Source organism: Ostrea edulis, chromosome 7 (genome assembly GCF_947568905.1).
Source record: "Ostrea edulis chromosome 7, xbOstEdul1.1, whole genome shotgun sequence".
NCBI lineage: Eukaryota > Metazoa > Mollusca > Bivalvia > Ostreida > Ostreidae > Ostrea > Ostrea edulis.
Genome location: NC_079170.1, coordinates 182370 through 254458, shown reverse-complemented (window position 1 = coordinate 254458; position 72089 = coordinate 182370). Strand labels below are relative to the sequence as shown.

Sequence of the window (72089 nt, the reverse complement as noted above, 5' to 3'; positions counted from 1 at the left end):
TTGTGAAATATTTTTCCACACAAAGAGCCCCCCCCCCCTCCCCCACCCGTTAAAGCAAAACAGAAATTTTTAAGATATATTCTTTTTAATTTAAATAATGACAATGTCCATAAGTAGAAAAAAGCCTTTAACTTGAAGGAAAATTGTCCAATGAATATAAAAATACCAGATGCACAATTACATACGGTGAGTAATGAGTGTACAAAATTTCAGAAAAATCCATTCACTAGTATCTTAGAACATGCATAGACATAATCATGTCTACAGAGAGACGGACAGACAGGCTGATTGCCGGGTATAATTATAGATTATCATAACTTTTGTTACATGTATGGGGTTTTCTAATAACTGTAGTAATAATATATATAATTTCAAGATTCTCTGATGAATCAATTGAACAAAGTGAATTTGCAACGAATTAAACAGATATTATTCCAACTTCACTATTTTCAAGCGGAAGATGAATATTTCCCGGAGACCCAGATACTCGAGAATAAAGGAATTAATACAAGATGTACGCATAAAAGGTGAAGAAAACGAACAGTGATCAATCTCATAACTCCTATAACAAATACAAAATAGAGAGTTGGGCAAACACGGACCCCTGGATATACCAGAGGTGGGATCAGACAAACACGGACCCCTGGATATACATATTTACTAGAGGTGGGATCAGACAAACACGGACCCCTGGATATACCAGAGGTGGGATCAGACAAACACGGACCCCTGGATATACATATTTACTAGAGGTGGGATCAGACAAACACGGACCCCTGGATATACCAGAGGTAAGATCAGACAAACACGGACCCCTGGATATACCAGAGGTGGGATCAGACAAACACGAACCCCTGGATATACCAGGGGTGGGATCAGACAAACACGAACCCCTGGATATACCAGGGGTGGGATCAGACAAACACAGAACCCTGGATATACCAGAGGTGGGATCAGACAAACACGGATCCCTGGATATACCAGAGGTGGGATCAGGTGCATCAAATGTCATGTGATCCATTGACTACAGTTTATAAAGTGTTATATACACTTCCTGTTTAGACACACTTTCTTTTGTGAAGCATGCACTTCCTTTTGTGAATTAATCATAAATAAATGAAACAAATGTTTTATAATTCCTGTTCTATGATCATTTGTAGAGAAGATTTATTTTTTATTCATTTTATCACGTTAGTGAATGTTGAACTTCAAATCCCAATATTGGGGCGAAATGCAATAGACTACAAGTGAGACATGTGCCACAAAATATACGTTTTAGTAGTAATAAAACCCGAGCAAACAATTACTTGTTACTTTTGAATTCGTACAAAGGACAAGTTTGGGTCTATAAGAGTAAAGACAATTTGGGTCTATAAGAGTAAAGACAATTTGGGTCTATAAGAGTACAGACAGTTTGGGTCTATAAGAGTACAGACAATTTGGGTCTATAAGAGTACAGACAATTTGGGTCTATAAGAGTACAGACAATTTGGGTATATAAGAGTACAGACGTTGTACAGACGTTGATATTCAAAGTTAATAATCTGATTAAAAATCACAAGCAGGAATCAATTCTTTCTGTGTTTGAAAGTATTAATTCAGCAGCAAACATTTTCATTTAGCAGTGCATGTCATTATAACTGTTTTCTCTCGTATCTCTCTTTTAACACAACTATGTATGGGCGAATTTAAAAACGGGGGCGAAACTCTGTTAGTGTAGAAAGGCGAAAAATAACACGGGGCGAAAATAACCCTGTACACAGTAGATAACAACAACGTATACCTAGCATTCGCGGATTTAGAGTTTGAGAAACTTTTTTTTTTTTTTTAACTTCCGTTTCGTCTATCAATGACGAAGGTCATCCACCTTATTTTCCATCCGTAGGTTGTAAATGTAGAGAAAATCTTGCTGAGGTAGTCATTAAATGAATCCATTGACAATCTGTCGGTACTATCAGTTAATAAAGCAATAAGTCACAAAATACTGAAAGCATGCATAGAAACCATCTCTTATCTATGTTGTTTAACGAATCTGCACGTTTAAAGGTGGACCTAAATGAACGGAAACAGCACGTGTAATTCCTTTGTTCAAGGAGGATGACCCTTCAGATTATAGACCAGTGTCTCTTTTGAGCCGTGTTTGTAAGATATTTGAAAGAATTATGCTTAAACATGTTTATAATCATCTTCATGCAAATGACTTATTTTTCAGCATCAGACAGGTTTCTCCCAAGACAATCTATTGTGTATCAACATACATGCAACACTGTATAGTAAAAAGTTAGTTTTGGAACGAAGTCTGTTACTTTTGCTTTCCTTTAAGCTTGACTACTATTTTAATTCGGTATGTTTTGAAAATCAGTTGTTCGCTTTGTATTAACGTCTTTATCTATTATTGGGTTAGGGTTAGGGTTTTCTGCCGCCTACAGTTACTTCTACATGTACATGGTTCATAAAAAATCATATTAAGATACGATAGTAATTAGATTCTAAAAAAAATAAATAAATAAAAATACTATTAAAAGCCGACTGTGCTTACAAACAAATGATTTTACATTGTTACGCGCTACAATTTTCTTTTTGCTATATGGGATGAATAAAATTAGTGTTTCAATATACATGTAATTTTAAACGTAAAACTATAAATATACAATAAAACTTTCGGCCTGTAGGTATGCCATATCAAGCTGCGTAACGTTGCTTCCTGAATTTCGGCAAACATTTCTTAATAATTGATATCTAACATATCATTTAACAGGATGTTTAGAAAATTTCGGGTTCAAATGCATGTTATACATGTATATAATGATTTCAAAGTATAAATGTTGTCATTGAGTAGTATAACGCGTCCCGATAGGGAGGTCAACTGAGTGCACTTTTTATGCAAATGAGGTCAAGTAAGGGCGTTTTTGATTGGTCAAGCGGTGTCGGGGTCAACGGAGTGCACTAGGACGGGGTCAACCCCAGCAGGGGTTGTAGAGCGGGTGAATAGACTGGGCTATGGCCGCTGGTCTATGATGCGGTACTTTCGCTTTGAGTTCCTGGAATGAGTTCCTGCTATTTTTCTGAAAATCCAGTGAAATCCTGTGTATTAAATCTAAAAGAATAACAGTGTATTAAATCTAAAAGAATAACACAAGGTTTTAAGTTGACATGTTTATTAAAGAACAATGGTACAAGCATAGAACAATGCAAAACAATTCAATAAACATAAAAACAGTTCAATAAGCATAAAAACAGTTCAATAAGCATAACAGTTCAAGCACAGTCCATTACTTTCTGCTGAGTTTCTTCTTCTTTTTTGGCCGTTCTTCAGTAGGTGGGGGCGGATTCCACATCTCTAACGGTGTGTATTCTCTCTTCACAGGGGGTTTTGAGCCAGGTACGGGTCCAATCATCGCATCTATCTCCGCTTGTTCTTCTGGACACTCACTAATCCAGTGTCCTATTTTTCCGCATTTGAAGCAAGGATCCTTTTGTTTGGTTTTCTTGCTGGTCTGTTGAGAATCTGCTGACCTCGATTTCTTACTGGTCTGCGGATAATCTGTTTTCTGTGGGCAATCCGGCGACCAATGTCCTGTTTCTCCACACGTGTAGCACGGGTTAGCAGTGTAATCTGGAGTGTATTCCTTCCTAGGTTTTTTAGAAGTCAGCTCTTCCAGCTTCTTCAGTAGGATTGTGGTATGATTTCCAATCTCATTACTCAGCACATTAATGCGGTTAACGATCCCGTCTAGTGTCGTGGTAATGATGGCGAAATCGGTCCTGCTCATGGGGGAATCTTCTCCACCGAAGGGCGGTTTATCGTATAAGCCCATCTCCAGTCCCGTAGCATCTTGGGAATCGGGAAAATAGAAGCCTAATCCGGGGTCTGTCGGATTCTGGCTAGGGAGGTAATCCGAGGTCTGGGCCATCTTCTCTTGTCGAGCAACGTGGTCTGAAGGCGTGAGATTGAAGCTCGTGGTCTGGTTCGAGGTCTGGGCCATCTTCTTCTCTTCTCTTCTTCTTTGAGCAACGTAGTCTGGAGACGTGAGATAGAAGTTCGAGGTCTTCCCCAGTTCAGTCTTCTGATCGTCACTCTTAGCTTTCTTCAGTTCAATGTAGTCTTTCTGTGGCCCCATCTCCTTCTGTACCAGCTGATCTATTTTCTTCTGAGCTTTGTCCACAAATTCTAGTTGTTTCTGAGCCATGTCTTCTGGAAGGTGATTGAAGATCGAATGAGGACTGACACTGGGGCTCCGCTTTTATAGCCAGCAAAATGTCTAGACTATTCTGTCTCGTGAGGGGCACGTGGGGAGCACGTGGTTGCATCATCTTTTTCTGGAAAAACCGGTTTCAGCTAGAACATCGCGCGACCAGCGCGTGCTAGTGCCCTAATTGAACTTGAAAAGTCGGTTTCTCGCGACCAGCGCGTGCTAGTGCCCATTGGTACACATTGACTTTAGTGGAATGGAACTTATATTGGTGTTTAAAGTAGCCCTAAAAAGGGCTGTGCATGAAGTTTTTATTTTTAAAAATGGCCGGCTTCATACGCAGGTTCTTCTATATACACGTGTAAGTCATGATCTTCGGATATAATGTGTTGTACTAATTGTCGAGCTCTTCTCCCGGGGAAACGTATCTCTTCGACGGTTTCCCACATCCAGTGTGCATCCCAAAACAATACCCATACACTTCTCCGGTAACGTGGTTTCTCCAGTCGAATAAATCCCGATACTTTTTGAGTGCCGTTCAATAACGTGTAAAACTGGTAAATCATGTACTGTATGAGGGGGGAATTTTTCAGGTACATGTCACTTAAACGCAGGTAAATATCCTCCACTGTTTCATGTGACTGCAATACATAGTCAAAACACCAATTTTTAGATCGGCCCCAGCGTATTCGATGGCGACATCTCTGTACTAAATTGTCCCAGATCTCCATCTCGTCTACATAATCTTCTACTATGGTTAAATTCTCCACTGGTTGTATTCCCTGGCCGCGGCGTCTCGCTCTTAAAATTCTCCGTGTATCCATGACTGAAGGTCAGACAAGAATGACTGTAGAAAAACCACCTGACGTACAGGTGTTTGATCACGTGGTGCAGGTGTTTGATCACGTGATGCATAACCTTTACCTATAAATACAGGTGTTTTCTGAACGTTCGTTATTTACTATGGGCGGCAGTGCTACTACGAGAATAAATGGATATAGCTATGTACTACAATGTATGAACGTGGCCTTACATAATCCTCACATTCAAAATGCTCGTCAATTTGTACAACAGATGTCACCGGAGGTCAGAAATGTACATAGTTTTCAACGGATTGCTGATTCATTAGCGGAGAATACCAATACGGGACGTTTACTCATGATTTATTTGTATGCTGAGGAATTGAAACAGAATCTTCCAGACCAGATGAGTGACATTGATCGGATCTTACGCGATTGTCTACAAAAAGGATTCGTGGAACTGATTCGTATGAAAGGAATGGCTGCCCTGTTATAAAACAAGAACGTTTTAGAATTTTTTCATTTTGATCATCATGGCTGAATTGACCAACAACGTTCTTACCGCTGTATTACAGTATTTCGAGGACTACAAAGAATCGGTGAACAACGCTCGTAGCGCTGCATTACAGTGTATCAAGGACTGGAAAGAAAAACACCCGTTGAGATATAAATTCGCCATGAAGTTGTTGATCTTTTGGGAATTTCCTATGACCTTATATGAATATTCCAGCGTTTGCAAGCATATAGCCGACAACCTGAACAGAGAGTCTGGATTGATCATGATTTATACCATGGACCAAGAATTTAGACGACGGGAACCTGAGAAGACTGGGGCGATTGTAGCGATTACCGATCACTGGTTGGAAAAGGTGTATAAAAAAACCTAACCGTTTTCTTTTCCTTTATTCCTGGAGGATGGCCAGCAGTGACAACATCGCAGAAAAAGCGCATAACCATGCATTAGAATGGGTGGAGAAAATGCAAGACGATACGGTGTTTCAAGCGGTTAAAAATTATCTGATAGCGGGGTTGTTTCCAATGACTCTGGACGAATATACAGATCTACGGAACCATGTGTACATCAATCTCTATAACGATGCGGGATTGATGTTAATTTATGTCGCGGGGGAGGAATTCAAGAAACGCATGCCTGAAAAAACCGCCGAGATTGAAAGTATCACCAAGGACTGGCTTCGAGAAGTATACATAAAGTGTGAAGAACTTAATTCATTTCATTGATGAAATCATGAGTGCTAGGGATAACATCGAAAAAACATTTGTCCTACAGTGTATTGAGGAAATAGAAAACTTGTCAGATTTTCAAAAATTGAAATCCTGTCTTCGTGCGGTATTATTTCCAATCACTTTAGACGAATATTGGTGGATATGCAGACATTTGATCGAGAACCGTATCAACACCGAGGCATTAGTGTTGATTCATTTAGTAGCCGAGGAATTAAAGAGAACAAAGCCGCACATCAGTGGGGTGATCGAGACCCTTCGAGGACGGTATCTTCATCACATGTACAACAAAATACAAGAAAACGTGTGACTTTTAATCTGGATCATAATGAAGTGTATCTGTTACCCGAAGAAGACCGGACAAGTATCTGGATGACTGTAGCTGCTGATCGCTATCGATTTCAACGCAGGATTCGAGAAATGGAAAAAATGTTGGACCCTATTTTAAAAAGACATGTGCATTGGTGTTGTGTGTGGGAGTTATGTATTTGAAATATGTGACATGAATAAAATTGTTTACACGAAAGCTGTGTTTGGTTGAGTCTCTCAGAGAAGGGTTTATTTGTTGAGGAATCCAGAAAATCCTAAAGGTAGAGTGAAAATCGAATCAAATAAGGTGTTTTCTATCGAATAGACCTTATGAGATGTTGTTAGGGATGTACATGGTCGAGAAATAAATTTTTAAAGAGGGGGTGAAGAAACATTGAACCTCGACTCGACCTCTTTAACCGCTGTTTCTTTGAAAACTATGCGACGTAGCAAAATAAAAATAAGTTTAACGCATTCGCCGTCTCAGAATCTATCAGATTAAATCTACCTTGCACAGATATCGAATGTCTAGAAAAAGACAATGAGAAAAAACTCTCTACTCGAAAGCACAAATCCGCCATTTTGACGGCCACCATCTTGGCTTCGTCTCCGAAGCGAGGGATGTTTTCGAGGAGGTCCGCGCTTTCCTGATATATACCGGCGCACTCGCCAGTTCGCTTCACTGGTGATCCAGCACAGTTGTAGAAGATTTTTGAAGGATTTTAAAGAAGAAAGAAGAATGGATGCAAGAAGAGACCCGCTCTACAATTTCCAGACCTTGCCTGGCTTTCGGTACCGGCTGGTAGTGGTGGCTGAGGAACGGGTAGGGGAGAATTGGGTCGTGCGTTCTGAGAACGACCTGAGCACCTTCTCCCCTTTCGACCAGAGTGGGGTCCGTGAGATCATCTGCCGGGTGCGGGCCGAGTATGAAGGGAGGGCACCCCGCCGCCGCACCGCTCGAATCTCCACGGCCACGAGACCGCGCCGACGGGCCCCACAGCCACCCTCACCACCACCACCTTACTCCCCGGCGACGCCTACAACACCACCACCAGCGATCCCATCGGCACCAGTGGAATACAGCCCGGTGCCGATGAGCGACTCACCAGCGTCACCGGTGGAGTATTCACCGCGGTCACCGTCCCCCGCACCACCTCCCAGTCCAGCCCAGAGTCCGTCGCTGTTGGCCGCAGACACAGCATCACCACCGAGACCAGCAGCCCATGCAAGACCCCCACCACCTACCATCCGGTTTGCAGGGAGGACTCCGCCACCGAGACCAACCCACGCACCGGTGGCAACTCATCCCCCGAGGAACCACCCTATGACTGTCCCTGGCTGGGCAGATAGGGCGGTTCCCATCTGGTTTAAGTGTCCTGTCTGCTGGCAAGACAGGGTACACTCTGGAATTACGTGTAGGGGATGTGGACAGCGCCCAGCTTGCTGCTCGTGCGTGGAAGAGTTACAGGAGCGGCGACACACCCGGGGACGGTGCCCGTTATGCCGGTTTACCGGAAGCAGGGAATGAAAGTCGGTCCTTAGGACCAAACGGCCCTTTTCAGGGCCACCAACTTTTTTGAAAAGACACTTTTTATGGCAAAAATCAAGAAACACACAAGTTTGTTTTAAAAAAGTTTTTATTAACACAAGTAATAGCTAGAATAAAGCTATAATAAAGTTACATTTTCTTGACAATGTAAACATGTTTATGATACTGATAAGCAAAGTCACAAATCCATTGGCTATAATGAGCCCAATTGCCTCCGGCTAATCCATGAGGTTTCACCGTTAAACAGTTACATTGTTGTACAATAGCATCCACCCAAGGTAGAGATAATACATCTCCTCGTAGATCCGTCACCGACATGCTGGTTGACAGGTCTCACAGGTACACGTTGACCAGGGTTCTTGACTGTAAGGACAATGTTGAAACAGCCGGGGATCAAACTTTCTCTGAGTCCAGCGCTCTCTAAACTCCTGACAGATCTCACAGGTACAGTCCTTATGCACTATTTCTTCTTCAGGGGTGATGGTACAATGCTGCGGACACTTACACTCTAGCCAGGGTTCTCTAGTGTGACCACAACATTTATAGACAAAGGGATAATACGTCAGCTCTGCCAATCTCTCTATCCACTTCTGTTTGGCCAGGATGTTTTCTTTTTTATAATGAAAACAGCCACAAGTTGACCAAGGTCCTCGGCAATACCCACACACTAGTACATCTTTCTCATCATCCGCGTACCGTTCAAACGACATGATTGAGAAAAATGGTAACAAGTGACCTATTTATATAGTGTTTTTTGAGGAGTCATCAACATGACGTCAGCCATCTGAGGTAGGGGATGTTTTCGAGGACGTCCGCGCTCTCGCCTTTTTAAACCGAGCGCAACGTCAAAATCGGGCATTCCGATTTTTTTAAGGAACCAGAACCATGAGCCGCAGAGTAGGACCAGACCCTACAGTGAATGATTATTGTATCAAATGGGAGGAGGATTGGGAGCAAGAGATTACCCCGCCGGCCTCACGGGAGGCTCTTCCCCCACCGCCCATGAGCCAGGATCTGCCCCCGCCTGAGGAAAACTGGGACGCAGAGTTGGAAGTGGTGCAACGGCCTCCGGGGAGATTGTTTTTTAAACACGGCTGGTTGCCCGTTTTTGTGTTTGACCACGAGCAACCCCCGGAGGAGCAGAAAAAGAAGAGAAGAAAGAAGAAGAAGAACAGACAGTGAGGGGGACCGAGAAGAAAAGAAGAAGAAGAGAAGGAGAAGAAGGAGAAGAGAGAAGAAGAAGAGAAAAGACCAAGAACAGAGAGAGAAAGAAAACAGCCCTTTTCAGGGCTACCCATTCTTTTTGAAAAGACATGGTTGATTACAATGACAAGAAATTTTTTTTTTTTTCCAACGTTTTATTAAACTCCAACTATGAACAATAACAATAACATAGTTTACAATACATTCAGTCTTTGACATTGACAAGTTTGTCCTTGATGGGTTCTCGGTTTACGGAAGGTCTCTTTAAACCAATCCGCCACAAAACGATCGCGTTGTAAGGCCGTGCCTTTCCAGGGAAGTAACCATTCTCGTACGGTGCTTCTATGGCGATGGCGTTGATGTAAAAAATACACACAGTATTGTCCACAGACATCCGTATTCAAATCTTGATAACAATGGGTGTTATGAATCCAAGTCTCTCCGTGGCGTTGAATAAAGTCTTGGATGTCTTTATGGCTGGGGGGTAATCCGTAAGAATCAAAATATTCGACGGTAGGGCTACTCAAATACAAACAGACCCAATGCGCTCCAGGGCGATCGTGAGGGTCTGTATTCACCACGATGGCTTTGTGATGAGGTAACAGCTCAGGTATGACATCTCGAGGATACACACCGGCAAACGCCGGTCCTAAATCTCGTTGTAAAACATCTCTCAATTGCTGAGTATCCATCTCTCTCTCTCTTAGTAATCGATGCTGACTTCTCGTTGTTTGTTGATTTCTAGCAGATTGTCGAACACGGCATACACCACACAGTTTAAGGTCCTGGCTACGTTGGCGGCAAATTGCACTTCCACTCTCAAGTTCCCCGTCTGTATGAGATGAAATTTATCCGTCTGGGCTTCTTGATCTTTCGTGAAATCCACACACCAGAGGGTGTAACCGTTTTTATACTCTTCCAGGGTAATGTCCGGAGCCCAGTCCTGACCTAATTTTCCCAAGCCTTTGTACAGACTCAAATACGATCTCAGGTACTGATCGTCGGTGAAATTAGGTTCCAAAGGTCGGGTTTCCATCATTTCTCCATTGATACTGATTTCTAATTTCTTGACTCTCTCATTTTGGAAATGAAAGGGGTTTCTGGTATTATCCCCATTAAAAGCCGCATTGTCCACAAAGCCCAACACGATCAGTTTAGGCATCTGTCCTTGAAACAGATGATCGGTGATTTTAGATTGGGTGCCACTAGGAATGGTGAAGGTTTTCACTTCCACTCGTCTCAATGGATATTTCGCCGTTTGAGTACTCAGTTGCTGATTGATGAGATTAATGATACTCGGCACAGGTTTGACTTTCCTCACCCACAAGATCATACTTTGAATGGCCACTTTCCCACTACTCCCGGCAGCGGTCATCATGTAGAACTGGGGTCGAGCGCGATTGAATCGGAGACGGACATCCAAGCCATTAGGGAGACATTTCTCTTGCTCAAACAAATCCAGATGTAATCGATCCATCAACACGATCTCCTTACTGTCTGTAATCTTCTCGTGACGTTTTCTCAACCCTACATTCTTGGAATCATCCGGATACTCGGGAGTCGGAATGACGGCCGCGATGTTGACTTTGTTAGACACTACTGCAAATTCGATAGGAGTTTGAGCCAGAGCTTCTAATTTGACCTCATCCATATGTCCTGCCGTATCTTTTTCCCACAAGCTACAGGCTCTCATCTGGGTTTCCAGAGTCTTGGGTGCATAAGACAACAATTTCTCCAGATACGCTTTGTAGGGATAAGTATCCGTCCCCGGGGTAATGACTTTTCCATTGAGACTGACATCGATTTCACTGAACAAGGAATGAAGAATGTTATTCACGGGGGTGGAGGTCGAATGGCCTCCTGCGAGATTCGTTCCATTGGCTTTCGTGAATTTACATACCATCTGGAGATAAGTTTGGGATAAATCCAGATATTCATCTCCTTGTCCTTTGATTTCAAATTCAATCGGAGCCGTATCCGAGTTGAGGGTACTGGAAATGGGGTAATATTCCATCCATTTCGAATCTTCTAAAGTGACGTTGGTCGGGGGCACTTTAAACAGTTCTAAACTGCTGGTGCCACAAGCGCAAGATTCTCGGTGCATCATATTGGAACGATGTGTTACTCAGCGTGAACTGGCATCAAATGTGTTCTGGTCTCCTTCTCACTCCCTTTTTATAGGGTTCTCAGTCGAAAATATCCAGAGAGCGTTTTGGCTTACCCCTTTTCACTAGCTTCCTACCTCCCTTCCTAGATCGCTTCCTAGGTTGCTTCCTAGGTCTCTTATGAGGCCCTCCCCGAGCTAAGATACGTTGTTTTCTTTTAACAGATCCTTTTCCTTCCTGTATTCCCACCTGTTTTCCCACCTGTTTTCTTTTGAGGGTCGTGGTTCCAGGCTTCCTGAGTATTCCTGTGCGTGCTTTTCTTCCTCGTTTGGATGGGGCTTTTCGAGATCTTCGCCTACGAGCATACCCTGCTGTCTCTTTCAGGGCTTGGGCACCGTGTGTCTTGAGAGCGTCTTTGAGTGATCGTTTATTATCTAACACATCCATCCCTGTTTTAGCAGCAGCCTTTAAGGCACTTTTAGCCCCCGATTTGAGTAAATCGGTGAAAAATCCTTTTCCCTTCTGCTTTTCAGATTCTGGATCATATTCTTCTGTTGGATGGCTTCTACGTCGTCTCCTCTGATAAGAGCGATAAGGGCGGTCGTAATCATAATATCTCTCTTGATAGACAGGACGTTGTTGTTGTTGTTGCTGTTGTGCGGGGGCTCCACCTAATAATCCGCTGATCAGGGGACCCGCCACTTTGCTGGCTATTCCCAACAGGGCTCCAAGCCCGTGACCCTGCTGCCGTATTAAACCTTTATGGTAGTGCATCTTGATGTAAATGAACTTCGTTAGGGGTTACACCCGCTTTTTATACTTTTTACGCCGTCTCTTTCTCTTCTTTCCTTGCCCCGCTTGACCCACAATGGCATTGGCAATCCACGGAATGAGAAACCAGATTCCGTGTCCTTTCTGGCGTCTGACTCCTCGATGGTACTTCATCTTTCAATACACTTTGCGGAAATGAAGTTTGACTAAGGAGCGCCCATTTAAAAACCCCATAGGACGCCCTAAAGAATTCATGATGTGTACCTCAATGGTATCGAAATATTTCTTACTCAGTTTCAAATATTCGGCTCGAATCGGTTCCCAACGGGCTTGTTGTCGATCGTCGTATTGACCCGTACAGGGGACGACTCTCAATAATTTCAATTTGTTGGTGCCCACCACTTGAGGATCCACAATGTCACAATACACATACATGGCTTTCAGATTGTCGTAGACATCCATGGTCGTGTTCCCCAAGTAATTCACGTTGATCCATTTCGTCATGGTTTCATCGCCCAGGATCATTTTGTCACTATCCAGACCTAGCTTGTACGCTAAGGGCGTAGGGAAACGAATGCACATGGGGGTGGTTCTCAGTGCTTTCCCATTAAACTGATACTCGACACGATCGTACTCGGGGTGATACACTAAGATCTGGTTGTTCCCCTCGTCGTTAGGATTCCCTAACTCGCTCCATACTTTCCACAGGGTTCTCCTTAAGGCTGCGTTGATTTCATTGATTAACGCCAAAGGTTGTGTATAAGCTCCGGGTCGGAAGTGAATGCGAATGATATCGAAGGGAAATAAACTATCCCCTCCCGCAAAGAGATGGGACCATGGTGTCAGATCCCAGGGGACCACCACCTCACACCTGGCCATCGTGACTTTACCCATATTCTCTGTCTTAAATCTTTCCCATTTATAAGTGTTGGGATCTTGGACATGTTTCGTATACGGATCTGGAATGAGAACGTCCACATAAGCCTCGCTATCCGATACGTTTTGTAAGTTGGCCGAGTACATCATTTCGGTCAATCCGACTTCCCATGCTCCATCCGTTAAGTCCATGGTGTGTGGCAATAACGTTTTAAATTGAGCCGTCGTATTCGTCGGAAACGATTCCATCGACCCATCACTCAACAGAGTCATGTAAAACCCTTCTCCTCCAGCCATGATGTCTTAAATGAGCCCCTGTCTCTGTTTCCTTCTCTATTTATACACAACACCGTTTTGTTTTTTCACAATTTTTTATTTGAAACAACATACAACATAATGTTAATACACAATTTTACATGTCATTCTTCTTGATCGCGGCCACCACCACCCCACATCAACGCATCCGAGTCTTCCAACTCTAGTGTTCGTCTCGGGACTAAGCGTCGTCGCATCACCAGATAGTGTCGGGTTCCCCAGCAATCGGCTACATCATAACCTTCATTGATCATGTCTTTGAAATGTCGGAGACAGTCCTCGGAATGGTCAAACCAAGGACTCTCATTTAAGGTCCAATCGGATTCGTCTTGTCGTCCCATCAATCCCCAGAAGGCTTTGACTTTCCAGCGAAACTCTTGATACTTGGTCTTCATGATAAAGGCTGACCATCCGTGAGGTATCAGTATACGTTTGTACAAGTACACAGGATGTATGGACGTTTTGTGTTGTTTACAATGCATCAAACACATCTGCTTATCCGCAAACCATGCCGTTTTCTTTCCCTCTTGTTTCCAGGCGTACTGTGTGTTAGCCATGGTGAACTGATGAATCTGAAGAAGATCGTTCCTGTTTTATACTCGGGCTCGCTAACGTCATTTGTGGACTAGGCATGACGTAGCCCACCAAAGAACTTAAGGTCACCATCCAAAAATCGCGATTGGGATCGCCTAAGGCTAACATGACGACCGAAGTGATAATGATGGTTAAACACAGGAATAATTGTGCAAAATACACAATTTCTGCTCGAGGGACTTTTTCACCCAAGAAAGTCCACTGGTTGGTCATGGCCGAATGAGATCCGCTTGCGGAATCCATGAATCAAAACTGGGAGGATATCCTTTCCAACGCACTTTGACTTCTGAAATGACTTTTTTTCCCACACGCCGCTTTTTATACCCTAAGATTTCTTCCACTTCATAGACATCATCGTCTTTAATCACTTGTTGTAATTCCTTCTCGTAAAACGTTCCTTCTAATTCTTCCCCGTGATCATCTTGAATACGATAGACGTTTCGTCCTGGCACTTTTCTAGAGATGGTAAACAGTTCTTTGGTCCAATTCGGTAAATATCCTTTTTCAAACGTACGTTTGGCTTTACTAATGCGTACACGATCCCCCACTTGCAAGCGACTCGTGGTATCGGCACTCTGTTTTCCATACAAGGTTTTCCATACGGTCAAGACATTCTTGGCATTGACTTGAGCAGGAGCTCGCCGGATACTGCGATGATAGGTATGATTGTAACCATACACCAGATCCCCCAAGACATCGACATACCGTCGTGTTTTATGACGTGTAAAATACCGCCACATGCGTGCTTTCAGCGTGCGTTGAAAACGTTCCACAATACTGGCTTTGGTTTCGGCATTACGGGTCGTAAAGAAATGAATGGATTTGAAGGCTTGACGAAATTCTTTATTGGTAAATTCTTTTCCTTGATCGGACTGAATGCGCACGGGGCGACGTCCCTCTCGAAAAATCCGTCGTAAGCCTCGTATCATTTCTTTCCCCGTTTTCTGTTTTAAAGGCACGACCCAGGCATATTTAGACAGCACGTCAATGGCACATAATAAAAACGTATACCCATTATTGTCTTGTTTCAAGCTGGAGACATCGGCTAAATCTAATTGCCATTGTTCATCCATATCCGTCACTCGTGTTTGTCGTCGCTTGAATTTCCTCCGTATCGGTTTATGCAAGGTATAGGTATCTTGAGCTTTCACCCATTCTCGAATTTGAGACAGGGTAATCTTGTGTCCTAATTGACGCACTTGACGATACAACGCCTGGACTCCCCCATACCCTGTCTTGGGATCGTAATACAGTCGCTGTAAGATCTGTTCTGCTTTCATGGTAGATTTAACCATTTTCCAATTTCACGTGATGTCTTTTTACTGGCCTCCCAGATATTTTTAGGGGTCATCATTCGTCTGGGAGTTTCATAGAACGATTGGTCAAAACCCGAGATTTCTTGAAATCCGCTCTCCTCTTCCTCTAGAGGTCTAGGCGTACTGATTTTCCCTGGTTTGTCCATGGCTTTTATAACATCCCGATTGTTCACATATCCTTTGGGAGCATGAGTCTCTTTTAACGCTTGAGCAAATTCCTCTAATCCCGTGGGGGGATCACGATGTCTTAAGGGTCTTTGTCGTTGGGCTTCGGTCATTAAATCCACGATATTGGAATCGGGAACCCTGCGTCCTCTATAGCTGATTTCTCCTTCTTTATTCCAAGTCACCACTTTGGATTTCTTGAGATGATCGAGTAATAAACCTGCTTTCTTTCGACCCGGTTTATTGACGCTTTTGATAATCTGTTCCTCCAAGTCATCGGATGCTGAGGCGGCTGTGGGTGTTGAGGCGGCACTGGCTGCACTGGTTGGGGAGGGCCGAGTGGCTGGGGTGGGATGTCGAGCTTGTTGTAAATATTGACGATAGCGATGAAGTTGATGACCGTACAACCCCACTTTTTCTTTCTCGGTTAAATCATCTCGATGTTCAATCTCGTCCAAATCACTGCGTAAACCAATAGTCGAGGTAAATTCGGGAGGTTTAGGTAATTTGCCTTTTAATTCGTTGAGCATCGCTTCCGGTACCAATACCATTTTTCGACTCATGATTTCTTACAAATCTTGCCACACACAAACGAACCCAATCCTTTTTGGTGGATGAGTATACCTCGTCGTTTTTTCACGGGTTGAGTCCGGACTAAGCGTCTTAAGATGTGTTTCTTTCGACCCAGTTGTCGCTTCTGAGTAGGATTGAGAGGAATCACCCCTTTTAATAGATTGTACACAATCTCACAAATCTTTAAAATGCAGTCATTGGAACAATGTTTCAACACCTCTGTCTTTAATTTGCTGGAATAGTGAGGAGCCGCTAACGTCTGCAAGAGCGGTAAATGAGGTCGTAATCGACATTCACACTTCTTCGTATGAGCCATGGTAATGAAGGGTGGGGCACCTTACCCCTCCTTTTTATACCTAGTCCAGGACAACGGCACTCGGATGTTTAGGATCAAAACGCTTGTGATGGACGGTCTCTTCGTGACGATTGCGGTTCTCTCTCGCATTGAAGACCAGAGGGCAAAATTTACATTTATATTTCTTTTGCACCTGAACCGGTGTTGAGGTGGTTAAGGGTTGAAATTTCATGCTTCCAAAGGTATGAGCAAAACTCGGTAGAGCAGTATCACTGGTTCTGGAACTTCCTATAGGCCCATGCATGGGTCGTTCCATTTTCTTTTGAGCTAATCCGGCTTTCAGATTGGCTAACGTTTTAGTGGCCTTGGGGGGAGTGGCCTTGGGAAACGGCATCTTCACAATGAGAGGGGTTTTCTTTGGAGCCCAATTGGGAAACGGATTCTTCATCCTGAGAGGTGTCTTCTTAGGGGATTTCTTAGGGGACTTCTTAGGTGTCTTCTTAGGTAAGCGAATAATGAGCTTAGGAATTCTCTGAGGCGATTTTTTAGCTTTCTTAGCCCGTGGTTTCTTGGTTTTCTTGGGTTGTCCCCCACGGGGCTTACGGCCTGTTTCCCATTTGAATAAATGACGGATAATGGTCCCTCCTAAGAATCCGGCGCCTCCTCGTTTCAAAATGGCTTTTTTACGCTCTTCTTCATTGGACTTCTTATCGGCAATGACACTCAAGTCTTGGCGATGGGATTGAATGAACCGCTGAGTGATTTTATTGCCTGGTAAGACGCCTCGCAATAAATTTCGAGCGCCCATCGCAAACCAGTTGAGTAAGGCTCTACGTCCTAATTCAATGAGATGGCTCCGTTGAACGGGATCCCGTTCCCGTTGTAAACGGCGTAACGTTTTGACTAATTTACTCTTCGCGGAAGGTCTACCCATGATGAAGACTGTCTTTCGAATGATACACCTGCCCATGATGTGACATTATTTATACTCTCGGGGGCATGTGCACAGCCAAGTTGGTAAAGAGTTGACTTCTTAATCTTAAATCGTCCGACGTCTGAGGACTCAAGTCCACTAGTAAATACCCGTGAGGTACACGGGTGGCGTCCTCATAGGCTGGAAGTAAATGCGGCATTTGTAATTGCCGACTTAACACCCCAATCTGAGATTTATCTCGAGGATTTTTAAACAGCACAAGATAGTGAGCATTCAGACTGATGGTACGATGTTGTACTGCTCGATCAAACAGATTTTGTGTGATATAAATGACACTGGTATTGCGATGATGCGCTTTGCGCGTAAACCAGTCGACAATCGATTCGATGGCTTTACCTCCCATCATATCATCAAAAATGAGTAGATGACGCGTACTGAGATCCGCCACTATCTGCTCATCGTCTTGAGGTATATTGCGGATAAAAGTGACCTTGTCCTGTAAGGATTCGTACGCGGACTGCCATTCTCGATAACACCATACTATCTTTTCGGGAGGCGGTGCAATCCACTGCGTATTTTGTACCAGTTGCTTCACAAATTCTGTTTTACCCGATTTAGAGGGTCCAGCCACCACCATGGTAAATTCATGTTTCAACTGAAAAGGCTCAAGTGTCTCGTAGGTATACATCTTGATAAATGACACAAGTTCATGGGATCATACATATTTATTAACAAATAAAAATACGTACAGCTTGCTCAACACCATGTCTACAAATAGGACATTGTTTCAGTCCCGTAGCACATATAGCACAAGTACATAAATGACCACAAGGTAAAAAAGCAATTCTCAAGTCTCGTTCTAAACAAATGTGACATTTCTGGGTACACATTGGATTCCCTGCCGCGTCTAAGGGTAAGCCTTCCCAATCGCAACCACTGTCTTTAGCGCGGGCATAGGCATTGAAGGCTTGTCGTACCCATTGTTTACCCTTATTACACTTCAGGTAAGGACAGTGAGGATACCAATAAGCATGTTGTATCCAAGGATTGTCGACAGCTCCCCAATGGTGAAGTCCAAAGTTGCAATAAAAACAGCACGTGTTATCCCCGTACCCTTTGTAAAAGTATCCCGCTTCTGCAATGGTAGGTAATAGGTTCTGCAAGTGTTCGGGAGCATTTTCAAACGACGTTACTCGATCTGACAGTAGAGCATAACGTGGTGTACCCGGGTTATGTAGTGATTCGTAGTCCGTCATTTTGCCGACTGATGGTTTTCTCTAGCATGTCCTTTTTAATACCCGTAAGGCAGCGTGTCATAGTTATGAATACGTTGACGTTTATCATACACCATGCGGTATTTCTTCACCAGAGGAATGGTTCGCACATCATGTTGGCGGGTTCGTTGAATAAAGTGCGGATAACTGACATGGACTTCTTCTTCTTCTCCTTTTAACATTTTTTCCAACGTATCGAGAGACACGACTCTAGAGGCACGATAATTGAGTGTCAATCCTTTGACTTTGCAGACAGATTTTCCCCCCTGGGTCTCGTATGCATAATTTTTGGGCCCGCCCGACATGTACTTGATGATACGATCTCCACCCAATTCATCGGTCCAGCCGCCTAAACTGTTGATAATGGTCGGATTGAACTGGGTCTCGTCGTGCTGATAGATGATACTATCCGTGTCAAAGTATAAGACACGCTCTCCCAAAGGCTGTAACGTCTCGTACAAATGTAAACGAGCATGAGCTGTTGTAAAACACGCCAGCACCACGTTTCCAAAGGGACAGTCTTCTAAAAATTCTTCTTTCTCCTGATAATTGATCAGCATCATATCACATTCGGGGCGTTCACGATTTTCTAAGAGTTCGATGCCTTTGACTTCTAAAGTGGCATCTTGTAATTTCTGTTGTAATTCTTCTTCTTCCGTGAGATACAGGGATTTGGGTAATTGTAATCGTTGAGCAAATTTTCCCCACAAACAATTTAAAAAGAGTTTGGCAATGGTTCTTCGGACCGGATTTTTCTGGATGTCTGCCGGATTCATGGCAATGCCTTCTCGTTGCTGAATTTCCTCAATGTAATGTTGCTGCTGTTGGGCTGTTTGACAATCCTCGGGGAATCCGGAAGCTTCTTGTTTAATTTTCAAAAAGGTGTTGATATACGCTCGAAATAAGTGGTCACTGGTTTTCTCAAAATGCCAAACTTCGTAAATGCGGTCGAGACGATAGCCTAGATCTAATGCTTTGTGAAGTTCGGTGGTCACCCAGGTGCCCGTGAGACTGCGTTCAGAATCGGTGTGGTGGCACCGCTCGTCGGATCCTAAGTTGCGCTGTTCCGCACAGGTGCGGCATAAGGGAAAGAGTAATTTACCCCCGGTCTTGTAAGGTAATACGGGGTGATACAGCTCTCGGGGTGGGAGGACACGACAACGAATGAGCCCGAAATAGTCTCTGACATCGGTGAAATGGCTGGTGATGACTTGGGGATGTTGGACGGGAAATGGCTTGTATTTCAACACGTACGGGTACAGGGAACAGACATCCACGTATCGCATGTCACCCTCCTCACAATACAGTCGTGTAGCATTGGTCCGGCCTCCGTACAAAGCGTCACGGGGATTCAAAGGATCTTGTATATCGACTCCTTGTAAAAATTCCTGTAAGTCGGGATTGGTCTGGGTCTGACGATCAAACTCGTGTTCCCATATGCTCACGACTGTATAGCCTTGGTCTTCTAAAGCACTGGCTCGTTTTAAGGTGTCCAGGTAGAGGTCTTGATACGTATGCTGAACACGATGAGGATGCATGTCAGTCAACAGATTCGGGAAACAGGTGGGGCAGCCGTGCCAGTAACAGCCATAGAATTCGTACACGATACGAGATTCCTCATCATACCCATCTACTGTATAGGGTCCAAGCGTGACTTCGCCCCCATTTCTAGCATGTCGTATGCAGTGATGTTGATGTTCTAGCCAGGCGAGCCATCGACAAGCTTTAGCTGAATATCGTCGTGCTGGTCGGTAGCCCATATTGGGAATGATGGCGATGGTATTTTCAACCATGAATCCTCGTCGGTAGGCTAAATTAGCCGTGCTGGCAAACGTGATGGATTCTTGAAAGGGGTCTACTTCCACCAGATCAAACAGGGTGGACTTGAAATGGGCACAACACCGGCGTAAAATATCCACGTCCGAGATGCAGTAAGCTAAGAATTCTTTCTGGAAATCAAAGACTTTGCCCTCTTGTTGATGGTACCAAGTATAGAAGGCTTCACGATTGGCGGTGGACATATCGTCAGGATTGTAGAAATGAGCGGCCGGGTAAGGACCCACATACTGCTGGTTCTCTGTCGTGTTGAAAAAGTGCGGGAAATATCCTTTTTTCAATTCCGTTAATCCGAAAGCAGAGGGCATCTTGGCAAGAGCAAAGGGTAGAAAGTTGTAAGAATCGATGAATCTCAACCCCAAGACTTGCATGGATAAGATTTTACTGCCGTTCAGGATGACGGTGGGTTTGATACACGCCGTGTGCACCAGGTAATTCAAAATAAACTGCCCATCGTATCCTTTGAAATTGTGGGCAATGATGGTGGCTTCATCGTGTTTGAGTTCCACATGGCCTTGCTCATCGGTCTCGCTCTGTAAGAGCCATTCCATAAACTGTTTTAACGTGTCGGGTCCTTGAAATAGGAAGCGGCGTTGTGATCCGAATCCTTCACAATGAGAACAGGGCTTGTCGATATCCACACTGTCGCAATGTTGACACACACGTTCTGCCACGCATAAATTGGGAATGTGAATACCGTTTTCCTGACTGCATTCGAAATCGTAATAAATGTATATTTTCAACTCCTCTTCTTCTTTTTCTTTCTTAGGTTTGGGTTTCGTCTGTACAAAGCAGTGATGAGGCATGGTGACGACTTTGTGACAGATGCGGCATTCGGTTTGACCCCCACACGCGTGGCGTTTTAATAAATTCTTGGACATCCATTTCTGACACTGGTTACAGCGCCCCATTAAACTGCAGGCCGTGGTCTTTGTATTACTGCTGTAAGGTTTCAAGTGGGTCTGGTAACAAGCTGCATTTCTGAAAAATCCCTTACAATGAGGGCAATTCGTCTGAGTCCCGTCCGGGGTACAGGGGGTATCGGCTAAACAAAATGAGCATCGATGAGGACAGACGGTCCGATGATCTTCAATGTGACTGTAACCAACATCGCAATAATCGCAATAGTATCCGTTTTCCGTCACTCCAGGCATAGACACAATAGCATCGTAATGCTCGTTATCCAGCAGGATATTCAAACAAGTCCCGTACCCCGGTCCTTTGTAAATAGGTTCCAGTCGTAAACGAGTTGTATTCGTTTTGAATTGAAATATTTTCAATCGATACTGTGGGGCGAGCGCGTGCTGTAATTGCTCCCATTCACGCGGCCCACACGGCTGGTTCATAACACACCCAGCTTGTTCCATCAAGGCTATCGCTTCTCGTTTCTGGTCGAGCGTTTTGAAATCCCCTTTTCTCATGCGTAACCATTTCGTTTCCCATGCCGGGTCGTTTGATTTCTGGCTGTGTAGACGTGCTACCACAATAGCCCGGGACAAGCAGAGAGAATCCTCAGGATTTTGAATGCGAACGATCGCTCTCTTGGAGTTTTTGAATTTCTCCTTATCCACGTGTAGATGTTTTTTCTTAGTGCACCCGCTGCCTTGTGGATATTTGACATGGAAAAAATCCATCTGCACTGCCCCGTCGGTGATTAGGAATTCCTTTTTAGATTGCTGGACGGATTCTATTTTGTTCAGAATTTTGTCCTCGTTGAGCTGATTGGACTGCGTAAATTCGTACCAAATAGCTGAATCCAGAGACGGGTGCCGAATATTTAAACGTAGATAATCATTGGGATTGCACTGCATTTCCTGTTTCACATTTTTTAACATATCCCGGAAGAGCCGACGAATGAAGGCTGTATTTTCTTTCTCTGGAATAGGTTTGAAAGCAACATTGTAGACATTTTCCTTGACTTTAAATTTCCGTGATTGACGTCCTCGTTCCAGTTGAATTTTGTAATAATCCGAAATGAGTTTCTTTTTCCCCCCTCCCCGCTGTAAATACTGTAGTCGTCGTTGATTCTCTCTGCGAAGTTGTAATTCACGCTGCCGTTGTCTGTTCAGCTGATCATTCAAAAATCTCAATCGCTGTTCAATATAACTCCGTGGAAGTCCAGTAGGTAACTTGTCTGACATGATGTCGAAAGTGACACCCAATGCACCGCGCGCCGCTTTATATATATATTACCTGTAGACAGCGCTGGGTAAAACTAGGGACCGTGCCAGCTCTGGGGATTGTACCATTGTTCTTTAATAAACATGTCAACTTAAAACCTTGTGTTATTCTTTTAGATTTAATACACAGGATTTAATACACAGGATTTCACTGGATTTTCAGAAAAATAGCAGGAACTCATTCCAGGAACTCAAAGCGAAAGTACCGCATCATAGACCAGCGGCCATAGCCCAGTCTATTCACCCGCTCTACAACCCCTGCTGGGGTTGACCCCGTCCTAGTGCACTCCGTTGACCCCGACACCGCTTGACCAATCAAAAACGCCCTTACTTGACCTCATTTGCATAAAAAGTGCACTCAGTTGACCTCCCTATCGGGACGCGTTATACTACTGACACGATGAATTCGACAGACTTTAGGTGTTCATCGATATCTTTTCAAAAGGTTCTATTTTCATTCAGTATTTTTTTAGTGTTTGAACTTGCGTATACATGATGGTCTTTATTAGCTAAAATCAATACAATTTAAAAATGTTTCTGTCTATATACAGTTGAACTCCTATAACGTTTATATTACGACTACACTCAAACGGACGGTTTAACGGGGAAAAAAGGATTATACTTGAAGCAGTGTTGATGATAAATATCAATTGACGCTACTGACTAAACCTGAGGTAGTGTCAAGAAGAAATATCCAAAACCTAAATCTTACAATGACCACACTAACCTATTCCTTGATTTGTGACACACCCTCCACCTTCTATCATGCATTAACTGACCCCACAGTGCTCAAAATATCCAGACATGACTTTTTATGTAAAACCATAAAACTGCAGGAGGGCAGTACAGTAAACTTTTCCTGGTTTGTGACACACCTCCCCCAAGATGCATCGACTGACCATTTTAGATGGTCCTGGTTCTCAGTGTGAGACATGTGACCCAGAGACAAAAAAGCTAACAGAAGACAAAGCTTACACTATAAAACCTGTCAAAAGGTAAGCATGTAAAAGAGATGGGGTCTTATCTCTTCTTGTAAAGCACTAATCATGGCAGCTCAGTGGTAGAGCTTTCGCTTCATGACTGGGAGGTCGGGGGTAGCTCAGTGGTAGAGCTTTCGCTTCATGACTGGGAGGTCATGTGTTTGAGCCCGCTCGTGCCATGGCTGCGTCAAACCCATGACGTAAACATAAGTAGTGATTGCTCCTTTACCAAACATTTAGAAGTGAGAATCACGGGTCTCTCTTAAATTACTTTACAAATGGAGGTCCTGTGTTGTTGCAGGCATTGGCATGTTAAAGAAGCCCCCATTAGCACGATTCTTCACCTAAAACTGATGATGTCTCATTGGACATTTTCGGCTGGGTGAACCTCTACAGCACTATCGATTACTGACAAAAAGTATAGAAACCATGAAATGCAAATTGAAATAAATAATCAAATCAAACAAACTGCTTTCTAGAACCACTAAATGCGGCATTCTATAGAATGGCTCAAAACCATTTGTATTTCCGTATAGTATCTCGTTACAATCGCGCAAGTTATCACCTAGCTTTTAATGAATATATTTTGACTGCATATTCTAATTTCTTCTACATGAAAGCGTTTTCTGTTTGAATAGAAATGTCGGAAATGAGGAGAGAAGATGCTGTAATAGCTGCAGGTCCAGCCCTAATGCTGCCACCTCCTGATATTGCTAGACTTTTGCGGAAACTTACTCCTATTGACCCCACCTCCTGATCCACTTTTGGATGTACGTCATTGTCTGTGTGCTTCAGAGCCTATGCTTTGGAGGGGTAGAGATGTTTTTGGACTGTTCTCCTCCCAATAGATAAATAGACAAAATCCAGTAGGAAGACGGAAACACAAAAAATTGGATAGAATACTTTCCATGCATAGATCTCTTGTAGAAAAATCCTTTGCAAAGTTAAAAGCATACAAAACTTTGAACACTGTTTGGCGTCATCCCAGACCTATTCTTCCAAATGTTGTTGAAATCATTGCAGGATTAGTTTGTAAAAAAGAATTACTTTTGAAGAATCCTTTTGATTATGTTATCTGCATTTACAATGTAGGATATAAAGGGGGTGTTATAAACTAAGCAGAATCTTTAGTGGGTAATGCGCTCCATACTGAAGATCCCGTAGTCACAATATTGTAAATGTTCACCCAGCCAAAAATGTCCAATACGAGTAAAAAATTAATAACTGGATGTTAAATAACAAACAAATCAATCTTCTTGTAAAGTTTTGCTGCTGAAACTCAAATGATATTCGAGAAAACTATTCAGAAACAGGTAGACCAAAATTAATAACCCCCCCCCCACCCCCCAGTTTTGAAGCACCTAGTATGTCATCGAAATATATGTAAAACAAAGCAAAATCTCAGCAATGCAAAGGTTCTATCAACATCAACACTTGATAACTTCCTTTAAAAGAATTTCATAAATTATAAATTAGTCATGATTATAGAGAATTCCATATCAATTTTTTTATTAATTTCTATCCTATTTCAGACTTATAAACAAAGAATTGAAAGACTTTATTAACTTGTACATTGTCAATTCAGAAATCGGGTACAGACTAATACAGGACATGTGTAAACAGTAGAAAATTATTTTTACAGGAAAAAGACATATATTTATTTAGTCATTCTAAAGAAATAAATACAAATCTCATACCCATGTGTGAAATCAAATAAAAAAAAAAATTATAGATAAAACTCTAAATTACATATCAAATCATGTCTATCAAATATACATGGCAGGTATACATCGATTAATAGCAAAATAATTAATATTACCACAAATGAGCTTTACAAGGTATACCACCAGATAAATAGACAACAGCACTAGTATACATTGAGTACACGTCTCTCAGCAAATTACACGGGGAAAAACAAGTTTACACTGGAAAATAGGATGTCTGAAATCTACAAACCGGTAATGTATTACAGCATTCCTGAACCTGTCTCTGTAACAACACAGGAACCATGAGTCAACAGTAGGTAACAATAAAACTAGTACACTTTCTGTACACAACTCACCATTATATCTAATGACAACACATTAATACAATGTAGTGTACATATACATGTTAATGTACAGCACTTTATATCTAAAAAAAACCCCAAGTATTGTACGACTGACTGACGGCACTCCCATAGACTAGGGTATGTTACACACAGAAAATAATAATAATAGCGCGAAGACAATTCATGTCACTGATAAAACACTTTGTTAATTATCTTAATTAATAAATTCAAAATAAACTCTCACACTTGTTATTTATACACTAGAGAAATATAAAAGAGAACTTGAACTAATTCTCTTTCAATTATTTTCATTATCAGTCAGTTCATAAATTTGTCTATTCTAATAAATTCAGCAGAATTTAAATTTGCCTGATCCTGCAACTTACAAGCAATATGATTGGATAGAGAGAAATTTACCACATCACACACCAAACAAACCATATCACAATAAAGCTGATATATAACATTAACATGAACATACAGAACTGACAAAATCCATGTTCACTTTGTGTAACCAAAAATAGTAAAAAAAAAATCTGTCATTCCAATCAAATCACAATTTTTCATGACAGACACCGAGTTATTCTATGAATCATTTTTGCAAGTACATGTATTTAAATAAAACATAACTTATATTTGGATATTAGGAAATATCAAAAGTACTACCTATTACCAATTTGTCATATCAATTGAAACTGGCCAAAATGTTTATTTTTTAAATATCTCTCCTTATATTTCCTAGCAATAAAACACAATTGAATAAAGTATTCATGCATTGTTACCCCACCACATCAACCTAATTTATCAGACAGGATTATGTAACACAACATATGATATCCCAGCTTTCTGATTATGCGTGCGAATGTCCGTCTCCCTCCTTCAGTTTGTTCAGATTATACTCAAAGTTCTTGCAGTAGAAAAGCTGAACCCCCACAACAGCGAACTTCTCGGGTGTGAGCAGTCGAATAAGCTTCTCCTGGAATTAAAAAATCATTCAATCAGAAACCAAATTCATCAGACAATAGGGAAATTAAGTAAATGCACATCATAAAACAATCAGCAGGCCATCTCTCATCTGATGAAAGTCTCCTTAGGCATAATTACCTACTTACTCGCCATTAGAAAGTGACACCTTGCAAATTTTGTCACCTTTTGGTTAAGATCATCTATCTTACTGTGAAATTCCCTCTATATTTATTCCTTTATCTCTCCCCCCCCCCCCCCACTACTAGCAAACTAATCTGCCTCTTTCAAATTGCTAAGGGTAATTGGGAGCTAGTGTGGTGGTTCTACATCTGATTCATGTCATTAGCTGATAGCTCTCAAAGACATTTCAAATTTACCACAACAAAACGAAAACATTTTCCACATATAAAAGATAAAAGCACTGAAAAGGCCACGACACTGTTGGTTATTTAAAACTCAAATTTTCGACGCAACCCGCGTCTTTATCAAGAGACATAAATTACATAAACAAATAACACACAAAAACGACAAGTATCGATAAACTACATTGGTGAAAAGAGTGATACACTATTGTACTGAGTGATAAAAATGGTGGTGGTTACGTTGTAAAGCGTGTTTACTGACTATGGTTTAGAGAGTTTGTACCATGGTCGGGTCGGGATGAAAATAAAATTATTCTTGAAAAATTACAGAAATCAGAAAAATTTCGAGGGAAATCTTACAAAACAATGTGATTATGGAATAAAATAGTGGGAAGATAATGATATGGAGTGATTAAGTTCAAAACAATATTAGGTAGTCCGTACCATTGATGATTCGGATATGGTGAGCAGCGAAAAATAATGATTGCCAGAAGAACATATATTCAAATATTTGCTATACCCCAATATGTTGTGGCAGTCAGTTTCATTTCTGAGAGCCACCAGCTGCATGCATAACATTTCTTAAAATAAAACTATTCATGATAAATCTCTGAAAGAAACATGTAGTAGTCATCATAAAACAATTCTGAACAAGAGGTACTGTGAGCAATACTCACTAAGAATACCCCCCGCTTACCCCAATCTCCCAAAGGGTGTTATTAATAGGTATAAATTACCTCTTTCCCGAGTGTAAAAATATGGTATGCCTTTGTAGAAGAAAAAGGAAGATATAGTCCAAACACAAATCCATGGCATAAACATATAATTTTGACCTTGAGATCAAAGGTCAAGGTCATAAAGAGGTCATGAATGTACATGACACATAGTCTCATGGTGATACACCCATGTCTTATGGTATGACTATGTCAAAACCCTATAATCAATTTTGACCTTGAGGTCAAAGTTCAAGGTCATATGGAGGTCATGAAGGTACATGACACATTGTCTCATGGTGATACACTCATGTGTCAAATATGGTATGCCTATGTCAAAGAACAAAGAAGTTATGGCTCGGACACGAATCCATTTTAAAAAACCTTTAGTTTTGACCTTGAGGTCAAGGTCATATAGAGTTCATGAAGGTACTCGACACATCGTCTCACGGTGATCCACCTGTGTGCCAAACATGGTATGCCTAAGTCAAAGAACGAAGAAGTTACAGCCCGGACACGAATCTGCACAGACAGACAGACGGACAGACAGACAGAGTGATTCCTATATACCCCCCTGAACTTCGTTCGGCGGGTATAATAATAAGATTGATTTAGTACAAAGAATTAGACTGTGACGACGACAGTAGTATACGGACAAATAGTTCCTTTGTCAAATTTCGTTTTATAAATTATTGTGCAAATATCTTTTTTATTGCTGATTGGTTCAATGAGGTCGACAGTCAGAGGTTGACAGGTCAACACCTAACCCTAACCCCCCACAGTCAGAGGTCGACAGGTGACACCTAACCCTAACCCCCGACAGCCAGAGGTTGACAGGTCAACAACTGACACCTAACCCTAACCCCCGACAGCCAGAGGTTGACAGGTCAACAATTGACACCTAACCCTAACCCCCGACAGCCAGAGGTTGACAGGTCAACAACTGACACCTAACCCTAACCCCCGACAGCCAGAGGTTGATACCTAACCCTAACCCCCGACAGTCAGAGGCTGACAGGTGACACCTAACCCTAACCCCCGACAGCCAGAGGTTGACACCTAACCCTAACCCCCGACAGCCAGAGGTCGACAGGTCAACAATTGACACCTTTCATGGTATCACTCAAGGATGGTAAGGTTGAACAATCAACTGTTGATCTGTCAACCATCCATAAATGTTGGAACTGTCAACCATAAAAACATTGGGACGCATTACTGCTTAATACTACACTAGAATGAACTATTTGTCCGTATACTGGAGTTGATCTCAGAATCAGGTCAGGGTCATTCCATGCAGTAAAGATAAACCAGGTTTGATCTATGTACAGGTATATTATTGGTTTCACTGGCAGAGTTTTGAATACTGTATTATTTAGGTCAAAAGCCATCTAGACAAACTCAAGTTATTTTTAGATAAGTTTATGATATCCAGTTGGTGAAATCAAGTCTAACATAGCTGTACGATCCTCACCAGAAGACTGGTTTATACATACAAGATTCACAAACATTATCTAAAATCTTAAATTATCTAAAATCTTAAAACAATGTATGAATACAGAAGTGAACAGGAGCACACAATCGAACTTCTCAATCCTGCGTGAGTCACATGACTAATCCAACCATGTGACTTCATGCGAGTCACATGACAAATCCAGCCATGTGACTTCATTCAATGTTTAATCTTCCTATGATGTACAGGGTAAGGTAAAAAATAATCCCCTTTTATTTTGCAGGATTTTACAATAATTAAACAATGTATGTCTGTACTTGTGTTTCTGCTCTTATGCATTCACCTAACCTTGCTTATTGTGGAGGTTGTTAAAGGTTTCATTTTTTTCATTCCTGAGTTTCACCTAAATTTATCAACTTTTGTCCTTTAAAAGCACTCATTAACAAACAAGCTGGCCTATACACATTCTCAATCAATAAAACATAGATCACAACATGTAACTTAAGGGACACTTAAAATCCTTATCAGCTGAGTTCACTACAGGTAAATTAAAGTTCACTATAGGTAAATTAACCTGTGTACTGTCTGATGGCAGATAACAATAAAAAGAACAGGGCCCTGGGACCACAACGTTTATGCTGAGTTGTAAATTATGGATCTAAAAATTCAAACAGAGTAAGACACAAACTTACATACATCTAAGTATTCCCCACCGTCACATAAAATTAATTAGCTATCATACAGCACTTAACTTAACACACACCAGTATTGAATTAAAAGGCCCTGAAACACAATACTCATATATAAACCATAAACAACTTTATTGTGCAGGTGTAATTGTGTAGAACAATTTTATTCTCCACTCAAGTGCTGGGTGTTCTGTATTTGCTAACTTGATTGTGTATACCAAGATGCATTCAACAATTTTTTTTATCGGGTTTACTTTGAACAATGACAAGCTGCTTTAAGGGCAGATGATACAAACAAATTTTTTCTTTCGAAGAGACTTTATATGATGTCATTCTTTTATAAAAGTGGATAATTCCTTGAATTCTTTTCTCCTTTGACTTGGAGAGTGAAATATTTTCCATATTTCAAAAAAAAGTACAAAACAATAGTTATCATAGTAATTTAGTTTATTCTTCATCTGCTTACCTTTTTTATACCTCAAAAAATGGTTGTCAGGGAGAACAGAGTGTACTGATATTAGATTTACAACATAACATGTAAAATATTAATGCATAACAAATTTTACACTTGGAAAATATCAATTGCTGCTTCAATAAAATTACATATATGGACATTGCACCCTCAGTAAAGGTTTACAAATTAAAATAAACTTCATAATATGTTGACTTAATGTTTAAAGTGTAATATAAACAAATAAGAGTTATCTCCCATAATATAAGAGTAAAATTTTACAACTTCTGAAAATAATAATGGCATTTATGATTTTACTGTTTGTTTTTTTTTTTTTTTTTTTGTCACTCTTGGTTTTCCTTTGCTATTCATCTCTGAAAAAAATAAAGAAATGCCTAATACAGGATCTCTTTGATGTGCCATTTTACATTAATTTCTGCATTATGTCACGTTTCCCAGTAGAAACAGGAGAAAGATAACTGCATGCTTCCTGCTGACATCTTATATATAGCAATGATCCAAGTCCATACCGTTTTTCGTCCTCACAATGTCTTATGCGTTGTTAATTCTAGTGATCTACCATACGCAGCACAACCTTTTTCCAAATTGTCCACTAGAATTCCAAAGTTCCACAACTCGTCTCCAACAAATCATCTTCTCATGCTCTTCTTCCGATTCCTCACTCTCTGATGCATCAGATGGATATGTTTCTTCATTCCCTAGGCATTCTTGTGAATTGTCACCAGACAAAAAAAATTTTCTTGATTCATCCAACTTCTCCTCGATCACCACGTTGTTATTGGCATCAACATTCACTATCTTACGTCAAAGGGATAATGCATAACCTTTCTTAGCATTCTGTAACCTTTGATGACGTTTTTTACTAATAATTTTTCCTGAATGATTATGGCATCACAATTGTTTACATTCTTTACTGACCCCCTTTCCTGCTCTTAAAACACAGAAGAGTTCCAAACAACTATAAATGAGAAAACCAAAACCAACCAAAGTATTTTTTTTACCATGGGAACTCTTCAGTGCTAAAGGTAGAAAAATTTGTTTATATCATCTGGCCTTAAGTCCACAAAGCTTAGTTTGATAGGGTATAACATCAAAATCTTCTCCTGAACAATCTACATCAGAGAGTCCTGACCTGCTGATCATAACAGAATGTAAAATGCATTGCTTACAGCATCACGACAAATCATGCAGCCATTTTACCCCACAGAAACTCACACATCAGCGTTTACTATTTTAAAAATTCTTTATTTTCATTAATTCAAGCACTTTACTTCATTGTTGATTTGTTTTGTAGAATTGTTGTCAGTTGTTTTTCAGAGACTGAGAAAGATGTATCTTTAAGACCAAGATGAATATGTACGTATCAACACTGCATGCAGGTTATGTCCCTTGTCCGCCATCTTATGATGAACAAATCATATTTCTGTATGTTAGCTAATTTTCTGATCTGCAGTTTTAATATCAAATTATTTTTTTCTTTTTGTTAACTTGTCGTTGAAAGTGCTACATTTTGCATATTTTTTAATTACTGTTTTACTGAATTTTTGTCTCATGTACTTGCAAGTATTTTTCACATCTCGGTATTCTCTATGAAAAGTGAAGATAACGAATAGTGACGAATCTCATAACTCCTATAAGCAATACAAATAGATAGTTGGGCAAACACGGACCCCTGGATATACCAGAGGTGGGATCATGTGCCTAGGAGGACTAAACATCCTCTGATGACCGGTCATACCCGCTGTGAGCCCTATATCTTGATCAGGTAAATGGACTTATCTGTAGTCAAAATCAGTGTGACAAGAACGGCCTAACAATCAGTATGAAACAAGTCAGACAGTATTTGACCCAATGATGTAGGTTGTAAATTGGCAAACTATCAAATTATTAGAGATGTGTTTAGACTTTAGTTAAATTCTGGTCTGTATCCTTCTAGTTATGACCAACATGATACACCATTTTTATTTTCTATGATAGAAATCCATACTCCATGCAAAATTTACATGTAATTTTAGCAACTTTATTCATAGGTGAATACACTTCTTTAGTGATTTTTAACTAAATGTTTCGATATTAAAATTTTTCAAAGGTTCAGTTGTCTCTAGCTAGTATATTCAACTTGGACAAGAAATAATTAAAGCATGCATACAATTCAGTATTATTGTTTGTAAGATAGTTGAATTAAAAGTTTAAAATACTTTATAATATTTTTTGTTCATTGATACATTTGCAAAAAAAAAAAAAAAAAAAAAATATAGCTGTCCTATCAGTGTTGAAAATAAAAAAGTTGGAGTCCTATCTGTATGTAAGTCAAAATAAATGTGTGTCCTATTGCATTTTGCACCGGTTCCAACCCCCCAAGAAATTTTTTTCCCCAGGTTCACACAACATTTATTCACATAATGACAGTCAGGCTTTTTACAAACTTACCTGACTAAGGGGTACAGGTTATTTTATCTACCATTTACTCACACATCCACTCTAATAGGCATTCATTCAAAGATAGAAGAGGAAGAGGATTAGAAAGGCTTATATCACATGTACAAGATAATGTTAATCTGATAGGTTGTCACAAACTAAAGGTATCAAAAGTATATCAAATGTACTGTTATGACATTCATTATAACTTCTGAGGATACATAGGCTAATGTATACAATTACATATTATATATATTCTGGATGATGTAAAATCTACCAAGAAATATTGACTGGTCCCTAATTCACAGCAGTAACCTCTTACATTTGGCAAAGAAGGAAAACTTGGCATTTCACCGAGTGACCTTTGACTGACCCTGCAAAGGGACGTAACTCGCTTCGAAAAGTTGATACTTGTATTACGTCATTGAGGATTCAAACACGCAGTTAGGTTTCGTAAAACAGAAATAACGAGACCAAGTGTCGATTCCCAAACAGGTCAGATGGAACATCGTCTTTGGTGTGCACTGATACTCAACAGCCAGGGTTGCAGTATGGTGGACGGTGCTATGCTGGGATAATTACAATCGAGCTCTCACCTTCAGCTCAACACAGTGCACATCTCTTTCTAACATCTTATAGGCCTGTCGTAATGCATGAAGGCCTATACACTACACACAGTTTACATCTCTTTTTAACATCTTATAGGCCTGTCGTAATGCATGCAGGCCTATACACTACACACAGTTTACATCTCTTTTTAACATCTTATAGGCCTGTCGTAATGCATGAAGGCCTATACACTACACACAGTGTCTACAACAAAGAGACTAATCTGTAACACAGGACGACGTAACTGTTTACCTCGAGTTTCATATTGTCATCTGTCTGGTCCAGTAGGTCGTACGCCTTTGCAAAAAGTCGATATCCTAGCACTTGACAGCAATGCCTGAAAGTAGAATGTGTATTGTGCTACGCTAATGATTATCCGTGTTTTGACTGAAAATTCAGTGCATATTTGCTAAATGTAAGACATAAAAATTTCATATCGATTAATGCAAGCTCATGTATCTATACTTAACTTTTAAATGGAATAGCTACGGCAATTCCAAATATGAATACAAGATAAATGTAAATTATATGTTTGAATCATTATGTTAAAAATAAAATTAAATATGCAGCTAACAATTAATGTTTATACAGTCAAACTCGTTATCTCAAACTTGATAGGCCTGAGAAAAAACTTTGGAATATCAGAGGGGTCAAGATATTGAGGTTAAAATATATAAAGAAAATGTAGTTGAGACTTCTAACTCACTTTGACATGTCCATGGTATTTGATATATCGATGTTTGAGATACACGAACAGTATGTGTAACAGAGACAATATTTTCCTTTGCTGAGGATCAAACCTTCAAACTCACTTTGACATATCCATGGTATTTGAGATATCAATGTTCAAGATAACTATATTATACACTCTGTACACATTAATTAGTTACTAGGGTAACGGAGACAATATTTTCCTCTGCTGAGAATCACACCTAGGACCTCTGACGAAACAGCCCAGTGGTCTAATGATCGAGGTCAAGGGTTAACCCACTAGCTATGTATCTAACGCAATTGCTTTAGTATTTAATCATACATATTGCATCATCAGGTGTTCAATGCCAAACCTCCTTTTGTGTAATAGTGTGACCTTTTGTGACTAAAATTTTGGTAGAGGCCTTCCTGCTCTCCATCACCTTGCATTTAGTTTTTCTTACGAACGGTTCTTTAGAATAAGATTTTTGAAAATTGGTCAATTTTGGGCAGTTTTTGCCCCGCCCTAAGGCCTCAGGGGTGCAAGAATCCTGAAATTTACAATTTATGTCCTCCTTCTTCCAAAGATGCTTCATACCAAATTTGAAAAGAATTGGAAAGATAGTTGACAAGAAGTTAAAAATGTCTATTGTTCACACATTTAATAACTGACCATTTTGGCCCCACCCTGATACCAAAACCCCTACCCATGGGATCATCAAATTTACAATTTTGGTAAAGGACTACCTGCTCTTTCTAAATATTTATTTAGTTTCAATATAGTATCAACAGCACTAAAGAAGATGTTATTAAAGTGTTTTACACATAAACACTATATACAGTCCCTGAAACGTTCTACTTTACCATTTTCCCGTTCGCTCACCATTCGTTCAGTGTGCGTTCACCGTGCGCTCTCCGTTCACAGTTTTGCGTTCAGCGTGCGCTCACCGTTCACAAAGCGTTCAGCGTGCGCTCACCGTTCGTTCATCGTTCAGTCTTTTCATTGTCATTCGGAACACCAAAGTGAAAGGACCAATCTTGATAGCAAGACGAAAATGAAAATTGAACGTGTGCGTAAGAGTGGAAGGATACTTTCTTACTATATCAGAAATTTAATTTTGAAGTACAAAATGTCAGGATTATCCACTGTGAATGCCGAAAGGTTCATCTGAGCTTTTGTTAAAAACAATTCTAAATGAGAGACGAACATAAGTCTAGAGCTTGTCGTTATGAATTTAACCCAAGTACAAAAAATAAGGCAGTTTCAGGTAATGAAAACCTCTTCCCCTGTGTTCACGATTTATCATTTACAAGTTCGGGCACAAATTATTATAATTATTTTGCATTGCTTGACAAGAGTTTTAAACAAGTCATCCCCCTTACTTTGAAAAATAAAAACAAACAAACGATGCTACATTATGATAATGTACATTGTACCGTATGTACGTGTCAGAATGTCAAACTGATATAGCTATTTTTACACCTATATCTATGAAAGACATTGTCAATTAACTGATATTTACTACTCTTGCCAAATTTGAAACTTTTGTAACATTTGTCCTTAATGCAAAGATGTGATTGTTTATCTGGTACGATTCTGCATTAGCCTTTAAACATTCTACGGGTAGTTCAGTACAATAAACAGTTTTATCTGCATCAAATATATACAAATATTGCACGATCTAACTGCAATCTATGGTCACAGCAATAATAAAACTAGAAAGTTTTGTACTGATTATTTCCTAAGGTCGATGTAGCTGCGACAAATGAATGACACAAAATGTAAGTAGGAATATTTAATACTGTTAGAAGTGTTGAGGTGTTGACACAGGGTATACTGTCCGTATTGTTTGTTTACTGCATCTATCTTGAATCCTTTCAGGGGTGTTTGTTAATTACAGGTATCCTGAATGATCAAGCTGGTAAAGTTTGAAGCCATACATGAACACCTGTTAATTCTGGATGTCACTACACATGTAGACTATTATATAGTGTTTTCCTTTTCAAATGCATTGTTTATATATTATACCCATGCATTAAATGTATCTGTACATGTAATGGTATATACAATGTACATACGAAATTTGCTTTTGTTTGTGTATGACTGTTGCGAGTATTAATGTACAATTTGCGATAATTTCATGAAATATATACATGTATACTCAGTACTTGTACAAAAATATATTACATTGAATATATCCAGAACTGTAAAATATGCTGTATCACGATTCCGGTTTATCTAATTTTTTATCAATTGATGAAATATACATGTACATGTATTTTATTACTTGATTATGAAATAAGTAAAATCCCAAGGAAAAATCCGAAACATTCCGAGTAAATAGATCATTTTGCGTTCAGCGTGCGCTCAGCGTTCGTTCATCGTTCGCTTTGTGCTCTGCATTTGCTCACCGTTCACCAAAGTGCGTTCATCGTTCGCGCTGCGTTCGTTCACCAATCGCTCTGCGTTCGTTCACCGTTCAAGTGGGAAAGAAGAACGTTTCAGGGACTGTACCAAGTTTGGCCCCGTCCTGGTGTCAGAACCCCTACCCCGGGGATTATGAAATTTACAATTTTGGTAGAGGCCTTCCTGCTCTCCATCACCATGCATTTAGTTTTTCTTACACATGTGCGGTTCTTGAGGAGAAGATTTTTGAAAATTGGTCAATTTTGGGCAGTTTTTGCCCCGCCTCTAAGGCCCCAGGGGTGCTGGAGACCTGAAATTGACAATTTATGTCCCCCTTGTCCCAAAGATGCTTCATACCAAACTTGAAAACTTTTCATCTTAATCGTAAGATTTTCTTGTGAAAAGAGTCACATGACCTTGATGGCAGACCATGCTGAACACCTAACCCTAACCCTGAAGTATGAGCTATTTGTATGCAAAACTTTGATCCCCCCTTGTGGCCCCATCATACCCCCTGGGATCATGATTTTAAGAAATTTAAATCTGCACTATGTCAGAAAGCTGTCATGTAAATATCAGCTTTTCTGGCTCAGTGGTTCTTGAGAAGATTTTTAAAGATTTTCCCTATATAATTGTAGGTAATTGTAGGTAAAACTTTGATCCCCTATTTTGTGGCCCCATTCTATCCCGGGGGGGGGGGGGGGGGGGCAGGCAGCATGATTTGAACAAACTTGAATCTGCACTATGTTAGGAAGCTTTCATGTACATTTCCACTTTTCTGGGTCGGTAGTTTTTGAGAAGATTTAAAAGATTTTCTCTATACATTTGTATGCAAAACTTTGACCCCCTTGTGGCCCCATCATACACCCGGGGGCCATGATTTTAAACAAACTTACATCCTATTGTGGCCCCACAACGGGGGTCATGATTTTAACAAACTTGAATCTGCATTATGTCAGGAAGCTTTTATGTAAATTTCAGCTTTTCTTGTCCAGTGGTTCTTGGGGAAGAAGATTTTTAAATGACCCCACCCTATTTTCACATTTTTGTGATTTATCTCCCCTTTGAAAGGGACCTGGCCCTTCATTTGAACAAACTTGAAAGCCCTTCACCCAAGGATGTTTTTTGGCCAAGTTTGGTTGAAATTGGCCCAGTGGTTTTGGAGAAGAAGTCGAAAATGTAAAAAGTTTACAGACAGACATACGAAGGACAACAGGCAATCAGAAAAGCTCATTTGAGCTTTCAGCTCAGGTGAGCTAAAAATCAATTAGAAAATATTTAAGAATTACTCATAACTACTGTAAAAGGGTTATTTTCGCCCCGTGTTATTTTTGTCTTTCTACACTTGCAGATAGTTTCATCCCATTTTTGTGTTAAAAGTGAAATATGAAACAGTTTCGCCCACTCTTAAATTCGCCCTATAGCAACGAGGGCAAAAGTGACAAAAATAAAACAGGTGTGAACATTTCCCTGTAGCTATATAGCAACATGTCAAGCATTCTGAGAGTATTGCATGGCAATACATAGTCCCCTACCGGTTGCAAAAATCACTGTACCACAACAATATTCAAAGTTCATTATGTAGGTTATGGTAAAAGGGAAAATTGGGGAACCAGGATAGGAATGGTTGGAAATCAACTACTATTCGAGTAGAGACTAGACCAAGAAAAAAGACAAATTTATAATTAGGTTTAGGTCTTTAACCAAGTCAACAAACTGTGACATGTAGATGATCATGAATAATTTAGCTATATTGTAGTATTACTATGCTAGAAGTTTTAATGAGTGTAGTATTTTTAATTCTTATCTACAGAGATAAGAAACTTGGATGTAAACTAACAATTCATGCTATTTTTCTACGTCCAAGGGCCATAACTTAATGGAAAATCAATGGACCAAGATGAAATTCAAATTTGATCTGTAACTTGTTATGGCAAAGCAATGTACCTAATATCAAATGAATATCTGCAAGCACAGCCAAAAAAGTCCGGAAAACTGATAATTCATGCTATTTTTCTAAGTCCGAGGGCCATAACTAAGTGAAAACTCAACGGACCGAGACGAAGTTCGAACTTGATCTGTAACTTGTTATGGCAAAGCCACATACCAAATATAAAATAAATATCTGCAAGAACAGAGAAAACAAGAGATGTTTGTAAAACACATATGCCCCCCCATGGTGCAAAATTGAAAAGGGTTATACACACACATAATTTAATTGATAGTAGTATCATCAATTCAAAATATTGAGCAGACAATATCTTCCTATGTCAAGAGTGAATTAACCATGTGACCTAAAAATCAATAGGGGTCATCTTCTCCTGAAGATGTACCAGAGTACCAAGTTTAATGTCTGTCAAGCAAAGGGTTCTCAAGATATTGAACGGACAGTATATTCCTAGGTCCAGTTTGACTCTTGACCTTTGACCATGTGACCTCAAAATCAATAGGGGTCATCTTCTCCTGAAGATGTACCAGTGTACCAAGTTTGATGTCTGTCAAGCAAAGGGTTCTCAAGATATTGAGCGGACAGTATATTCCTAGGTCCAGTTTGACCCTTGACCTTTGACCATGTGACCTCAAAATCAATAGGGGTCATCTTCTCCTGAAGATATACTGGTGTACCAAGTTTGATGTCTGTCAAGCAAAGGGTTATCAAGATATTGAGTGGACAGTATATTATTATGTCCAGTTTGACCCTTGACCTTTGACCATGTGACCTCAAAATCAATAGGGGTCATCTTCTCCTGAAGATATACTGGTGTACCAAGTTTGATGTCTGTCAAGCAAAGGGTTATCAAGATATTGAGCGGACAGTATATTATTATGTCCAGTTTGACCCTTGACCTTTGACCATGTGACCTCAAAATCACTAGGAGTCATCTTCTCCTGAATATACACCACTGTACTAAGTTTGATGTCTGTCAAGCAAAGGGTTCTCAAGATATTGAGCGGACAGTATATTCCCATGTCCAGGTTGACCCTTGACCTTTGACCATATGACCTCAAAATCAATAGGGGTCATCTACTCCTTAGGATGTACCAGTGTGCCAAGTTTGATGTCTTTTAAGCCAAGGGTTCTCAAGATATTGAGCGGACATTATATTCCTATGTCCACACTAGATTGACCCTTGACCTTTGGACCTGAAAAACAATAGGGGTCCTCTTCTACTCATAACCAACCCACATATGAAATATCATTATCATCAAGTGAATGGTTCTCAAGATATTGAGCGGACAACACATGGTCTACAGACCGACCGACCAACCAACCAACCGACTGACAGGTGCAAGCCAATATGCCCCTCTTCTTTGAAGGGGGGGGGGGGGGCATAAAAAGTGTGGAAAACTGGACTGACAGACAGACGGACGGAGCGCAAACCTAAAGTCCCCTCGACTTCGTCAGTAGGGGACTAATAAGCAACACCGCTTAATATTGAGCGACTTTCAGAGACCACGAATACTCACTTTTGTAGCTGTTCAATTTGATGTAACAACATAGTTTCGGGTTCCATTTTTGAGGTATCTGGAAATGAACATGAGAAATTGACATGCAACATACAAAAAAGTAATTTTCACTCCATATAGTTTTAAAACAGATGATGAACTTATTGGACATGACGAATTACATTTACAACTCACATCAAAATTGTTGTCACTAGCAGTTCGCTATCAGCACGTTTTAATGTATACAATTAATCTTTAGAAAGCTATGTTTTAGATTAGCATGAGATTACCAGTAAATGTATACAATTAATTTTGTTTGTACTTCTTTAGAAAGCTATGTTTTAGATTAGCATGAGATTACCAGATTAGCATGAGATTATCAGTGTGTATAGTGTACAGGTCACATTTACTTTCACTAATCATGACCAGTGCCATTGGAAAAACAATGAACAATATCAAACAACACAAAACTCTTTGCTAACTTTACCCTTTCTTCTAAAGGTTGAGTTTATATTCTGATGACCCCCAAGTGAATGAAAAATGGACCTTTTCTTGTAAGCTTGAAAAGTTATGTGTCTGCCATTTTGAGGCTCCATGTATGTTTAACTTCATGTAATATTTAGATACATGTTTTAATTTTACCTAATATTACTGTGAATTGAATCATTACAGAAAAGCGTGTTTATTTTCAAAGGATGTTTAACAGAATCGAATATAAATGTAAGCAAGGGAGTGTGTTTATTTTTACAGTACGTTTAACTGAATTGAATATAAATGTAAGCAAGGGAGTGTATTTATTTTTACAGGGCGTTTAACAGAAACAAATATAAATGTAAGCAAGGGAGTGTGTTTATTTTTACAGGGTGTTTAACAGAAACGAATATAAATGTAAGCAAGGGAGCATGTCTATTTTAACAGTACGTTTAACAGAATCGAATATAAATGTAAGCAAGGGAGTGTGTTTATTTTTACAGGGCGTTTAACAGAAACAAATATAAATGTAAGCAAGGGAGCATGTCTATTTTAACAGTACGTTTAACAGAATCGAATATAAATGTAAGCAAGGGAGTGTGTTTATTTTTACAGACGTTTAATAGAATCGAATATAAATGTAAGCAAGGGAGTGTGTTTATTTTTACAGGGCGTTTAACAGAAACAAATATAAATGTAAGCAAGGGAGCATGTCTATTTTAACAGTACATTTAATTGAATCGAATATAAATGTAAGCAAGGGAGTGTGTTTATTTTTACAGGACGTTTAACTGAAACGAATATAAATGTAAGCAAGGGAGTGTGTTTATTTTTACAGGACGTTTAACTGAATCGAATATAAATGTAAGCAAGGGAGTGTGTTTATTTTCACAGGACGTTTAATAGAATCGAATATAAATGTAAGCAAGGCAGTGTGTTTATTTTCACAGGACGTTTAATAGAATCGAATATAAATGTAAGCAAGGCAGTGTGTTTATTTTCACAGGACGTTTAATAGAATCGAATATAAATGTAAGCAAGGGAGTGTGTTTATTTTCACAGGACGTTTAATAGAATCGAATATAAATGTAAGCAAGGCAGTGTGTTTATTTTCACAGGACGTTTAATAGAATTGAATATAAATGGAATTTCTGTGGTCATCACTTATCACCTAATCTTCCTACGATGTTGGTGAATATTCATATAGCTACTATAATGACAACAAAAACACACATCAATGTTCACAGAATCGAGAAATGAAGGAAGTTGTTACCGGGTAAACTAAGGGCGCCTTCACTGCCTCCGTCAGCTCCCTGAAAGAAACGAATCCAACACTGAGTTGTACTCACAGCACTGAGTTGTACTCACAGCACTGAGTTGTACTCACAGTACTATGCCTGGGTAGTACAGTCAAAGATACTGAACCAGGAGACAATAAATGGTGATCACGCATTATTATATCAATACGTTATTATATCAGTACGTTATTATATCAGTACGTTATTATATCAGTACGTTATTATATCAATACGTTATTATATCAATACGTTATTATATGAGTACGTTATTATATGAATACGTTATTATATCAGTACGTTATTATATCAGTACGTTATTATATCAGTACGTTATTATATCAGTACGTTATTATATCAGTACGTTATTATATCAGTACGTTATTATATCAATACGTTATTATATCAATACGTTATTATATCAATACGTTATTATATCAATACGTTCTATCAACATAAATTCACTGATCACGCATTATTATATCAATACGTTCTATCAACATAAATTCACACTATTTAGAGAAATGACCAGATTCTATGGACTTTCACACACAAATAAATAAATACTTTCAGCAATACACAAATATATTCTATATATTATAGTCAAGTTTGTGTACACTAGTAATCTTGATGTTATAAATATACGTTATGTGCATTTGAATACAAAATACCATACTAAGAAAAGCTTCTTTTAAAGAAATACTTTACCTAAGAACAGGTAATTAACCTACGGTTAGAGGTTACTTAATATTAGAGGAATTAAAGTTTAAAGAATCACTTTTTAAAGCCATTCCCTTGAAATTAACCTGGACTAAGATACAAAACATAGTATTACTGCTTGTCAATCAAACATCAGATAATAGATCAGATCGACCCTGATTTACTGGTTCGACCAAGTGCATCAGCTGGGTATCCAATAAACAAAAAACAAAAAAAAACCCACAACAAACAAACAAGAAACGTTGGCTAATGTCCTAAAACTAATTTTGGTCATATCAATAAAATTGATGATAATTTCAGATCAAATTAAAGAATTCTAATAAATGAATTGATATATTTTTTATTCTTATTTCTTAACGAAGGATTAATTGGGCAGATTTTCAATAGATTTTTTCTTTTACTTTCTGTGCATTTCATTGGGTATAGCAATTAACACCTAGGTAGACCCTGTTTGGTCACACCTATTTTTGCAGTAACCTTACGTTCTTTTAAGATCAGATGTAACATCACACACAGTCCTACACTCATCAAAATCCAACAAACATTGACTAACAGTATATAAATTGTACCTTAGGAAACACAAACTCCAACTAGCATTGGCTAACAGTATATAAATTGTACCTTAGCAAACACAAAATCCCACAAGCATTGACTAACAGTATATAAATTGTACCTTAGGAAACACAAAATCCAACAAGCATTGGCTAACAGTATATAAATTGTACCTTAGCAAACACAAAATCCAACAAGCATTGACTAACAGTATATAAATTGTTCCTTAGGAAACACAAAATCCAACAAGCATTGGCTAACAGTATATAAATTGTACCTTAGGAAACACAAAATCCAACAAGCATTGGCTAACAGTATATAAATTGTACCTTAGGAAACACCTGAGTCAGAGTCCTGACCACCAGGTTCATCATCTGGAGGGGATCTGGAGGAGGTGGCAGAGCTGCTCTAGCCTTGTCAGCTTTCATCGTGCTCTCAAAGTCATCCTCATCCTCCAGTGAAATGTCCGAGGCACTGGCCACTGAGGATTTGGGTGGAAGATTTTTCGCAAACTTTCCCTTCTCGTGTAATCCTTTCTTCATGGTCTTGTCTGTGACTGTTTTCTCCATGTCATCATAGTTGGCGGCTATGAATTTGTTGGAGACGTTGGCGGTGTGTAAGATTGAACTAAATCCATCCTGATTGGCTCGTTTGGGTTTCTTCTTCCTTTTTTCTTGGTTTGCTTTTGCGTTGAGAGTTCCCACCAGCTCCGTCATATCAAATTTATGAACCAGAGACTGATTGAGGGCATTGATAAGTGCAGGGTTCCCACGCATGGACACGCCACCAAATGCTCCTTTGCCTTGGGGCACTGTAGGGGGTGCCTAAAGCATTAACAGATTATCATGAACAACTCAATGTTATGCAGAGGTTTTAATTCCTAGGAAATTTGCTTCATGTAGCAATAAAGGTAAAAAAAATATAAACATGTATATCAAAATATCAAAACATAAGGTTGTAATTACATATTTAAGAACGATTAATAACAATTAAGGTGTTTCTGTTTAATGTTTTCATTTTCATAGAGTGATCATTTCAGATTTGTGAGAACATGCAATAGTTCTTGTAAGCTTACTTTTGGTGTTTGATGATTTTTGAAGAGCGCATCCTGAAGTAGCTGTGAAGCAGACGGCCGCTTGTCTGTTTCCCGACACATCATCTTCTCTATCAGTGTAATTAACTGTGCGCTGTATCTTTCTTTTGGCATTGGCGGTAACTTTAAGAGTTGAAGAGTAACTTTAAAAATGCTGTTAATACAATATCAGGATATTTTTTTCAGTGCTTAAGTGCAAACAACATACCTGACCGTGAACAATTTTAAACACCAGTTGCTGCATGAGTGTAGCATCGAATGGTCGCTCCAGAGTTGCCATTTCGTATACACACACCCCCATTGCCCAGATGTCACTCTGCAATACAAGATCATTTCTACAACAGTTCTCGTACAAAGCGCAGAAAGGGAGAAACTACAGATCTGATAAATCAGCTATTTATAGTTAACCAATCCTACGAATATCAAACAAACAAATCAGCTATTTGATATAAAAGAATACACCGTAAACGTAATTTTTTAGGAGCGGTTCTTTTTTCCTCTATGTCCGTGGTCATACAAACTCAAAGTAATTTCATACCAGCAAACTTAAAGCATGTGAGCTATTTTCATGCAAGCCATGAACTCAACGGAATTTCAGAACCGTGGACCAAACGATGTGTGAAATTAGGACTCAGTGCAGAGATTTTTTTAAGGTCTGTAGAGGGCCAAAATTCTGCCCCAATCCCAATGCTGAAAAGCAGGTGTTTTTCCCAAAATGATGCCTAAACATTCCCAAATGATGGATGCTTTAGAATATGCCATGAGGGCCATCCAACATCAGTGCCACTCCGTTGCAAAAAATTTGGGACATTTTTTCTCTGCCAAAGACCGGAAATTAAATATAAATTGTTTAAGCCAACTACATTGATAACAAATTTAAAAATATCAAATGGATAACTTGTAGGAAACAAATTTCTCAATTTTAATCAAATATCACTATTTTCCCCAAACTTGAAGGCCCAGGCTCCTGTATTCAAGGGGTAAAAAATCCCTCCCATGAGATACGGTTACAGTATAAAAAAATCCCTGCCGTGAGATATGGTTACAGTATAAAAAAATCCCTTCCATGAGATACGGTTACAGTATATTTTCCCTATTCTTTATCATTTTCAAACTTAGGAACAGTAACCAAAGCAACACTAACATTCCACATATTTCTGTACACTGTCAAATATAAAGTATTAAGTTTAGTAAACAAAAGTCATAATGTCTGTACACTGTCAAATATAAAGTATTAAGTTTAGTAAACAAAAGTTATAATGTCTGTACACTGTCAAATATAAAGTATTAAGTTTAGTATACAAAAGTCATAATGTCTGTACACTGTCAAATATAAAGTATTAAGTTTAGTAAACAAAAGTCATAATATCTGTACACTGTCAAATACAAAGTACTTTGCTAAAGCCAAAAATATGCAATAAGCTTAGTATACAAAAGTTCTGATATTCATATTTGTAGATCAAACTATGAGAAAGCTTCAGAATTTTTCGATGATTTTGTCATGTCTATGTACATGAGAACAGAAAGTCTGCTATTCTATTTTGAGAACACTTTGTACATACATGAAGCATAATGAAATTACATGTACTTTTTTCCTTTAGTTAGCTTTGGTGCTCTACTTCAGTAATGAATTACATGTACTTTTTTCCTTTAGTTAGCTTTGGTGCTCTACTTCAGTAATGAAATTACATGTACTTTTTTCCTTTAGTTAGCTTTGGTGCTCTACTTCAGTCAAGAATACTTCTATTACCATGTCTACATCAAATGAGAAGTGAAATTGGAACAAGCTGAATTAAACTGATATCGTTCTCAGCAAGATGTGTTTGTGATGCCTCCATATGGCAAAATCTTGTCCAAGGTCACAAGATCAAGACTTTTAGTATGAAAAGAAAGCTGGTCTTGCCACAAGGAATATACATGAAATATGAAAACACTTTCACCAGCCATTCAAATGTTATGGTGAAATTAAATGTTATGGTCACAATTAAAACTTTTGCAAGCATGCAGATAGACCAAAAACTATATGCCCACGTATCTCTGATTATAGAGGCTTAAAAATAATCCAGTGTTTTGCAAAATATTTGCCACAAGTCTTTAACACAAGATATACATGAATGTTACTTAAAAAAAAAAAACCAACAAAAAACCCCCCAAAACAACTCCTACAGCATGATCGGCTTAATTGCGCATTAAAACAACTTTTCCTGTTTTCTCATCTGTTGGAAAATTAATAACACACCTTAGAGTCATACGGCTTACAGGCAAAGATCTCAGGGCTCATGTAGTAAGGGCTGCCACAGAAAGTCACGGCTTTCGCTGTTGGCCTTTCTAAAACTCTGTAATTTAAATCAAACATCAATTGTAGAAATTGCATCTATTTTGAGAACATATAGAATATAGTTCATGTACTGGAGTGAGAAAATAGTACAGAAGTGACAAAATAATAAATAACCTGGTATATCTATGATTGTCCTTAAATATATATGTTGTAATAATGTCATAACCTTTAGCGGCATAGACTGCAGATACAGATAAATACTAAAACTTTAACTATTTGCAAAATGGTAATTTATTTCAACAAAGGCAACCCTAACAAAATATTTACTTGTTACAGTGGGCTTATAGATTCACTTCATTGCTTCAAATTCAGTAATGCTTAAAAGTTATAGCTCCACAGCCTCTGAAGTTCAATCATGTAAGTTATGATACAAGCACCGTTGATTCTTAAATATATGCAAGGAATTTATCATGTTCATCATTGCTTGTGAAATTTTGCGAGGAACATCATTCGCTAAATAAAGTCACTTGCTTTTATTTTTCTGTTACTAGAATACATGTAATTGTTGATCAACAGAGCATTCGTAAATTCATGTTCTCGCTATTTGACATCTACAAGTCATTTCACAATACGCATCTTTAAAAAGTTCTTACGTAAAATAAGACTGTAGTAGAGACTTCAAACTTTTTCAAATGTTATATACAGTTGTATATCAATGTTGTATATACAGTTGTATATCAATGTGGTATATACAGTTGTATATCAATGTTGTATATACAGTTGTATATCAATGTGGTATATACAGTTGTATATCAATGTTGTATACAGTTGTATATCAATGTTGTATATACAGTTGTATATCAATGTTGTATACAGTTGTATATCAATGTGGTATATACAGTTGTATATCAATGTTGTATACACAGTTGTATATCAATTTTGTATACAGTTGTATATCAATGTGGTATATACAGTTGTATACCAATGTGGTATATACAGTTGTATATCAATGCTGTATACAGTTGTATATCAATGTTGTATACAGTTGTATATCAATTTTGTATATACAGTTGTATATCAATGTTGTATATACAGTTGTATATCAATGTTGTATATACAGTTGTATATCAATGTTGTATACAGTTGTATATAAATGTTGTATACAGTTGTATATCAATGTGGTATACAGTTGTATATTAATGTTGTATATACAGTTGTATATCAATGCTGTATACAGTTGTATATCAATGTTGTATACAGTTGTATATCAATGTTGTATACAGTTGTATATCAATGTTGTACACAGTTGTATATCAATGTGGTATACAGTTGTATATCAATGTGGTATATACAGTTGTATACCAATGTGGTATATACAGTTGTATATCAATGCTGTATACAGTTGTATATCAATGTGGTATATACAGTTGTATATCAATGTTGTATACACAGTTGTATATCAATGTGGTATATACAGGTGTATATCAATGTGGTATACAGTTGTATATCAATGTTGTATACAGTTGTATATCAATGTTGTATATACAGTTGTATATCAATGTGGTATATGCAGTTTTATATCAATGTTGTATTCAGTTGTATATCAATGTTGTATACAGTTGTATATCAATGCTGTATACTGTTGTATATCAATGCTGTATACAGTTGTATATCAATATGGTATATACAGTTGTATATCAATGTTGTATATACAGTTGTATATCAATGTTGTATACAGTTGTATATCAATGTGGTATATACAGTTGTATATCAATGTTGTATATCAATGTTGTATATCAATGTTGTATACTGTTGTATATCAATGTTGTATACAGTTGTATATCAATGTTGTATATAGTTGTATATCAATGTTGTATACACAGTTGTATATCAATGTTGTATACAGTTGTATATCAATGTTGTATACAGTTGTATACCAATGTGGTATATACAGTTGTATATCAATGTGGTATATACAGTTGTATATCAATGTTGTATACAGTTGTATATCAATGTTGTATACAGTTGTATATAAATGTTGTATACAGTTGTATATAAATGTTGTATACAGTTGTATACCAATGTGGTATATACAGTTGTATATCAATGTGGTATACAGTTGTATATCAATGTGGTTGATATATTTTTCCAAACATAAGATAGATTCTTAAAAACACGTATTTTATTTTACCTGAAATTTGTAGGAAAATTTAGCATTTGGGCCAATAATTAAAAAAAAAACCCTGTTTGGTATGAAAGCTTATCTAAATCCTTGAAGAAAAAGCCACAAGTTCTTCAAAACAAAACAATAAGATTCATTTTAAATCTTAACCCTAGAACTAGTATAAATTGTGATATTTTAGATTCAATAAACACACTCTGTAAAAGATTGTATTAAACAATTAAGACTCAACCATGTCTTTAACATCAACCATGACCTTGCACCAAATCATTTACATGAGAAATTTGACAGAAATGATAATTCTACTTGCGGAGCCTCCAATTTTAATCATCATGTTCCTAGGGTTAGGGCCTACAATAGTTCAAATTGTTATTATCATGCCATTTAAAACTGGAATTCTCTTCCTTTGGAAGTAAAAAATATAGCTAATAGAGCTAGTTTTGAATCTGCTGTCAAGTTGCATCTTGCAGAAGAAGCTGGTAGGAGGGAAGAAAACATTTATGTATAATGTTTTTTTAATGGTAAAGTGTATAATGATACATTTTAAAAAAATATTTTGTTTTAATATAAAATTAAACAATGGACACAATTTTACTTAATTTAGGCTAGGAAAATCCTCTTATGTTGGTCTATGCTGTCTTAGTCATACGTAATCTATAATCAACTTATAACATCTTAAGACCCCATTGGAAATAAGCAAGTTTTATAAATTGGTTTCATGGGTTATCCTAGACAAAAGATTGATTTAAAGTAAATAATTTGTATTGTCTGTGATAAGATCTGGTTCTGTGATAAGCATGTATCTTGATAATGATGTTGTTAGTAGCTATAGCGTTGATAATATCTGGAGTGCTATTGCGTACATATGATAGCAATGTGCCAAAAATTCATTTGTGATCCCTAATTGACATTATTAAGGTATTTTACAATGTATTTTATTATGATTTGTAATTAATCTGATGCTTTGCCTGAATAAACATAATAATAATACTTCTAACATAGTCTTTTAAACTCTAAAATTTTAGATAATGTATTTTATTTTTTCCATATAATAAGTGCAAAAAGGTTATTATTCATATACAATATGCCTAGCATTACACTTTTTTTTATCTATATTGTTAGAAGACATGAGTATGTATCAGCTGGATGTAATGATTAATTAAGAAATGAACATCACTTTTGAGCATAAAAAAAACCTCTTTAAGATATTTGTATTTTCTGTATTTTGATTGGTTGTTGTGTAGTTAAATACATACTTGGCCAGTCCTAGATCCCCCAGCTTTGCTGTCATCTCCTCACCCGTCAGGAAAACATTCTGTGTCTTCATGTCTCTGTGTAAGACATTTCTACCATGCAGATACTGTAAAGAAACGTTGCCATTTCTCATTAACTGTGTTAAACATCCATTATAAATATCATAACAGATATCCCATCATTTACCTCTAACGCACTGCAAATCTGTCTAAACCATTCAACAATTCGTTGTTCATCTAAAGGTTTCCCGCTTCTTTTTTCCAGAAATTGGGACAAATCACCCTGATCACAGAACTCAGTCACTATACAAAGGGCTCCGTTATCTTGAAATGATGTGACTGCGTGCAGAATGAATTCATGCTGTAAATCTGTCAACAAACTGGCCTCTTTCTCTGCTAGTTCCTGTTCATCTGATGTTGCTTTCCTTAGATCTATCACTTTCATAGCATACTGAAAGTTAATAAATAGAAATGTATTCAACTGGTCAGTACACAAATCATTAATTTATTCAACTAGTCGGTACACAAACCATTGATTTATTCAACTAGTCGGTACACAAACCATTGATTTATTCAACTAGTCGGTACACAAACCAATGATTTATTCAACTAGTCGGTACACAAACCATTGATTTATTCAACTAGTCGGTACACAAACCATTGATTTATTCAACTAGTCGGTACACAAACCATTGATTTATTCAACTAGTCGGTACACAAACCATTGATTTATTCAACTAGTCGGTACACAAACCATTGATTCATTCAACTAGTCAGTACACAAATCACTGATTTATTATAACCATGGTAACCTACAGACTGAACACAAAATGTTGATATCACATGACCTAAGCATACTTATGCATATTGTCAATAAAATTACACATTTCAATTATCTGTTCTGTATCTCCTAGCTGGGAAAATGTTTAACCTGCATTTGTTGTTTAGAATGTTATAATAGCATGGTACACTTATTTATAACAAGCATTCACAGTGATATTGATGGTAGAGTTAAATACACACAAGTAGAAATAATGTTCTTAAAAAGTTTTACATCAAAACGGTAAAATTCATTTTTTTCTCCTCGATGAAATACTCATAGAGTTGTAATGAATTTGCTGATGACATCACACATTTGTCAATCCACCATATTGATTAACAAGATAGTCTCTGCATGACAGTCTTAGATTTAAAAAAAAAGCATAGCGTGAAATAAAAAGACATAAAATTACACATTATAGCATAATATCAATATACATGTAATATATCTGATGATGTAAATTAAATGGAAGGAAAAAGGCACATTTAGACGTGTATCTTTGGAGTGAAGGTGTGAAGTTTTACCGATATCCTCAAGATATTCTCTAGATTTGTTTTCCTTGCCAATTCACATGATTTAATCACATGCATTTTCCTATAAATGGTTGTAGTGATTCCTTTTTTTGAAAAATAGTATTTTATTACAGTAATTTGATAGCAATATTGAAGTATCCCATGCTTGATTACTTAGTTGTTATTGTAATCCAGAAATGACATGCCCTACAAATTACGTTCAACGCGCAATAAAAGTCAGGGTGGATCCGTATTGCGAAAGTCCCGTATTGGACTCTCTGAAATGTACAGATATAGACACAAAATACTTTCTTTATATCAATAGAGAACAAAGTATGATTGTGTACATGAAAAGGCCCCCAAAAATTCTCTGTTTTACATTAAATGTGTCTTCATCTGTGTTTTAGTACATTAAATATCTGCCAAGCATACTATCAACACAAATCAATTTGAAAGTTGTCACTTGTTTGATAGCATTATTACTTCATGAATAAGACTTTTCACTTGTTTGATAGCATTATTACTTCACGAATAAGACTTTTCACTTGTTTGATAGCATTATTACTTCATCAATAAGACTTTTCACTTGTTTGATAGCATTATTACTTCATCAATAAGACTTTTCACTTGTTTGATAGCATTATTACTTCACGAATAAGACTTTTCACTTGTTTGATAGCATTATTACTTCATCAATAAGACTTTCACTTGTTTGATAGCATTATTACTTCATCAATAAGACTTTTCACTTGTTTGATAGCATTATTACTTCATCAATAAGACTTTTCACTTGTTTGATAGCATTATTACTTCATCAATAAGACTTTTCACTTGTTTGATAGCATTATTACTTCATGAATAAGACTTTCACTTGTTTGATAGCATTATTACTTCATGAATAAGACTTTCACTTGTTTGATAGCATTATTACTTCATCAATAAGACTTTTCACTTGTTTGATAGCATTATTACTTCATGAATAAGACTTTCACTTGTTTGATAGCATTATTACTTCATCAATAAGACTTTCACTTGTTTGATAGCATTATTACTTCATCAATAAGACTTTTCACTTGTTTGATAGCATTATTACTTCATGAATAAGACTTTCACTTGTTTGATAGCATTATTACTTCATCAATAAGACTTTTCCCTGCCTTTTTTCAAAAAGAGCTTAATAACTGTTAAATTTCATCCAGATTATTGCTTAGGAAAAGGTGTGCCCAGCTGTCAAGCAAAATGAAATTAATATCTATTGTTTACCAGGGATTTTTTAAGGGTCTGTAAGGGGCCGAAATGAGGCCCCGTTCCCAATCCTTAAAAGCAGATATTTTTCCCAATTTGTGCTTTAAAATTCCCCAACAATGAAAACAGATCAAAGCAGGGCAACTTTATTGTTCATAAATCTTGTTCAGAGGCCAACAGATTAGAATTTTCGCTTCAAAATTGCCAAGTAAACTTAATTTTTTTGGCCTGTGATTATTTGAATATGGTAAGCTTTGACCAAAATGTATTAAGTCAGTAGGGCTGCAACGGGTACCCGAAATAACCGAAAACCGCGGGTCATGTTGGTCGGATCGGGTTCGGTTCCATTTTTCCGTATTTCGGCTCGGGTTTGGTTTTTAAAATAGAATCATTATTAGGAATCCGTTTAAACAAAATGTATTCAAAATCCTCAAAGGTGGCTGTATTTTGATAAATTCTTAAATGATGGCATTGTGGACAAAACTGGAAATAATGACAGTATATGTAAGATATATGACAGACGCATTGAAAATACACCACAGAATCAACATCGTCAATGACAAAACATTGAAAGCATGGAATGGAAATGAGTAGAAGTGACAATGCTGTTTCTAGTACCATGAATGTTGAGTCTAAACCTCAGTCCAAGTCCCCGAGTAATTATTGTGACAAAATACAATAAAGGTTTTTGATTTTAACTGTACATTATATTTTTTAAATAGTTATAAAGACCTGAACCGAAATACCCGAACCTGAAGTAAAAAATTTAGAACCGACCTGACCCGAAATTTTTTGGAACCGTGACTATAAGTCAGAAGGAGTCCAATTATTCCTTAATGCACTGGTTTGTTTTTCTCCCTACAGTGCTGGGTTCTTCTATCCATAAAACATTTTTTCCAATTTCAAGGAAATGTCGCTATTTTTCCCAATTGGAAAGGCCCAGGCACCTGAAATCAAGACCTTAAAGAAAAACCCTGTTTATCAGAGAAGATTTATTTGAATATGAATTTGCTCGATGCATGGCCTGTATGTTTTCTGAAACGACAACCCCCTGAATTTATAAATGTTTTGATTGATTTTGGCATTTTTGGCAATTTCATGCCAACTTCACGCTCCTGTCATACAACACAGAGCAATTTTGGATCAAATTAAACGTAGTTTGGGTTTGCTTATAAATTCCTTATGTAGTGAATTTGGGGGGTGGATTTTTGGTGTTTCTGGTCGGGCTCGGAGTCTTCTGAGCCTGCACATGATTTGCTCTCTCTCTTACCTGCGAACTCTAGGCAAGCGGACGTGTCTTGGAGGACGCAGCATTGTAGTCGTTGTATTTGTTGACCCTTTGTAAGTTGTCCTGTTTATTTGTTAATATATATGTTTATAAGTGTTTTTCCGGTGTTCTTTGTGTATAGGAAATCACTTTACTTATTTGAATGCCAGATTTTGGGACTCCTACTGAAATGATCAATTATCTGGGCCAGATGGTGGTAGAAACTGACGTGATAGTTCTAATTCTCTGGCATGTATTGTATTCCTTAATGTACAATGTCATTCATGATTGCACAAACTGACAAACCGAAAGTAGAATGTTAAAATCGATGTTTACTAATTTCCGTTTTAATAATTTTTAATTGTATCTTCTTATGTAAAATTAGACCAATCATTAAATAGTGACAAGGGAGAGAGACATCGACAGATTCAAGACTGAGAGATTTCACAACCGCTGGCAAACTGTACCCAATCTAACATCAAACATGGCTTACCCTCTTGTCGGCGTTATTTTTATCAAAACACAGGTAGACTTTGCCGAAGGCGCCCTCTCCCAGCGTTTCTCCGAGCTCAAAATTATAATCTGTTCCTCGTGCCATCTTCTTTCCTCTGTGTCAACCATTCAACAGTGTTGTTATCTACTTTCCATTTCTTCGTACCAACACTGGTGGATCTTCCTGCTTCTAAAATTAGGTTTAGTGAGAAAAAGGCAGAACCTCGAACCCGATAGAAATTCTCATAATGCGTGTTGCAGAGTTCATGATCTCAGCGCAAGAGTTCTCGAATATTGTGGAATATTAAACTGAAAAATGCCAATAATGCAGAAAGCACTTGAGGGAAATCGTAATGCTAGTTCTGTCATATTGTTAATAGCATGGCAGAAATGCTAGAAATATCGTGTTTTTCTTTCTTTCTTCGGGGGGGGGGGGGGGGGGGGGGGGGGGGGGTAGGGGGGCAGCCGAAGGAAGAATTGAAAGTTGATTTGAATTTTCTTGACATGCCAAAATAGGGGTGGGAGTGGGGTTGCCCGATCTTCAAAACCCTATTTTAAAGTGGGGCGGAGGGTGTGTGGGATATGTTATCGTTGTCTTCATTAACCACCCACATATAGATTGAAAACAAAATGGCTAAGAAACCCCTGTGATCCGTTCATAGTCAATGTGAACGGAATATGTCGCGCGCTGAAATTGGTTGGTTCATAGAGGAAAATGCGATTTGTAATATAAATATATTCTTGTGGATCTGAATTTTCTCTATTTACTTGATATTATATCAATCAAATTCTGTTTATATATAATTTGTGTGAAGTTCAAACTCATAAATTGTCTCTGAAACCATGCATTTCAATAGTTTGCTCTTGTATGCGTGAAAATTAATGTTTTTCGTAACAGCTGATTAATTTCTGTTACATGTATTTCAAATGCAAATAAAGTTATATTGGGTGAACCCTTTACAACCCCCTACACACTATTTTCGATAGTTTACCAGTGACCCCCTCCCAACGATTTAAGAAATGGAGGCCTAGCCGGATTTTTCTTTTATTCTTTTTTTTTATTTTGTTTGTTTGTTTGTTTTTTTTAGGTTCCCCTGTGCATGATTTGTAATCTTCAAGTTTTTCTGTCATAGTCAGATCTCGATGTTATTAGATGATTAAAAACGTCATAAAGAGTAATATTTGGAATATCAGACAGAGTATTTGAAAACCCATCCATGGTGAGAGGATCCTTGAAACCCAGAGCACCGAGCTTGCGAATAACGTCATTAGTTGATGATGTATTTATATATTCGGGATTTTGTGGTAAGTAAAGATGAGATACCGCTTCACAAAGCTTTACGTAAAGGTGTCCTTTGTTCAATTTCTGAGCGCCAACCCGATTGTTTAAAGAAATTTTGTAAATTGCATACTGTTGATCCACGGATTGTACTATCGAGTACACATATGACGGGTATCACGTGACAAAACATGGGTACCTGTAAAGTGGGAAACAAAATCGAAACGAAACGAAACGAAATATACCGAAACGAAACGAAACCCATTGAAAAGAAACGAAACTACCGACATAATACATGTAGGCCTATATATATCTTACCGAATTGCATTCGTATAATATGGTATACTATTTAATTTTTTCCATTATTGAAAGTACTCGCACCTCAGCAGTTAGAAGTTAAGAGCACTTCCTGCTTTCAACTTTGTCAGACAAGCTTCTTCAAACAATGTATCTATGCCCAAAGGCGGATCCAACTTCGGCGATCCCACCCCTAGTTTAGTGTGTTTTCACAGACCTCTGAGACTGTAACCCTTCGTTCTGAAATTTTCGGACCCGAAACTAATTGCACATGGTATTTAATCAGCTTCGGATATGTACTTTGTGCTTACTCACCCCCCCTTCCAACTTTTAAAACTTTGTATTAGTCAAGCCGAAAGCCTACATCGAAGGGAAGGCGAATTTTATTTATATGTGGTAACTTTCACAGGGGCCTAAGATACCATTTTTAATTATCATAGTTAAAAGAGTTCGGCTATACAATCTGTTTTGTTTCTTTTCGGTAGGTTTTGTTTCGTTTCGGTGGGTTTCGTTTCGGTAGATTTCGTTTCGTGTCAGTAGATTTCGTTTCGCTCTTTACAGGCACCCGATAAAACATGTCATAAAAGCGAAAACCCGATGTAATTTTTCGGAGGAAGGTATATTCCTAGTGCATTATATTTCTCCTAGATTTCGGAATTTGGGATGGTGGAGAGAAAGACGAACACACTGGTGATATATCCAATGTCTGACAGGTCTGAGGACACGCCTATCATTCAGCGCCACAAGGTGTCAGGATCCACGATATATAGTGATAGATGGAGAGCGTACTGTTCCTTTAACGACCTTGGATAGGAACACTTCACTGTTTTACCTAAGTACTCTTTTAAAAAGGTTATGTTAAAGACAGTACCCAGGAGGAAGTGGGAATTCACATGAATCCAATTCATGGGGCGTGGAAGCATGCCAAGGAGGATCCCCCCCCCCCCCGCAAATTTGAAGGTCATTTCTGCGAAATCATGTAAAGGGCTGAAGCAAAATCAAACATCTACGAGATATTTTTGGGTACCTCAACACGATCTACAATTTGACGAGACTTCCTTCATACACATACCCAACTCCGACTCGATCAGGACTGGAGTTCACATCGGATTCAATTAAAGAATTGGAAATAAAATCTGGTAACTTTTTCAATCTTCAAAATTAATTCATTGCTGTTTGTTTATAATAACTATATCTTTAATCATGCTTATTTTTTCTTTCAACCAACAGTGCTGCTGAACAGAACAAGTACAGCATCGCAAATCCATGCACAAATGCGTTAAATTTGATGAACCTTCCATTTGAATTTGTAAACAACACTGAATAACGGTACAGCTGATCGACATACTGTAGGCAGACATACGTGTACGTTGAAATTCGTTGCTTTCTCACAAGGTTCTGTGTTCTTTTTCGTCATTTTAAGTTAAGCGGTAGCACAGGGGATTCAAAGTAGATGAGCAAATTCACACTTTTTATGCTTCGAAGTGACAATAGCCACTGCGCACGCATAAGTGCAATCGTACATTTAAGAATTCATAAGTTACGTTTGCAGCTACGAACGGTTTTGTGAATACCATTTTACGAGTACTGAACTCTAATCTTAAATCAGACGTAAATCCCACGTTTACGTTTACGTCTACGAACTTTAGTAAATATGGGTCCTGAGCTCGAAGGATACATCTGGTAATTCACCTTCAGCTGGTTAGATCTTGATATGAATGAAAAATTCTCTAGGAGACGTAAATTAAACAACCAACCAACAACTTACTTAATTATAAACAGTTAATTGTTTGTTGAATATTTTAGGCCAGTTAACTAAAGAAAATTTACTTTTTTAAAGCATTCTACATATATTTATCATAAAATGTAAATCTTTTAAAATTGTAAATTTTATAAACCTGATCACTGTTCGTTATCTTCACTTTTTTATTAAAGCATTTTACATATATACTAGCGGAAAAAAACTGCATTATAAAATTTAGTATAATTTTTCTATATTGGTTATATTTATAAAATCTAAACAATCGATAAAGGTGATGTTTATGAACAATATCGGATAGTACCCGACTCAGATGCACGGACTTTTTCATGGTTAGTGAATACATGTTGTTTATTGAAGTGGTCGGACGCAGGAGTTTTACTGGCCAATACTGTTTGGAGTAAGAAGTGTACAAGGTTTGTTTGGACACTATTCGTGGAAAGCACTTTAGTTTAGACAAAATTTACCCTTCTGTCATGTCACGACTCAGCGAAAACCAACGTAATCGTGCTGTTGGGATGTTTCTAGCTGGGATGTCACAAAATATCGTAGCAAGACACTGAAGTTCATTGGAATACCATCCCGTCATTATGGAGACGTTTCCAACAATCTGGTAACACTTGGGTTCGACCACGTTCTAGGCGTCCTCGTGTGACGTTGCGTCGACAGGACAACCACATTAGACTTGTACACCTGAGAAATCGTTTCCAGACAGCAAGTTTGACTGCTCGTAGCATTCCTGGACTTCAACCAATCAGTCCAAGAACTGTGCGTAATCGTCTACGCGAGCACAACATCAGACCAAGATGTCCAGCGGTGCGCCCAATACTGCTTAAACGTCATCGTATCGCTAGACTAAAGTGGTGCAGACGGCATCTGTGATTCAGAATACAGGACTGGGCCAATATTCTGTTCACTGATGAATCCAGATTTCACTTGGATAGCAGTGACGGCCGTTGTAGAGCATCGTCGCGTTGGGAAGCGATACCAGGACACTTGTGTTGTGCAACGTCGACAAGTCGGTGGAGGTAGCGTTATGGTGTGGGGTGGAATAACAACACATGGAAGGACCCCTCTACAAATTGTCAACCGAAATCTCACTGGCGTACGCTATCGAGACGAAATTATTCAGCGTCATGTGATACCCTTCATACAGAGACAACAAAATCACATCACTCTGCAGCAAGACAACGCAAGGCCACATGTTGGACGTGAAGTCAGCGACATTTTTGTTCAACAGAGTGTCGATGTCTTGCCTTGGCCAGCTGTTTTCCCCGATTTATCTCCGATCGACCACGTCTGGGATGAAATGGAACGACGTCTACGCCGTTTACCAAATCAGCCAGTGACATTGGCTGATTTAGGCCAGACTTTAACCAACATCTGGAACAACATCCCTCAAGCATTTCTGAACACTTTAGTGGCATCAATGAGGCGCCGTTGTTAAGTATGCGTGAATGCAAATGGTGGTCACACGCGTTAATAACTTTTTGAATTCAAGTTCGAATACCAGTGACTTTCGAAGGTGCTGAAATTGACGTTATTCGACGTTAACATTAATGGATTTTGAAATGTAACGAATACATTTGTTAACAGTATTACAAAAAATAAAATTTGTTCATTGTTATTTTAAAAATAATATTTTTTCATATATTAAATAATGCACAGTTTCTTTTTTCAGCTAGTATACTTTGAACGAAGCTGTCAAACTGTAAATGTAGCTTTGGTAAATTGACTGTATTCTAGCAATTGTTGGGGACACTCCGTATCACGTTCTGTATAAAAGTGAATCATAGTGTAGAGTTGGGGACACTCCGTATCACGTTCTGTATAAAAGTGAATCATAGTGTAGAGTTGGGGACACTCCGTATCACGTTCTGTATAAAAGTGAATCATAGTGTAGAGTTGGGGACACTCCGTATCACGTTCTGTATAAAAGTGAATCATAGTGTAGAGTTGGGGACACTCCGTATCACGTTCTGTATAAAAGTGAAAGTAGAGTTCAACACGTGTTGATGAAAACAACTAATTTCCCGATCCATAGGTTGAATTCAGGGATCGGAAAGGAGAACTATAAATAACTTATTTAGGCATTTAATTAAATCATTAGTGCCACAAGAATCATTGAAATGTCTTACAATTTATATCAACTTATGAATCCAAACACGAGTCACCCTTTGATAATAATTCAACACATTTTTTAGATGATCTTTAAGAAATTGAAATTCTATACGACAATCAATGAAGATAAGTAATTTCTTATACAAATCAGTAGAATGACTCCATACCAGGATTATACGGTCTATTAAGGGTTAATAATAATTAAGGGAGTTTTCCTCCTCACTATGAACACGTTATATGTACATCTAGATATCAATGGGTTATCTGTACGTTACTTAGGACATCACACCACCAGTTCGATGTTGTTCGATGGACTGCACAGGCGCAGTCCCTTGGTATCTTTTATATTCGTCACCTCTTCATACTATATTGCACCGTATTGTAATTATTGTATTTCATATTGCATCTGATGAAGTATTGTACATAGATCTTCAATACTTCGATGATCAAATTTAGATCAATGTTTGAACTTAATACGTAAAATATCTTTTATTATAATTTGATGCATTTGAAAATGATTATATAGTTGAAATTGTTAAAATCAACATTTCCCACTAGAGCTTTTGAGTTATGAATAGTATGTTCATTTGAAAAAGAGATTTGTAAACTCCTCAGTAAAACGAACCACGGAAATGGTGTGCGATTTTAAGCTTGAAAATCAGTATGAATCATACGGCAAATGTTTTAAAATATTTAATGCAAAAAAACCAACCAAAAAAAAAAAAAAAAAAACCACTCGAAAAAAGAATTAGTAATACTAAACTACAGCAGTCCACCCCGAAATCCCTAGAAACAATTGAACCCCTGGACAAAACATTGAATGATAAACTATTACGTTGGCGAATCGAGAGAGAGAGTTACGGGGGCTGTACCCCTCTTTGATTTTGGTAAAACAACGAGAAAAAGAGAGAAAATACCCCATGCAGACAAAAAAGCAAATACATATCACAGTATGGACAATTTAATTCTACCCCATGCAGACAAAAAAGCAAATACATATCACGGTATGGACAATTTAATTCTACCCCATGCAGACAAAAAAGCAAATACATATCACGGTATGGCGAGCCTATTTCTCTGGTTCAACCCTCCCTATAAAAAGTTTCCAGATCCGCGCCTGTCTCAACACAATAAACATTTTTCACTTTGAGTATGTAACGAGAGACAACTCGAATACTTTCAAACCGAAAGTAAGCAACTTGCACGACATGATGGCTGCTGCACTAGGTGGAAATGTCGACAAAGAACTTGTATTTAGCTGCCCCATCTGTTTGGAGCCGGTCAAGACACCCAGATGTTTGCCGTGTCTACATACGTTTTGCGAATCCTGCATCCAGACATATATTTCTAGCACGGCCATTCGTAAAGAAGAAGAGTATCAGAATATTGAGTGTCCGGTATGTCGCAAAGAAACCCGCCCACCAGCAAAGTGTATGTCGTCGGAAGAATGGGCCACGAGTTTACCAATCAACTACCTGGTAAATGCACTTTCAGTGAAGTCAAATGAATCAGAAAAACTTTGCGTAATATGCAAAAGGCAAGGCAATGATGTAGCTGGTATTTATTGGTGCAAAAATTGTATGGTGGAAATTTGTGACAACTGCAAGACATACCACAGCTTTGTACCAACTCTGGAGAATCACAAAATAGTCAAAGTTTCGGAGGCGAAGGATTGTCTGGAAATTTTTGATATGGATGAACCGTGCAGCATACACAAAAATAAAACCATTGAAGTGTACTGCGGGGATCACGATAAATTATGCTGCAGCGTCTGCTTCGCAACCCAACACAGGAGATGTGAACGAGTCGAAGCAATAGAGGATGTTTGTAGCAGATTTGATAGGGCTGATATAAAACCCAGGTTAGATAAAGTTTCTAAATCCCTGGAGATGCTCGAGAATTTGCAAGAAAATAACAGGGAGAAAGTCGACAAACTGAAGGCTCGGAAAGAAGTGATAATTAGAGATGTTGAAGAAAGAAATGAGAAAGCAAAGAGAGCTCTGGATAAAGGTTTTGCTCAGTGGAAAAAACAGTTTGAACAAAAGCATGGAAATTGTCTTCAAACTCTCGACATTGCATGCGACGAGATGAGAAGGTTTTCCACCACGCTGAAGGAAGCAAGGTTTACATTTTCTCTTCTGAGGGAGAAGGGGTCACTTAAACAGTTGTTTCTGATGACACATAGACTGGAATCACAGATTGCGGAACACTTTCACAGACTGAAATTGAGGATGGAAGTAGAAACATTTTTTGACTACCAACACTCCATGGGAAGTGAATTAACTGACTTTGTATCAAATAATGGAAAGATCCCGGATGTTGAATGCATTAAGTCGATACTATCAGGTGTAATTATGGCACAGCTGAGGAATGTTATGTCACCGGATAGTTCAATTTCACCCAAACCTTGGTTGGCGAACATGGATTTAATGAATATTATTCCAAGAAAGGTATCCGAACATGTTATACAAGGCTGCGAGGAACCTCTGTATCATTCTCTGTATAGATACAATGACACTGTACTGTTGTCATTGGGTCAAACTATCCAAATATATGACGTCAGAGGCAATACTTGGATACACAAATACACAGAAGAATGTGATGATAACCCTCATGCAATAGCTCAAACCAATGTCCTGCACGAGGTGTATGTTGCCTTTGGTACTTATATTGCCGTTTACAACATCAACGAGGAAAATCAAATGACTCTCGTGATAAAAATACCGATGAGTCCTGAGGTCACGATTGAGAGCTTTACCTTAATGGACGGATCTGTAATTTGTGCAGATGGGAGTGGACTTAAGATACTAAATCTGAATTTTTCCGTGAAGGAAAAACGAAATATCAAGATAGATGGAGATATTGCTTACGTGGCAGCATCGAACAAAGCAAAGAGATTTGCGTTTGTGAGGACGACTATTAATGGAGAACAAACAGTCACCTCTCAAAATCTGAGTGGAGACACATACTTTAGATACAAAATGAAACGCCAAGACTTACGTGGAATAGCATTTGATTCGCAGGATAATGTTTTTGTTTGTGACTTTTCAGAAAAGAATGAACTTGTCCAAATAAGTTCCAATGGAAAGAAATTAAGAAGTATCAGGCCAGGATTATCTAACCCTTACAGCATAACATTCCATCCTGAGGGCCACAGATTCTTGCTATCAAACAAGAGAAAGGAATGCTGCATTTATGAAATACCACAGTGAGAGAGGGATGAAAACGAAATATTAACATTCTCTCCAGTTTACATACAAACAGTAAACTAATTTTGAAAAAATACACTGATCTATGGCATGCAATATAATTTATGTTAACATGTAATATGATTTTATTGACATGCAAGTTACCAATATTTTCAGATATTCTGATTTTAATATTGGTAAATTTACTAACTAACCTCAGTTTCTGATATCATACATACGTGACTTGCATGTCTACATGATTATCGTGTATGTAGATTTAATTATTTTGCATTTTGACATAGTTTTCTCGAAAGTTGACATAATTTATCTTGCATGCATGGGGCAGAAGTATGCCACCATAGTGGCCCCCAAAAATAAAATAAACAAAACAAAAACAAACAAACAAACAAACAAAATAAACCCCCCAAAAAAGAACCCCCAAAACACCCCGCTTAGTAATAATCTTTTGAAATAAATTTTGATATATTTTTGGGTTCTAGAATGAATCGCCTGCTTACTCCTTGTTTCATCTAACTGGACAGGTATTCATTGGTTCTCCTGGGGGCACGATATATAATTGAACTTGGGTGACCTTGAACCGTTAATAACTGTAATTATAATTAACGGTTGTGATACTTTGATTATTAACCCAACATTTGCATCATTTTTGTGTTATCAATAAATGAAATATCAAGTATTTCTCTTGTCTTAAAATGATTATGAAATTATACTATGCGTTAATTTTTTGATACATGTAAATATGTAAAATACACTGTGTCTCAATTTTTGTTTGACAAAATGACATTCTTGAACATTGATTATAATAGTACAGTGTATAAAAACGTATATAATGGATGATAATTATCAACATTTCCCATCCTCAACAGAAGCCAAACTATATACCATTATAAAGTATCCGACGTATCGCAACATGCAAGGTGAAAATAATGAACTCTTATAAGCAATACAAAATAGATAGTTGGGCAAACACGGACCCCTGGACACACCAGAGGTGGTATCAGGTGCCTAGGAGGAGTAAACCAGCAGGCACTTCAACGTTGAATCAACATTGAAACAACGTCACTCTTTAACGTGGAATCAACGTTGAAGTTTGGTTTCATATGAAAGGTGAAGCAACGTCACATATCAACGTTGTTTCAACGTCAGATATCAACGTTGCTTTTCAACGTTGAATAAATGTTGCTTTTCAACGTTGAATAAATGTTGATTTTCAACGTTGAGTAAACGTTGCTTTTCAACGTTGAGTAAACGTTGTTTTTTCAACGTTGAATCAACGTTGAATTTTGGTTTTATATGAAAGGTGAAGCAACGTCACATATCAACGTTGTTTCAACGACATATATCAATGTCACTTTTCAACGTTGAATAAACGCTGCGTATGAAAGGTGAAGCAATGTCAGGTATCAACATTGCTCTTCAACATTGAATATTGGTTGCATATAACGTTGGAACATCATGAAATTTCGACGTCATTTTAAAGATTGATAAATTGTTAAAACAATTCATATTTGGTTGAAGCAACATTGTAAACTGGTCAAAAATACATAGACTTTAAACCTTATCTTGTGATAAGATATTAAATGATTGAAGAAAACTTCAAAAATTTATCATTGCACTTATATGTTCGAAAATGAACTACTTGATGTAAATGTTTAAATGCATTCCCCTACACTTCCAATCAATGAAATAACTTTTCTGGCAAGATAGGTGAACAGAATTCACAAATACCCTTTGTATTGTGACTGTTAATAATAACATTACACAAAATTGAGATCAATAACAATTACATTTATTCAAGAATTAATCATGATAAAACGACATACCGATATCTGTAACAAAAGCAACCCTCACACTGCAAAATATGTCCTTATTAAAAGCAAAATAAACCATGATTTGTCCAAAAGTGAACCACACAACTGATTGGTTACTGCTGTTCTCGTGAAGATTTTTATAAGATACATGTAGAAAAAAGTTGAAATGGACAAATAGATCACAAGAAACGTTTTCTCCAAAAGAAGTTTTCCTTCATCCCAGTCTTCTGGAATTGCAGCTGTAAAAAAGATAAAATCTCTGAGACATTTGAATTCCAATGTTTATCTACATGATTTATGGTACTGCTGTAAGTCAAACTTTATTTCATATTTGGCTAAACCTTTGCATGGAAGGCAAATTGCAATGTAAACAAGTTTTCATTTATATATATTCAAATAATAGATTCACATAAGAAAGTGTCCTTGAATACATGTACGTCTAACTAATGAAAGGTGAAGATAACGAACAGTGATCTATCTCATAACCCCTATAAACAATACAAAATAGAGAATTGGGCAAACATTGACCCCTGGATATACCAGAAGTGGGATCAGGTGTCTAGGAGGAGTAAGCATCCCCTGCCGACCGGTCACACCAGCTGTGAGCCCTATATTCTTGATCAGGCAAACAGAGTTATTCGTAGTCAAAATTAGTGTGCCAAGAACGGCCTAACAATCTAGCAGATTACATGCCAAATATTTCTTAATCAACCCATTTCCGATCAAGATACATGATATTCAAATGAAAATTATTCAAACGTGTTCCACATATACAGATATTCTTTAATATTTTATCATATATTCATTTACCATCACTCCTTTCCTCTTCCACCAATACGTCCAGGTGCGTACTTTAGAAAACGTCCCATTTCATCATATATCTTTGTTTCTGTGGTATCACGGTGTCTCTGAATGACGCTCTCTTAAAATTGTATCATATGAAATAAATCAAACACAATATTTCAAATGGTTGTACAATAAATTGATTTAGTAGGTACCTACTTCATTTTTATGAACAGTAAGATGTTTCACTGACTATGCTGAACTTTATAAAATTTGATTTTAATTATAATCATGTGTACCTTTGATCAGTTTGCATACATTTGTAGAAACAAATGCAAATTTCCCCCTTTTCCCCTTCATGTTCATTTTCGCCATAAGTGCATTTGTCATGCATCCACAAAAAAAGAGAATGAATAATAATAAATGAACCACGAAATAAATAATCTCAAATTACTATCTGTGCTTATGCAACAAGAATTTGGGAGGGGTTATAAATATTTTAAATTGGCATTTTTGTTCAACAACTTAATTCTCTATCCTTTCACACTTTTATACCAACTTTGGCATGCAACTTTGTTGTACAAAATGACAAGATATCTACAAACATGTTAATTTTGCTACGTTTGTATATATACTTTATAAAAATATAAATTATGATTTTCATGGTGGGGTTGCCCTCCCGGCAAGCAAACTTTAAAAAAAAAAAAAAGGGGGGGGGGGAGGTCCTTCCAGAACAATTCATAGGTCATGTAAGCTTATACATGTAAGATTATACATTCTTACCATTTGCAATGCTACTTTAAGAAAAAATTCATAGGTCAGTAACCCAAATATATCTTTATTTGTATGTGGAAATAATGAAAAATGAATGTTGTCAAAAAAGACCCCCACCCCCCGAATTCTATGTATGTACATGTAGTGCCTGCCTGGTATCTTTTCATTCTCCATGCCTTATAGTCGTTTTAATAAACATTCCTTGGAAAGTGTACAAGTTTTGGAGATAAGACCAGCAAAAAGAAAAAGGGGCAATAAAACCACATGGTGTCATCATTCGCATCCTCATGCACGGACAGAGCAGCCATCGCTTATCTTTACATGTAACTGCGTTTCCCCTAAATTGTCGATTTTCTCGGCATAAATTTTGTATGTTAGGCTTTGTCCATGAAAAGAATCCAACATCGATGGCAAAGGGGTAATAAATCATTTACTCAGCTGAGGCGCAATCCTATCTAAATGTAGGCCTATAAAGACCCTATGCGTCTTGCGAAAACTACTTGGATTTGATGCGTTTATAAGCTTAACAAATCATCGCAAACTGGTGTCATCAATTGCATCCCTTTATTTCGTCCCCAAACACTTTGTTCGCATCCCCTCGCCTTACCACTGAGCATATAGGTCTATAGATGCAGATGGAGTATATACATGTACATATAGTTTAGCATTAACAAGTAGGCCTAACAGTATGTACTATTTCATGATAAATTTTATATAAAGTTTGGAAATATAAAGAAATGTTAATTACCTTAAATATATCCTCGATCACTGCTTGACTGCTAATTAATGATATCACAATTCTTTCTTTCTTTCTCCAACACGTTTCTTGCACCTTTTCTCTTCAGCCGCCAAACTTTGCGCATGCGCACGTTTAAAAATCTCAGCACCCAGAAGGGATTACATGATTTCGTGAACATACGGAAATTTTTAGGGCCGGCAGCAGTATTCTTTTAGTTTCATTGTTATAAGAAATTAATAATTTGTTATAAACAGATTCATATGATTTGTTGTGTAAAATAATATATATAATCATTAATCTGAATTATAAGAAATTATCAATTTGGAATATAACAAATCATCATGCAATTTGTTACAACAAATTATCAATCTGTTATAAAACAAATCAATTATTCATAAATTTGAAGCCCTTCACCGGTATTGGTGACATCTCCATTTGAATGAAATATCCTCCCGTTAAACAATACAAAATCAATCATATATAGGCCTTATATATAACACATTATCAATTTGTTATCTCAATGTTAACTTGTTGTAACAGATAATCAATTTGTTATTTCAAATTATCAATGAATGTGTTTATAACAAATCTTCAATTTGTAATTTGATTAATTATTTAGATATTTCAAATTATCAATTCGCTATAACAAATTATTAAATATTGTTATTTCAAATTAGTAACAAGCGGCCCAAAGACCTTAACGGTCATTTGAGCATTAGTTGAAAGTATCGCTATGAAATGGATACTAATTTTCCTGGTTGCATATCTACGCAAAATTCTAGTTTTTGCAGTTACAATGTTAGGACATTTTTTTTGCTTATTCCCTGAAATAAATTCAAACATTAATTTGAACTGAATAACAGTGATTGATAAATACTTCAAAGGGTATTGATAACAAAATTACTAACACACATCAGAATCAGTTCACCGAGTCCTATTCTGATCAGCATTTCAGATTATTGTTATTATTATTCCTTTACATGTATTTATACACATGATATTCGTCATATATTTCCGAGTAAGCAAATCAAAACTAGACACACACATTGAGAGAAAAGACATATTCATTTATATGAATATTTGTAATATAGATACCGAGAATTCATTATAAATATGTTATAAACGAAGAAATTTTAAGATCATTTGATAAAGTAGTAAAACAAACAGATATTGTGATACTCGGACCTATACATGCGTGTTTGATTTAATAGTTTATTATCATTTCTTTTCACGATGAATGCAATACCACTGAGCCATGCAATACTCGTGTACGATAGTTTGAAATCGAACGAATATACCTTGACTTACGTACATGTACTCATGTCAAGGTCTTTAATAACAATAATTGAACAATCGTTTTTCCGACACAAATCAAACCGATCTGAATTTAATTTGTGAGTTGTGTGGATTAGTGTATTATCATGAGTAAGAGGAGGAACCCAAATTGTTCAACTGGGGAAAATTCAAGTTCTACATACTACATGAGGTAGAAAAAAAAAACGACGGAGGCTATGAAAACCGCGAAAGTCTGTATTTCCTCACAATTAAGCAATCTTGCTTGGGTTGTCCTTAACAAAACTATTTTTAACGGTTTCTGCGAGCTTTTCGCTTCAATTTCGCGGCTGTCGCCATGTTTATACAAACGTAGGATGGTATTTTAGCTAGGACAAGTGTTATGCTGTCCTAGGATGAACTTACATGTATGGCGAGCCCTAAATTTAGAAAAGCTTCGAGAAACTGACTTCCCAGTTAGGAATAGGATGTGTAGACATACTAAGGACGCGTATTAGTCTTAAGGTAGCTTCGTGAAATGCCTGCTGCAGGATTTTAAGGGGGGAGGGGTACCCGAAAGACGAAAATTGTTTCCAGTGGGAAAATTGGTAAGGTTAAGTAATTAAGTTTAAAAAAAGAAGTCTATGTCGGGGTGTCCGACAATAGATACGTCTTCTCTATCGCCAGGTTGAAAAGATTGGAAAAAACCATTTAACAAATATGCAATATACCCTACGCCTTCCTTTGTATGCTACAAAGCTTATAAAGAAAAAGAAATCATAATATTGTTTCCGTACAATACACTCAAACAAATGAAAAACAATGTTGCATATGAACAATATAGATTACAAATGTATAACTGAAAAGTCATACTGCTGAAAAGTAATAAAAGAATTTCGAAAAGGAGAAAAAATTCAAGAGAATTACCCATGTTCTACGCAATTGGTTGTAAATTAAATAATAATTAAAACACACAATAACTATATATGAATAGCCAAAGGTTGAAAATTCATATACATTTTAAAATGTCAAAACAACAAATTTTAAAACAGGTTGTGCATTCTATGATGTTTTGACGTTGAAAATTTGTTACATCCTCAACGTTGATGTTTCGACGATGAAACAACGTTGAATGATAATTGAATCCGCGTCACTTTTTCAATGTTGAAAATATGTTGAATAATCAACGTTGTTTGAACGTTGAGATATTAACAAATATTCAACGTTGAAAATATGTTATATCATCATCGTTGATGCAACGTTGAAAGATCGACAAACATTTCAACGTTGAAAATATGTTATACTTTCAACGTTATTTCAATGTTGAAAGATCGACAAACATTCAATGTTGAAAATATGTCATACCTTCAACGTTGTTTCAACGTGAAAGATCGACAAACATTCAACGTTGAAAATATGTCATACCTTCAACGTTCTTTCAACGTTGAAATATCAACGAACATGCAACGTTGAAAATATGTTATATCTTCAACGTTGTTTCACCGTTGATAAAACGTTGTGGTTTCGACGTTGAAACTTCAACGTTGAAACAACGTTGAATTATAGTTGTTCAACGTTGCAACCAATATTCAACCTATTCTCAACGTTGAAACAACGTCGCTTGCCTGCTGGGAAGCATCCCCTGTTGACCGGTCACATCATAGAATTTGCACGTAGCTGGACATTTTATTGTAAAACAGAATCGAGGAATAAAATAAAATGAATGTGTGTTCGAATCTTTTTTGCTGGCAAAGTCTTCGTAAACAGCTACTCACTCTAGACTTAAATGTTGCCTAAACTGCCTTTCCGAATGGTCTGGACATGTAACATTTGGCATGCTTTGGGTAACACATCCCTTTATGTTCCGTTGGCCACGTGCAGTTTTTGGATCATTTGTACATTCACTACGTTCATGAAATATCTACAGCAGCATATTAATTTGGATTTCATTTATACGTGCACAATAACATCAAAAGGTCTGGCTATTATGCATTAGACAACCCTATTGTTGTATGTAAATCGGTATTGCAATTACTATGTAAAGCTATAGGACTGGGATAAATTAAATGTGAAGTCACTAATAGTAGAGTTATCAAAAACGATGAAAGGCATTGGGGCGTAACGTAGATAAATAAATTGTCATTTTCATTATCATCCCCTCGCGCAACTAGTTGCGGAGGGGATATAGCATCGCTACTGTGCGTGTATCCGTGTGTGTGTTTGTGTGTGTGTGTCCATTACAACTTGTGGGCAAGATTTAAAGAGAACCTTTGCACTAACGATTCGCAACCTTCACATACATAAGTGGCATTGTAAAAAGACGAACCCTATTCATTTTCAAGTTAATCAGTGAAATATTTCTTAAAATATCGCGTCTTTACTACCAAAAAAAAAAAAATCGTGAAATTTTATGTACGAGTTGACAATACTCACTTCCGGTTAATTCAAACTGGTACCCTCTCAAGTTACGATTCTGGTCACTTCGGTTGCACCAATTAACAGGGAACCAGTTTAAATAAAACGAGACAGCTTACGTCTGCTGCAGGTAAGACAGTCTGTAGGAATTAAAAGCGCTATCTCTGATATTGAGTAATTAAAATAATTTGATTTCATTACCAGATTACCCCACGTGTTTACAATACAGAATTACCACACGTGTCTGTTTACAGAATTAATTCTGAATTAATTCTCGAGGAGTACGTAATTCTTGAAAGCTATAAAGATATTTCACAAGCTTCGTCGACCTGTCAACACCGGTATATTGTCTTTTTACATACGAATTTTCTGAGTTCATGCATTCTCCATACAACAACTGTGAGGTATATTCAGGTAAGTAAATTACTGAAATTTAGTGCATACGTGATATGTTTCTGCTAGGAATAAGGGAAACTGCCCAATCACGTATGTATATGCCCCCCCCCCCAAGATAATATGCACCTTGATAGGTTTATTAAAAATGCCATATTGATTATACCACCACCACCACTTAATGATGTTAGAGGTATCTGAATTTTAATCAATAATAAATAGCTATATATATTTAACAAAAACCTATATATACAATACATACAAAAATATAGGTACAGCTTTTAATGTTTTATTTATTTTCTATGTATTATGTGTATAACATTCTCTTGTAAGGTATAAATGCATTGTAAAGCACTTTTGAGCGTACATAGTGTATGAAAAGGGTGCTATATAAATATGGTATTATTATTATATATGAATATATAGAATGAGAAGAATAAGGGAAACTGCACAATCACATACCCCCCCCCCCCCCAAATGATATGCACCTTGATAGGTTTATTAAAAATACCATGTTAATAATGCCCCCACCGCCACCACCAAATGATGTTAGAGGTATCTGAATTTTAATCAATAATAAATAGCTATACAGTATAATCTGATTAAACCGGCTGTGTGTGGTTCCAAAGAAATTGGCCGGTTTACACAGAGTACGTAGTGCAGAATGTTGAAAAGTATGAGAGTTGCTTCCCTTGTATTCGCTGTCTATTATGCATACATGTGTACTGATTACTAACGTTTTATTATATCACAAAAGAATTCAAAATGTGAAACTATAAATGTCAGTTTTCATCGTCGTGTTCTTTTAAAAAGTTTCAATTTTTATTAAACAGTATACAAATCTGGGAATTATTATATTATATTATATATATCAATATATTGGCCTCATTCCTCATTTATGTCTTGATAATGCATGCTGATTCGATATGCAAGAGCTTGTTCTGGGTATAGTCAGTTTTTAAATCGAGGTAAGCTACTGACAAACAAGTTGATGGTACAGGGATTTCAACAGTCTCGATTGAAGTCAGCATTTCGCAAATTCTATGGTCGTTATAACGATTTAGTTCGTCAATACAACCTCGTATTGGGTCAAATGCTGTCTGACGTGTTTCATACCGATTGTTAAGCCGTTCTTGGCACACTGATTTTGACTGCGGATAACTCCGTTTACCTGATCAGGATATGGGGCTCACGGCGGGTGTGACCGGTCAACAGGGGATGCTTACTCCTCCTAGGCACCTGATCCCACCTCTGGTGTGTCCAGGGGTCCGTGT

The 72089-nt window shown here is 37.8% G+C and overlaps 4 protein-coding genes across 4 annotated transcripts; 2 read left to right on the top strand and 2 right to left on the bottom strand.

Moving 5' to 3' along the window:
* The first annotated feature begins 7283 nt into the window (after nt 1-7283).
* Nucleotides 7284-8072, top strand: LOC130047563 (uncharacterized). Its single transcript, XM_056142877.1, has one exon. The coding sequence runs from the start codon at nt 7284-7286 to the stop codon at nt 8070-8072; it is 789 nt and encodes a 262-aa protein (XP_055998852.1).
* Nucleotides 8073-9501: 1429 nt separating this feature from the next.
* Nucleotides 9502-11403, bottom strand: LOC130047562 (uncharacterized protein F54H12.2-like). The gene is made up of 3 exons (XM_056142876.1): nt 10369-11403; nt 10018-10239; nt 9502-9558 (listed from the first exon to the last, which is right to left on the bottom strand). Exons 1-3 carry the CDS (start codon nt 11401-11403, stop codon nt 9502-9504), a joined length of 1314 nt encoding a protein of 437 aa, XP_055998851.1.
* A 13589-nt stretch (nt 11404-24992) lies between these two features.
* On the bottom strand, nt 24993-54215 carry LOC125654014 (uncharacterized). Its single transcript, XM_056145908.1, has 11 exons — nt 53965-54215; nt 49815-50078; nt 49631-49734; nt 46154-46250; nt 44123-44230; nt 43897-44037; nt 43151-43645; nt 41528-41567; nt 39805-39862; nt 33492-33576; nt 24993-26536 (listed from the first exon to the last, which is right to left on the bottom strand). The coding sequence occupies exons 1-11, from the start codon at nt 54067-54069 to the stop codon at nt 26411-26413; spliced, it is 1623 nt and encodes a 540-aa protein (XP_056001883.1). The 5' UTR covers nt 54070-54215; the 3' UTR covers nt 24993-26410.
* A 6081-nt stretch (nt 54216-60296) lies between these two features.
* On the top strand, nt 60297-63304 carry LOC125656242 (uncharacterized). Its single transcript, XM_048886858.2, has one exon. The coding sequence runs from the start codon at nt 60448-60450 to the stop codon at nt 62629-62631; it is 2184 nt and encodes a 727-aa protein (XP_048742815.2). The 5' UTR covers nt 60297-60447; the 3' UTR covers nt 62632-63304.
* Nucleotides 63305-72089: the final 8785 nt, after the last annotated feature.

Bases quoted from the DNA above. Each gene is read 5' to 3' on its own strand.
- LOC130047563 (XM_056142877.1), top strand. From the start codon at position 7,284: ATGGATGCAAGAAGAGACCCGCTCTACAATTTCCAGACCTTGCCTGGC.
- LOC130047562 (XM_056142876.1), bottom strand. From the start codon at position 11,403: ATGATGCACCGAGAATCTTGCGCTTGTGGCACCAGCAGTTTAGAACTG. The intron at 10,240-10,368 runs GTCAAGAAATTA...AAATTAGGTCAG, and splicing joins TTCATTTCCAAAATGAGAGA to GACTGGGCTCCGGACATTAC. The intron at 9,559-10,017 runs GTCAGCATCGAT...ATTGGTTTAAAG, and splicing joins AAATCAACAAACAACGAGAA to AGACCTTCCGTAAACCGAGA.
- LOC125654014 (XM_056145908.1), bottom strand. From the start codon at position 54,069: ATGGCACGAGGAACAGATTATAATTTTGAGCTCGGAGAAACGCTGGGA. The intron at 49,735-49,814 runs GTAAATGATGGG...GTTTCTTTACAG, and splicing joins AGATTTGCAGTGCGTTAGAG to TATCTGCATGGTAGAAATGT. The intron at 44,038-44,122 runs GTATGTTGTTTG...CAACTCTTAAAG, and splicing joins TTAAAATTGTTCACGGTCAG to TTACCGCCAATGCCAAAAGA.
- LOC125656242 (XM_048886858.2), top strand. From the start codon at position 60,448: ATGCAGACAAAAAAGCAAATACATATCACGGTATGGCGAGCCTATTTC.